We start from the raw sequence: 60948 nt of genomic DNA, 5'->3' as shown, positions 1-60948 counted from the left end.
CGCCTCGTGTGTCACATTATCGAAGGCTCCCTTCAGATCTAGGGCCAGCACTATCTTATCTCCGTTCGGATGTTCGATCGGGTTTAGTACCTCCCTGCTGAGCTGCAGCAGGATGTCCTGAGCCGATTTATTTGGCCTGAAGCCGTACATCGAGTCGGCGAAGACTCGCTTGTTTTCTAGGTACTCAGATAGTCTGTCTCTGACCATAGCTTCCATCAGTTTGCCCACGCACGAGGTGAGAGAAATAGGTCTTAGGTTATCCGTGTCTATGGCCTTGCCCGCCTTGGGGATGAAAGTTATCAGCGCCGTCTTCCACTCCGTGGGAAATGGAGCTTCGCCCACCCAAATCGAATTAAAGTGTTCTAGGAGGGATTCGTATGTGCGGTCCGGCAGATTGGCTAGGAGTTTTACCGAGATCCCGTCCCTTCCTGGCGCGGTCCCGCGTTTCATCCTCGCTAGAGCGGCCTTGAGTTCGTATATTTTGAAAGGTTCGTCCAGCTCAGCATTTTGGGCTCCATTGTATCTGTAAGCGTCTCCCCTTGGATCTTGGGTTGTGGTCAGGTACTGGTCCCGAAGCTTCAGTGCAAGCTGGGCCGTATTTCCTTGAAATGCATGTACCGCTCTCTGCAGGTGCTTGTGCGTCTCGGTGCGCGTCTGGTTGGGATCTATGAGTGCCCGGAAGAGGCGCCATGTGTTCTTGCTAGACATCTGCCCAGCGGCCGCGTTGCACCTATCTACCCAGTTCGCGTCCGCGAGTTGCGCCGCGTACTCCGCCGCTTCTTTAGTGATTGCCGCGATCCGAGCTCTTAGCTTTCGGTTATGCTTCTGTCTACGCCATCTTTTGACCATGCTGCGTCTGGCTGCCCAGAGGTGGAGGAGGTGGGTGTCCACGTCCGTCACCGCCTCTGAGAGCTTTACCTGCGTTTCCGTCGAACGCAGGTTGATCAGCAGCTGTTTTGTCCAGGCTTGATATCCCTGCTCCTGGATGGAGCTTACCTCGTATTCCTTTCTAAATTTCGTCCAGTCCGGCAGCATAGTGTGCCCCGTAGGCCTGGTAAGGGGTTTCGTACGGATCGTTATGGTGATCAGGCAGTGGTCACTACCGAGAGTTTCCTCTGTATTCGTCCACTCCACTCGCCTCGCGTTTTTCGTGAAGGTTAAGTCGGGACACGTGTCCCTCTGCACCGAGTTCCCTATCCGCGTGGGGCACGCCGGGTCAGTGTGTAGGGTTAGACCTAACGCGGACGCCGCCTCCGCTAGCTTCCGTCCTCGTATGTCTTCTCGATGATAGCCCCATGAGGGACTCTGCGCGTTGAAATCTCCCATTACTAGTAACGGGTCTCGTCCTGCTTCCCTGATAGCTCTGCTCAGGAGTGTGGAGAAGGTTACGTTTTTTGCTTTAGGTGGGCAGTACACGTTCAGGATGTGTAGCGGCGAATCCTCCTTTTTCAGTGGCAGAAGAGTCACCATCACGTGCGAAAAGCTGGTTTGTAATTCCAGATCTACCAAATTTGCAGTGTAGTTTTTGTGCACAAAGATGCACGTTAGGGGGTCGAGTTGGAACGTTTTGTAGTTTGTGAGGCTCACGTTCCCGCCAGGTTCCTGTACGGCCACTACTGCCGGAGTATGCTCGTACGTAGACAGGTGCATCCTAAGATCCGCTCTCTTAGTCCTCGATTTCAAGCCCCGACTATTCCACTGCGTTAATGTTATGGGACTCTTTTTAGTTTGTCTCGCCATGTTGTATCTGGAGATTGTTGTTATTCTCGAGGGGAAATTGCTCCTGGTGGTCTTCCTCTTCGTCCTCGCTTATCACCCTACGCATCCTGTAGGCTCGGGGAGTCTGGAGTCTCCTCGTGTTAGCGTATTTGCGAACCGTCATCGCTTTCGCTATCTGTTGTGAGACTATGGTGGGAATGGATTCCTGGACCCTTCTCATCATAGCTTCTAGTTTATTTTCAAGACTAGGTTCTGTGTCGCTTTCCATCGCCTCCTCTTGCTGAGGTGGCTGGGGTTTAGCTAGCGCACTTTCTAGTTTGCTCGTTAGCACCGCGATCTGCGCTTTTAGGGCTGCTATCTGGTTTCGTAACTCGGTTTCTACTGGGTTGGGTGTGGGTGGAGAGGAAGGTTTGGGAGGAGGAGGAGGAGAGGCGGTCCCACTCACCTGCCGCATCCCGTTCTGGACTATGCTGGCCCAGGTCTTCTTTTGCTTGGGTTGATCAGAAGTCGACTCCCTGCTAGGTGGAGGGGGCGGGAGATTCCCGCTTCCTCCCTTCTTCTTCTTCTTGTTTTTTTTCTTCTTTTTCCTCCTCCTTTTCTCCTGATTGCTGGGTTGTTGCTGCGCGTTTGTGCGAAATTTCGCCGTGCAGTCTCTGGAGTTCGTGGCGTGTTCGCCGCCACACACCGCACATTTTGGGTTGCACAGGTGAGGGGACCGCACCCCCTCCACAAACGGGGCTAGCGTTCCGCAGAGTCCGCAGTTTTCTTGTCTCGGTGTCGGGCAGGTATCTGGCCTATGCCCCACCGTGCCGCACAAGTTACACGCTGGTATGGTGCGGCGGTACCTTGCTACCGGTATGACTTGCGCGTTGTACAGTACAGCTCTGGGCTTGTACTTGCCTTCGAAGGTGATTCTGGCTTTGTTAGAAGTTCCGAACTTTCGGATCTCCAGGATGGTGCTTTCTCCGTGAAAGCTTTTCACCTTCCCTCGCAGGGACTCGGTGGTTTCCAGATTGGCCACTGTGATGACTCCGTGAATCACGTTGTCTTCGCTCTGTTTTACGTGCCCGTGCAAATGGAGGTCTGCTCCTTCTTGGATTTTTATCGCAAAGTCCCCGACCAGTTTGTCTGCCGCGTGGATGCTCGACGTGCCCACGATGATCAGGTTTTGGTCCGGGGATATCGTGAAGTAAAAGTTGTCCGCTTCGGCCTCCCCGACTCGCTGTCGTAGGGCTAGGCCTAGCTCACCGTGTTGTAAGTTCTTCAAGCTTGTCGCCGTTAATGGTTTGATGATTAGCACCACATCGTCTGGTCTAAATCTGCAGAGAAACTTGGGTTTCCATGCAGCTTTGACTTGCCTTGGGCCTCCGGCTGCGCGCTCATCGGATGCCTTGTCGGGTTGCGCATGGTGGCCTCCGTGAGCTGACGTGGCCTTCCCTTGTGCGCAGGCTTGGAGTTTCTGGGCTCTTGTTTCAAAGGCCCGGATCACATTAGCGTTGCAGGCTTGGTCCCGACTGGTCTGCGGCACAGTTGTCCATGCCATGCCTTCCGGGTCGTAGCCGCGTTGCTGGTTTGCGCTTGCCATGTTGGCTTGGAGCGGCCTCCCCGCCGCCGAACGCCGGCGTTCAGCCTTGAGGCTGCGTCGCGGCGCTATGGCGGGTGGGAGGAAAAACGCTTGAAAAGGTCAACAAATCGGCCCACCGGATTGGGAGTGGTCTCCCTGCGTGCCGGCTGACTTGCTGGTCCTGTCAAGTCCAAAATTGTCGGGATCAAACGCGTTGGGCCGCCGCCACGGTCGAAAATCGCCGGAGCCGATGTCCCATGCGTCCGCTCGCTACGCGCGCTGGTAGCGTTGCCTGGGCGTGAAGGTGGCGGCGGCACATGGAAGGTGCCAGTGGCCCGGTAGGCTTCAGGAGCCGGAGGAGCGTAAGGCCGGGCGACAACGTCAGCGTACGTTAGCGGCCCAGCTGCAGGCTGCGGAGGAGGGGCAGATGGCAGCGCCGCGGCAACTTGGGTCTGAATGACGTGGCGAAGCGAAGGAGCCAATGTTGTCGACGGCTCGGGTGTGCTGTTCGCCAGAGAGAGTTGGCGTGCAACTTCCTGACGGATGAACTGCTTTATCTCCGGCATTAAAGCAGAGATGTCGGCAGCGTCGCGGCCGAAATCCAACGGAGATAGATCCTTGGTGTCCTGCTGAGCAGCGCGTGTTGATGCACGCTGCTTGCGCAGCTCGTCGTACTGCTGACATAGCTGCATGACTTCGGCAATCGTCCGCGGACTCTTCGCGACGAGCATCTGGAAAGCATGGTCATCGATGCCTTTCATGACGTGCTTGATCTTGTCAGCTTCGTCCATAGATGAGTTCGCGCGCTTGCATAGCGAGAGGACGTCTTCAATATAACTGGTGAAGGTCTCGTCCTGGCGTTGAGCTCGACCACGCAAGCGCTGCTCAGCGCGAAGCCGGCGAACGGCGGGACGGCCGAAGACCTCTGCCAAAGTTGCCGTGAAAGCCGACCAGGTAGTAAAATCGGCTTCATGATTGCGGAACCATAGGTTCGCCACGTCAGTCAAGTAAAAGATGACATTTGTGAGCTTGGCGCGGTCGTCCCACTTATTATAGGCGCTTACACGGTCATATTCGGCGAGCCAGTCTTCCACGTCGTGGTCGTCTGTGCCGCTAAATATAGCCGGATCGCGCTGCCGGATCACGCCAGAACAGACGATGGTGGGGGGCACGGGAGCAGCAGCCTGGGATGGTCCTGGTTCATCCATTGCAACAGCTGGTGGTAGTGTTCGGCTGCGGAGTTCCAGGATGTCGAAGAGGAACCCAGCAGCTCCATCAAATGCAACGGGGGTGTTCGCCTAGCAGAAGAGTCACTAGTTATAGGTTGTAGCGCTAGGCTTAAAACAGGTCGGCGCTATATCGTAACAGGGAAGCAAGCACTCCTAGTCGTCTTCTTCTTTTTCACCAGCACACCAGCACCATGCCCACTGCCCAGTGCCTTCAGTACAATATATATACGTATATATATATATATATATATATATATATATATATATATATATATATATATATATATATATATATATATATATATATATATATATCCTCCTGGCCAAAATTCCTCGATATGGAAAAGGTAGCACCTTTCTGACGCTATAGGCATCGCCTTATACTACTTTAAATCGCCACGCTTTTCTTTTCATAGCTTTTTCTGTAATCGGAGCTTTGGCGCCAGGCTCACCGCCAAGTCTCCGGCGCGTAAACCGGTGCTTTTCTGCTACTTTTTTTTTTACCCGCCCAAGGGGCTGGGACCCTCCGTCCATTTAAAGTCTCACAAGGGGGGCGCCGGCCTGTCTGACGACTGAAGAGATTAAGAAGAACCAGACAAGTGCGGAAACAGCACCCCTGACAGCCGCAACACGCGAAGACCGGAAGTAATGGTCGGTTGTCAGCCGCAGAATGCTATCCCCCCTCCGAGGAACGCCCCTGACGCCTTCGAGCGCGTCGCCGCCTCTCCTTGAGTAATCGTCGTACTGAGACCTCCGGTCAACCCCTCGGGAAACCCGCACACCCTTTCATTTGTTCCGCTCCCGTTACGCGTCCCGCTAGCCCGGAGTAACGGTGAAACACATGTTGTTACCCTGGTCAAAGTATATACATCACTATTCTTAGTCTAGCCGCAGTGTTTTACCGTGCTTCACTATTTCTCCGTGCACGAGTGTCAAAAATCTCGTCTCGCCCACTTTTCTTTTTCGCCAAGGCCTCCTATATTACAGTACAGGGAGGAGCCTTTTCTAGAAGACGATCCGCTTTGATGAACGTGTTCCTTTTGGTCAAAACGCTGTCAAAGTGAAACAGTAGCTGCCCGAGTGACCGCCACAGTGATTTACTCCAGTGGTGCGCATTTGTGTTTGTTGTTGCAACATCGCAGCATTTCTGCTTTGTTGCTGTTATTTTATCTACAGTCACCCAGAGTCAAGTCCCCTTGTCGAGAGGTTCCCTTCAGCGACATATCTCGTTTGAGCACTGTTGACGAGTTCATGCCTCCACTTTTCTACGAAACTCAGCCTTGTTCGGACTCCACACATTTAAATGATTGTGGGACTTTTTATCCCGCATGTCGCGAGTTGCTTCCCCCTTGTAGAGAACTCGCAGTTTAGGTTCCTTGCTTTATGTCTTCAGACTATTGAAATTGCTATAGTTCACTTCAAAAGCTGTTTCAAGAAGGTGTTGCCTAATTAATGGATTTGCGTAAAATTCTTACGCTACAGCGGGAAGTTGAAAGGTGACATTGTATCATTTAAAGATAAGTAAATGAAAGTACGGTAGTGACGCCCGAAGCTGCCCGAAGATCGAAACATTCACACCTATAGCACGCTTACTGTTGCGCTTAAACTTCTCGGACTGTGTTCTGACAGTGCGCGGGTGGGGCATGTTGGCTAGAAGCAGCCGGCGAGTCACCTGCCACTGGGCACAAGAAGCAGCGCTCTTACCTGGCATTTCACAACGCTGTTCCTATGAGGAGCGCTGTCAGTGGCGTTGCAAGCTTTGATGGTGGATGAAATGAGACCGTAGGGAAGTCATCGGTGTTAGTCAGCACCCGGAGAAGCAGTACGTCGGTGTATCTTTAGGCTGTATCAAATTCTCTTAGAGAATTGCCCGTAGCCAATGGCAGAGCTTTAACTTTTCAGCTAAATTACTCGATGAGGCGGCTGTTACATATACTAGAAATCAAAATGCTTAATTGAATAATTAACATCATTACGTAAATTAGCTTTTTATTTATTAGTTGAGGCACATATTTCAATCTACGGATAGAAGCTAGTGAGTTTGCAAGCTATATCAACTCGGGCGGAATTTTGAGGATGGCACGGGATGCGAGATGTGCGCCGTAAAGCCCGGTAAAATGCACTGTTGCTCCACTTACTTTTTTAGGAAAACACTGTTTGATGCATTCAAGCACAGAAGTAACTGCAATGTCAAACAGCGCATTTATTGAGACCTTTGAAAATGATTATTTCCAATATGTTATTTCTTAGAATTAGTTCCAAGTGGATACGCCTTGCGAGCTTAGCGGCAAGAACCTGCAAGTCACATATGTGCTGTAATATATATAACTAAAACGTTTATTGGTGTGATTATGTTGAATATTCACGTAAGCATTTTCATTTGTCGTAGAAGTAATTGTCGCCAAACTGAGTAATTTAGATAAATGGTTAGAATTGTGCCATCCGCCAAAGTAACTTGTACAAATTGGGTGCAGCTAACTTCTAGTATACCGGGTGGCCCAGTTAACTTGGCCCAAGATTTTTAAAGAGACTTAAGAGCTTTAGAGAAACTGAACCGACTGCATAGTAGCAGCAGTCGTGTGTACTTATCTGCAGTATCTTTTTCATCGCGAAATATTAATTCATTGTTTGCTTTTAATTAGTGAACTCTTTATTTATTGCTTGAATTGCAAACATGCCAATTACAAAGTTGTAGGGCACTTCAAGTAAGCTCCTAATCAAGCATTTGCTTCGTACTGTAGTCTGCCTCATTGTTTTTTCCAAGAAAAAAACAAAAGCCCTCGAAATACGCCAAATATGCAATAGATGCGCTCTCGCGCGCCGCTACTCAAGCGCATCCAAGCAACCTTTGAAAGAAATACGACTGCATTCGTTCATCGCCGCATCCAACAAGGCTTCGTCATCTATAGAATGGCTCGAGAGCTTTCACGACCTAACTACTGTGGTGCAATGAGCGTCAGCATCTGCTGACGCCGAACTGTTGTGCTCGATTATGAGCCACTCCGGATAGCTTTAGCATTCGCGTATCATGAAACAAAGCTACAAAAGAAATTCAAGCAATGTTTTAAAAAAAGCACGCACAAGAGCACGAAAAAAAGAAAAAAAAAGGCAGTTCTCGGAAGAACAGAAAAGAGCTACTCGGGAGTTTATTTCAATAAAAAAAAACCAATATCACGTAAGGCATCTTGGCCGCCCAATAAGAAACGTGTTAAGGTACAACTGGTTTAGCCATTTACCCTTTCTGTCTCTTAAACTTCAGAAAAGAGGCAAAACACAGCAGTTCTTTTTTCCTATTTCTATCTTTGTGGCCAGCATTTTTTTATGTAAGGATAGGGTGACATAATGAAGGTGCGTTAAGCAGTCATGTTTTACACCAGTTTTGAGCGGTTATTTTCCACTGATACTTATAGCACGTGCTCAAACAGGTCACCGTCTGGGGTAAAACAGTACTTCCTTCTTTCCGACACTTGTGCTGTTGCAGCTTTGACCAACGACGTTGGGATGTCGCGGCAGGCTCTGCTTATTTCTGCCTTTAGGGCGTCCCGTGCGGTAGCTTCGCTGCTATACCTTGCAGGCCAGGGTACAGGTCCATGCCGGCCAATCCGCTGTGCAAGAAAAAGGCAATAATGGCAAAAATTAGGCAATAATGAGAAAGTTAACCAATTAAAAGCAATTAATTAATGCTTCGTGGTAAAAAAGAAATACTGGCTGTAGGTACACACGACTACGGCTACTGTGCAGTCGGTGCGATTTCTCAAGAGCTTTCGTTCTTTTTTTATAAATCTTGGTCCAAGTTAACTGGAACACCCCGTATAACGTTAGCTAGCCTTTTACTGCTCAGTCCTCATCACACAAACAGCAGCTCAGCACGAACGCTAGTGTTTGGAACGTGAATTCGCACAACTCTCATGCCAGCATCGGTATGCTGCTTGGTTCCGCCTCTGAGCCGATTCACGGCAGCGTTGCTTGTCCTTGCCCACTGCGCCAAATCGTTTTTGAAGCCAAATGCACTCCGCATCTCAGGAGACCGTCTAAGCATCTGCGTGCGAGCAGAGGTGCAGTTTTGTAGAAATGCCTTTTTTATGCCAATGCCTTTTCACGTGACGTCAGCGATATTGGAAGTGGCGGTTGCGTATGCACGATGTTTTTGGGATAGTTACATCAGAAGCTCCTTTCATTGGCGGGATGTTTCTTGCGTGTTCTCTTTTTATACCTGGGCTGTATAGCAAATTTGTTTTGTAAAACGACACTTAATAAAAGCGGACTTCCATGCTGTGTAAAGCAAATTCATTTTATTACCTTACAACGCAAAAGCTGCCGCAGCTTAAATGAATGCAAACGCAAGTACTCTTATTTTGGAAGCCGTATCCAAATATTAGTCGGATGTCCATCCAATCCACGCCGTTGAGCGCACGCAAAATGGCGGCCTCTGTTTACCCGACAGCTGACAGCCCCTAGCGTGTCTGTAACGCAGCGCAACTAGTTGTGGCCCACAGCGGGATACTTGCGTCTGAGAAGAACCCGCGCTGCTTACAGGAGCCGTGAGATACAGGAGTGGGGAGAGTAAATATTGCTCGTGTAGTGCTTGCATTGTCGTGTGGTTTTCGGTGCATGTACTAACGTGCCATAATTTCTCCTTGAGGAAGGGCCAACAATAATTATCCGTAACACCCGAGATGTGCTGATGCGGACCGGCGAGGTCTTTGTTTCTCCCGCCCCCCAACCCCCCGTTCTTCGCCTTTAGCGAGGTGCGTACATTGGATTTAAAAAGTGTTGTTTGTGTGACCTGCTGTGGCCTCGCAAATTTTCAGCGTTACATTGTAACATAATATGCAAAATGTTTTCAACCATTTCTTTTGTGTTTTGTGCAAGCCACAAATAGGTTATGTACTCTGAGCAGCAACTTGTGTAAACGATGCGCATTGCGCACGCTGCTCGCAATCTCTGAACATTGTTCTGACGGCTGGACACGAGTTCGGAGGAAGCGGCAGGGCCCAGCGCTTCCCGCAGAGATGCACCAGCCACAAGTGTGTTCGTGGTGTCGGGCCCTGCAGCTGTAGCTGGGCAGAGTGGCCTTACACGTAAGGCAGTGACCTAGCATTTGCAGTAGCATTGTTTCCAGTTGCTGTATCATCTTGCCATGAAATACTCCACTGTGCTTTTATTAACTTTGAGTTCAGAATGCATTCAGCTCTTATCCATGGAGCAGAAATGCAAGCCTACAAATGACATGATGCTCTAATAGAGATTCCTTGTGCTTCCTATTGCTTACTGTAACCAGCGACTTTCTGTGGCATCTTTTGCTCTAACTATGCGACTGCTTTGTGTATCATTATTGTAGCTATGCAGCTACGATGACATTTCAAAGGGACTGGTTAGGACAATCAATCTGTGTGGGTCTGATAACAGTGAATGAGCAGCGTTTGCTTTTGTCTTGCAAGAAGAGCCACCGCATCCTCTCCAGGAACCGCAGCCGACCCCCTAGGCGCCGCAGCGTACCCCTTGAGAGCCGCGGGCACCCCGGAGATAGCCCAGGCAGCAGGAACTCGAGGGTGCTGTAGTGATGTCTACTGCCGAATACGATCGGCAGGGCCTGTCGGCGGAAGCCAGGGCTCAAGAGGAGGTCACCTTCCGCCAACAAATGCTCGAGCAAAACCGGCAGGTATGTGAAAGGGCACAGACGTATATTTTTTTTCGCGTATGAAATTGATGAGCATATGACCTCTCTGAAATTATATTAATCAGTAAAGAAGCATAACGTATACATGTAGTGCTGTGGTGATCATATGTTGTACAGATTTGCATGATATAATATGTCTCAATACCTTCGCAATTTTGTGGCAAAAGAAGTGGCGTTAAGTTCAAGGAAGCAGGTATAACCATGTAAGACATCTTAATAGAATGGGATGGCACAAGTTTGATGGGCCAGAAAGATAATGTCAGTGTTTGAATATGCAGTGACAATAGCCTGCAAATGCGGATGAACTGAGTTTCTGTAATTAAACTACTTACACATCTTCTTTGCTAACAGCACCACGAGGCTCACATGCAGAGCCTGCGGCAGCTTAAGGCGGAAGATGGTGGGGCAACTTCAGGGTATGCGCAAAGTCCAGCAGCAGCGCCTCGAATTGGAGCGCCAGTCTTAGGAGACCAATCAGCGCCTGATTCAGCTTCTGCTGGCTGCACTGGCGTATGGTGGCTGCGAAGCCCTTCCCCTCTCTCAGGCCACACATAATCAAAGCAAGCAAAGGCAGCATAGGCAAGGAATTTGTCACTATTTCTTTTATTAGCTTAAAAGTTGCTGTCTTAGTACTGATATGAAGGCCGGATATTGCTAGTCTGCAAGAAATAATTGCTGAAGTCACCCTTTCATGCAAGCACAAGTAGCATAGCCGCTGCAGCATGATTTTTTCTGAAATTGTACTTCAGCAATAAGAGCGTCCACACTATCCCGCTCACCTGCCAGCAAGTCTGGTGGTGCGGGCATTCTGACGATGACACTGCAAGTTTAAGGTACCTAGTTGAATTGTCATGTCAGTTTAAGCACGAAGCCGCACTGCAAATGCTGTACAATGTAATCGTGTCTCATCAAATGGGGACAGTTTTGAGTCTTAATATAACGTCGATAGGAAACTGTGAATATACAGAGCAAAAAAGAAAAAGTTATGAAAATTCCTTGCCTATGCTCCTTAATTTCATTTACAATGCGTATTTCTTGTTTGTTGGTTGCACACATATACATATATATATATATATATATATATATATATATATATATATATATGTGTGTCTGTGTGTTTGGTTGTGTCATACAGGGCTGGAATGCCTTCTTTGCTTGTTTTTCATTACCAAATGTATCGTTGTCATTCAGTGCTCTTTCACGCTGTGGTACATTGTATGTTTACCCCTTGTGTGGTACAGTTTGTGTGCAATATTTATGCAGTTTCTCTTACTGAATGTCAAAGTAAGATGTTGGCTCTTCCTTTTCCAGTATCGAACTCCACGACAGCATGTTGCTTTAAGCCGGTTGCTATTTCTTATACTTGTGCAGCGCACAACAGTTTTATTAAACAATGCGCGCTATTCATTACCTGTGATATTCTATAACGCAGTTACCTGTGAATCTTTTAGATGCAAGAACAACGTGATGCAATATTTATTGTAACGTGTCTGTGATATGTGGCACATGTCTCTGCGTCTGCAGTACTGATGATTCTCGCACTTCTTCAATATAGAGACCCTTGCACGTGATGCGTACATAAACACGTGCTACTGTAAAGAAGGTCGTTATGTTGAAGGCGGAAATAATATAGAAAGGCGCAGTTTACCTCTAGTGCTATTATTTACACATCGCTACTATATTTCTAGTGCTAGCTTGCATTGTACAAATATTACTGTATAACATTCCAGTTACTGAGTTCTGCTATTTACAAGTGAGGTCACTTTGTTGAAATCTATCAACTGCTCGTGCGTGCACATACTTCACAGGAGCCGCAGCGTTTGACATGTCGGATTACCAGTTGGACATCATTTTCGTCACTACAAGGGAACTTTGCGGTTGTTGTGAGACAAAATGGTGGAAGACCTAGGAGGTGCGCGTGCAACAACACGTTCAATGGAGCGGAGGGTGTGACGTGCACTGCACATTTTCGCTTTCGCGAGCTTCTCTGCGCGAGTAGAAAGCGAGGAGACAGGCGCTTATGTCTATCAATGCGTAAGGGGACAAGAAAACTCTCAGCGATACTAGTAAGAATAAAAATTACAGAACTGCAGGCTACATGTATCACACGCAGGGAATCTACGTGACGAAAGGAGCAACAAGCAAATCACGGCAGACACTTTGAAAACGCACTTATTTTTAGCTTGCTTTCAATCCTATATGTCACCACTAAAGATACTGTTTCACTTACTATAAATTCAGGCTGTACATAACCCTTCACTACACAACTTTTACATTTCTCAACAAACCATGAATGTTTGCATTACGTAGACATCAACTACTGATGAGGAACGGAAACTGTATCTGAAAATTTCACAACATGAAATGTACAATGCAATTATTTAGCATCTGTGACACAACTGTGTGCGTGCACCGAGCGATGCTGGCGTTGCTGTTGATCTCGTAGCTGCCGCCGCACACTCCTCAGGTAACGCATGTGCTGCGCATGGGTTGTGTCAAACATGTCAATAACAGTGTCTCCAACAGCCCGCTCTCACAAATAATGCATTCTGGACTCCGTGTTTCGGGGCAGACCGTGTGGAATGATGTCGCCGTTACCATCGAGCTCGCTACTACTGCTGCTGCTGCTGTTGTCATCGCTGTCATCGCCCGATTCTATGTCACCCTCAGAGAGACGAAGGTTGTGCAACAAAGCACATTCCGCGAAAATGTTGGCCGCACGTTCCGGCTCGTAGAGGAGGGTGTGATATCATAAGACAGCTGAAGCGGCTCTTTAAGAGCCCAATGCACCTTTCCACTACGGAACGCATGGCAGCATGTGATGTGTTGTACTGCCCCTCGGCTCTCTGCACTGGAGGATGGCCGGGAACTGGGCTTAGGAACCACGGCTCCAATGGGTAGCCACTGTCACCTGCACGAAGATGGAAATAGTACATTGAGTACTCCTCTGACGAGAGGCAAGTTGGCAACTGAGTAAAGCTACAGCATCATTCAACAAATGTCGACTTCAGAGGTTGCGAGTCCCATGTAAAATCATGAGTTGAGCATGTCCGTATTCAACACAACTGTTAACAAATAGTAAAGCGTAAAGTGTTAACAAATTTACAAGTGCACTACTCGGTGCCTGCCAGAAGCAGAAGAAATCAACACTTGTTGGTGCTATCGATGAGCGTCATAGGACTAATGTGTGTTCATTTCTTCTGCTTCTGGCAGGCATTGGGTTCAGTAGCAGCACTATACGTGTCGCTTTCGTCTGCTCCTCGCAGGCACATAATGTGCTTGTAACTTAAAGCTTTGAACATTGCCAATGGTGGCAGTCAGTGTCTTCATTTTTTTACTCCCAACTTACTCATGTGCTTGTAATTTGGTTAAAAGCTTGCATTGGAGCGGACACGGCGTTCTGCGCTGCTGAAGCGTCACTGCGCCAAAAAAAAATGTTTTTTTTTTTTCTCACCGAGGAGGTATTCCCCGGGATTCACAATGCACCCCGCTTGGAACCGCCGGCGCAGCCATGTCGTCACCCAGACGCACACGCCGTGGTACTACCTCGGTAGCAGAAGGTCCACGGCGAGGATCTTCATGTCCGCGTCACAGATCTGAGGTGAAACGTAAACAGAGAAAGTGCTCGTTGAAAAGAGCAACATAACTGTCAAAAAGGATCGGCACCAGAAAACGTGAGGTTTACTTACGAACATGCAGTTGAGGGCGTGTTATCTCTTGCGGCACATGAATGCAGCCTTGCGCTCACCCTTGGGTGCGATAATAGCTATGAGGCTGCCGTCAACGCATCCGATGACGCCGGGAATAGCACCGTGCCGAAGGAAACCCTCCTTCACGGCTGCCTTTTCCCCGGCCGTTTTCAGAAAATGGACCCACTTGTTGCGGCCCCTGCGTTCACGACAGCCTCTGCCACCCATCGCACGCACTCGCTGACCGTCGACTGCGACACACGGATCGTCTCCTCGCTCGCAACGGATGCTTGGAAGCTCCCGGTGGTAAAGAAGCGCAGCGCACACAAGACCTTCCGCTACACCGACAGTCCGGTCACTTGCTCCGCTTCTAGTTCCGCCGCCAGTTCCTCCCACAACCGCACCGTTTCCTTCGAGAGGCGAAAATGCCGTCGAAAATGGTCATCCGGCATGTCAAACGCGGCGTCTGGCTCTCCGTGTTCACGTTGACGACGGCGAAAAGCCACGGCCATAGCGATGAGAGGGGCAGCCATTTTGATGCCTTTGGAAACGACCCTGCCTCTGGCCGTGCCAAAAATTTATGCCTTATGCTTCGCATAATGAGTGCGTCAATGTCACTCATTATGCGGACGTTTATGCGACGTTTATGGTTTTTGCGGGTTCCTGACGTCGCGTGATTGACAGAGAAAATAGGCTCGGCCCGGTCATTTTCGACCAATGGCTGCGCGGTTATGGCGTCAAAAGGCATAAAAAGTAATAGAATTCCTACAAAATTGCACCCCAGTACATGCGCAATCAGTTGTGGGACAAGAAGACGGCTTCGGCGACAGCGGCAACGCCCAACGAGGGTCAGTTTCGCTGATATATATCTTGTCGATAGAGGCGCGCTCCCATACATAGGAATCTTCAATTACAGTACCACACTGGCCTTTTCGGTTGACGTATTCTTGCACTGAGCACTGAACGAGTACTGTGAACAAGTGGAGTAAAAATTACTTGTCGAGACACAAGGGTAAAGAGGATGAAATGTTCGCTAGCGCTTGAACTACAGAGTAATCGATTCAACAAAACCTACTTTGCACGCAAAGTCAGCAGTTAGTAGATAGATAATCTTGGTAGACATTTCTTTCAACTTTTTGCAGACACTGTCGCGTACCAGTATCTACTTGAGCTCAGCTCTTTCTCTAATACATGAGCCTGTTCGCAGTGCGTGCTCACGAGCACAGCGAACACATTCCTCATTATAGACGTCGCATAATGCACGTAGTCACGCAGGCTACAAGCTATCGCTACCTATCGGATACTCTATTCCCTTCCAGCACAGAAAAGAAGGAGCACAAGAATACCGCTTTTCAAGTCGGTAGTCTGACAAAATGTTTTCTGTCCTGGCAGTATTTTTATTATTTTTATTTGTCAATTTGTTTCTGCGTCTGCATTGTTTTCTGGTTGTTTTCTGCATATGTTCACAACGCACCCACTTAGTGTGCTCTTGCAACGGAAATGATTTCTGCACCGCGTGCTACTACATATCTAATTTGGCCAGCATCGAAACTTTTCAACCCTAGATTTAAAAACACGTAAGACAGATTGAAGGCACTGGTGGTAAATCAAGCAATAAGAGTGAAAGCTATCTGCAACTGTGCATCGTCACAAGTTATCAGTGACAATATCATCTTGGAGCCGCACATTTTGATCACTGTATACATGCACATATATATATATATATATATATATAACCCCCCCCCCCCCCCCCATGCCAAATTTACTTCATTAATACAACGACTCGAAACTGACTGATTATCTATTGCTGGAAAAGATATGCGTACGAAACGTGGACACAATACCACGGAAAAGAACAACACAACCACCAATTGAAAGTTCGTGCTCCGACAAATAGTTCCATAGTGTTGCAACTGTCAAATGCTTTTAGCAGCCAAACAATTGGGAAATTGTAGGTTCTCAGGACTTCAATCCCGCTTAAGTTTTGTTTTCGCTGTTTTGTTCATCTCTATGCACAGTGATTCTGCACCTTAGAATCTCTTGGAGGTTGTTTAAAAATGGCAGTGTTGAGTGAGCTAAATGTTAATAATGTAATAACGTGGCGCTCATGCATTGATTTTCACACCGTCCCCTTTTTATTGACAGCAATAATGTGCGGAAATCTTGTATACCCTACGTACGATTGCGAAGTATCCACACCTCGTTTTACGATGCCATTGCGGATATGGATAACAGAGATAACTTATTTGAAAGAAAGCACAGAAGTTGTCCTGCGCCAGCGCGCTCTAGCTTGCTACTCTGCGCATAGAAAGGGGAACCGGGATTTAAAAGTGTGATGAGGGTTGATGATGACATAGGAGAGGTATATGGCACAACGATGAAGAGAAGTTCAACCTTCTGTTGATAGACATTCAGAAATGTCACCCTGGAGGCGCCTACCCGGTTCCAGGTCATGAGTGTGGTTGTTACCTCAAATGAAATTTCAGGAAAGGGCGCATGGAACTTCTCTGCATAAGTTTCTTCTGCGTGAGGGGCACGCGTGCCAGCAGAAGTACTGCAGTATGTAAAGAACCGCGATAAGCAGCCCCAGTACCTCGAGCACATATTTAACAGGGATAGGCGGGCTAGTTGGGGGTCGATATTGGAATGCATCATGTAACCGCGCAAACAACAAGGGACAAAGAAAGACACACGCACGACAGGCGCGCTTGTCTTGTGTGTTTCCTTCTTTGTCCCTTGTTGTTTGCGCGGTTACATGATGCATTCTTCGAGCACATGCAAGGCGCTTTTAGGGGCCGCAGTATGCAGACCACAGAGAAGCACGCGCATTTATTCTAGCGCGTCTTTCAGCATTTTGTAAATAATTTCGTTCTCATTATATGCATCTCTTGACTTGCCTGTTGTGTCACCGGCTTCATCGGCCCTATAATTCATGGCTTCTTCGCGTAAACGACCACTACGGCACGTTGTAATGGCAGTAGATCTAAGGGGCAGCAAAAGCCATTCTGTGGCGCTTTCAGCCATGGGTGGCGAATATTCGCTCTGTGGTCTCAGCGAGCTCGAATTCGCTGTAGGTATGGTTAGTGTCATCGATGCAGACCTGGCAGAGGTATTCGTCGCGTCTGCGCCCGCTATTTAGTTCGGAATTGGCTGGGTGGCGCTTTTTCCGTGAGAGTTGTTTAAGGAGCCCTTACGGATCTCTTAAGGAGCACTACAGGAATATTTGCCTCGCGTCATTCAAAAGAGTACGAGCTTTTTGTCGCATCATCGTGTGATCCCTCGACGCTGTTTTGGGAGAGCCAGTACAGTTCCCTTCTTTAAAAGAAGGTGCATCGCTGTCGGTGGTGTCATGTTTCCGCCATAGCTCTGGCAAGTCATTTCACCTATTTGCTCCCATGGCCTATCTTGAGACACTTTCAGCACTGAATAGGCATCGGAATGAACGATCGGGCATGATGTATCAAGTGCCCCGCTTTGACACGTGGTGGTAATGCCGAATAAGCAAATAAAACTTTATTCATTGGGATTTCCTCAAGCCGCGAATATCAAGAATGCACACATGTAAACTCAAAACACTCCTGAGGTCTGCCTACTTGATTTCAAGTCCACATCGGAAATTACACTGCTCGCTGATTCCTTCCCATAAGTAATTAATGAGTGGACGGGAATAGGGCTCATTCAAGCGAGCGTGCATAGCTTTCCCATTATTGTAGTTTTTTTTTCACCGGAACTGTTAGACCCTAGTTGGTCGCGATGTTATCTGGGGCGGAGGGGGGGGGGGGGGGGTCTTACCCAAATACCAGCACCACCACCTAGCCAACGTGGCCAATCGGGCACACCTGAAACGGCAGCTAGCAAACTCCCTGCGTTTGAGTTTCCACGTAAGAGAATTACATTTTCTGGTATATATGAATTACAATCCGATGCTATGAAGTCTGCAGACTGTGAGTCGTAATTGAGGAATTTCCGAACGCACTAGCGCGAGGAGTAGGGCCTACGACAGTGAGGATGTGAGATGCACTGCCCAATGCGTGCGTGCGCGCATGGCGAACGTGTGCACACAGTGCATCTGTCCTTGATGCGTGGCCGCTTGACTCGTTGCATCTGTCGCACAGCGTGTGCTGCGACCGTAATCGACGTTACGGCCAACTCTGGATACTGTCTGCGTCTTCTTCGAAACGGGGCGGTGGGTGCGCCACAAAGCTGTCGTTATTAAATGCGAAGCATGCTTTGGCCAACATTGGCCACTTTGACAGTATCTATTCAACTGCCAACGTCTTGGTGCTATCATAATCTTTTGGTTAATTTCGTGTGTAACACACTAGAAAACTTCGAATGACATAACTTTCTCCATGTGGAACGCAGAAAATTTTCAAAGCAACCAGCTGAACAACCTAGACTCCTCTCTAGGGATTTGCATTCCAGCTGGACTCTGCCGTCGCGAAACTAACCTGCTTTCTGGAATATGGCTTGGGCTGGCCTTCACTAAGTCTTTTGCATTTCGAATCGGATGGGCCCACCAGGCCTCCTTTGATGACAGTGGAAGCGAGGAGACTCTTCAACGCCTTCTCTGTGACTTTCCTCGCTACAATTTACAGAGACGATCGCTCGCAATCGCGAGAGTGCGCTTTCGCCAGACCTCTCACCCAGCAACTTATTTTAGAATTCCGACATCACAAGCCATCGTAGCAGAGGGCGACGAGGACACTGTTGCAGTTTTTAAGGGCAACATAATTGGACAACCGGCTGTAGCCTGAACAAATGATTCATGACCATCATCATCATCATCAGCTTGGCTACGTCAACTGCAGGGCAAAGGCCTCTTTCCTACTTCTCCAATTTCCCCGGTAATGCGTTAATTGTGGCCAGGTTGTCCCTGCAAACTTCTTAATCTCATCAGTCCACCTAACTTTCTGCCGCCCCCTGCTACGCTTCCCTTCTCTTGGAATGCAGTCCGTAAACCATAACGCCTATCTTTTACCTTTCCTTCTCATTACATGCCCTGCCCATGCCCATTTCTGTTTCTTCATTTCAACTAAGATGTCATTAACTCGCGTTTGTTCCCTCACCCAATCTGCTCTCTTCTTATCCCTTAACGTTACACCCATCATTCTTCTTTCCACAGCTCGTTGCGTCATCCTCAATTTAAGTAGAACCCTTTTCGTAAGCCTCCAGGATTCTGACCCGTAGGTCAGTACTGGTAAGACACAGGTGTTATGCACTTTTCTCTTGAGGGATAATGGCAACCTGCTGTTCATTCTCTGAGAAGGCCTGCCAAACGCACCCCAGCACATTCTTATTCTTCTGATTATTTCAGTCTCATGATCCGAATTGCCGGTCACTACCTGACCTAAAAAAATGTATTCCTTTACGAGTGCCTCGCTACCTATCGTAAACTGCTGTTCTTTTCCCAGATTTTTAAACATTAGTTTTCTGCAGATTAAGCTTTAGATTCACCCTTCTGCTTTGCCTGTCCAGGTCAGTGAGCATGCATTGCAATTGGTCCTCTGAGTTACTAAGCAACACAATATTATAAGCGAATCGCAAGTTACTAAGATATTCTCCATTAATCCTTGCCCCAGTTCTTCCCAATCCAGGTCTCTGAATACCTCCTGTAAACATGCTGTGAATAGCATTGGAGACATCGTATCTCCCCGCCAGACGCATTTCTTTATTGAGATTTTTTTGCTTTCTTTATGGTGGACTATGGTGGCTGTGGAGCCACTATAGATATAGTTCAGTATATTTATGTACGGCTCGTCTACACCCTGATTCCGTAACGCCTGCATGACTGATGAGGTTTTGACTTAATCAAACGCTTCCTCGTAATCAATGAAACCTATATATAGGGGTTGGTTATATTTCTCACATTTCTCTATCGCCTGATTCATAGTGTGAATATGATCTAGTGTTGAGTAGCCTTCACGAAATCCGGCCTGGTCGTTTAGTTTCACAGAAGCCTAAGGTGTTCCTGATTCTATTTGCGATTACCTTACTTGTTTACCTTAGATTAGCTTAGTATTTGCAATTACCTTAGTGCTGCAATTGGAACTGTGCTGTGCGGTGACGCTATGCGGTGGCAGTTTTCAATAGGTGAAGCGCCAATAGTGGCGCCACACAAGAAGAAATACTGCATTGTCTGCATTGTCTTCTTGTGTGCCGTTCCTATTGGCGCTTCACCTATTGAAAGCTGTGCACCAACTAGCCCCGCAACGTGTTTTACTGCGGTGACAGTGACCGACTGTGATTGTATGCCTATGCTCCTTTCTTTCTTTATCTCTACTTTGCTATCAGTTTACCCCCCCTCTCCCCAGCGTAGGGTAGGAAAGTGGATCTTCCCATCTGGTTAACCTCCGTGCCTTTCCGCTTTATTATTTGTCTCTGTGGTATGTACCAAATTGGCATAGTATGACCAGAGTGTGGGAAGAACATAAATGATCGGTCATGGAATGAATGCCGATCCCAGCACAGTGCAGGATATAAAAGTGATAGATACGGTAAAGTTCAGTAATCATAGGTTACTGAGGGCTAGGATTCACCTCAATTTGAACAGAGGAAGAGTAAAATTGGCCAAGAAAAAACGGGTCAACTTTGAGGCAGTAAGGGTAAAAGCAGACAAATTTACGCTGGTACTTGCAAACAAATATGCAGCCTTAGAACATGGAGATGATGGTGATGACATAAAGGTAATGAATGAAACCGTGACGAGGCTGGCTTCAGAGGCAGAAATTGAAGTGGGAGGCAAGGCACCAAGGCGACCAGTAAGGCAAGCTCTTCCAAGTAACGAAGGACCTAATAATCAAACGACAAAGAATAAAGGGATCAGATACAATTCGCGGAACTGTCAAAACTGATCAACAAAACGAAAATAAGTGCCATTCGAAAGTATAACCTGAGAGAGACTGAAAAATCCGTAAAAAAGGGACGCAACCTGAAATCAGTCAGAAGGAAACTTGGCATAGGACAAACCAAGATGTATGGACTGAATGTTAAGCAAGGTAATATCATCAATAATCTCGAAGGTATAATAAAAGTAGCGGAAGAATTCTATACTCACCTGTACAGTACCCAGAAGACTCCTAAGTACTCTATTCGAAACAACAATGAGCAATATAGAGAAACTGCTTTTATAGTCAGAGATGAGGTTAGAAGGGCCTTGCAAGGCATGAAAAGGGGAAAAGCAGCAGGAGAGGATGGAATAACAGTCGATTTAATGAAAGATGGCGGAGACATACCAGTACGAAAACTGGCGGCTCTCTATACGAAGTGTCTATAGACCGAGAGGGTCCCAGAAAAGTTGAAGAATGCAAACATTATACTATTCGACAAAAAGGAGACGTTAAAGAACTGAAAAACTGTAGGCCCATTAGCTTACTCCCAGTACTCTATAAAATATTTACCAAAATCATTTCCAATAGGATAAGGGCAACGCTGGACTTTAGTCAACCAAGGGAACGGCTGGCTTCAGAAAGGGATACTCTACAATGGATCACATCCATCTCATCATTCAGGTTATCGAGGAATGCGCAGAGTACAATAAGCTTTTCTATATGGCTTTCATAGATTACGAAAAATCACTTGATTCAGTAGAGATACCAGCAGTCATACAGGCATTACGTAATGAACGAGTACAGACCGCTTACATACCTTAATTCTACATAAGAATAGTAGATATACACCTATAAAGAAAGGGGTCAGCCAGGGAGGCACAATCTCTCCAGTGCTATTCACTGCGTGCTTGGAAGAAGTATTCAAGCTATTACACTGGGAAAGTTTAGGAGTAAGGATCGACGGCGAATACCTCAGCAACCTTCGGTTTGCCGATGACATTGTTCTATTCAGCAACACTGCGGACGAGTTGCAACAAGTGATTGAGGACCTTAACAGGGAGAGTGTAAGAATAGGGTTGACGATTAATATGAAGAAGCTAAAGATAATGATAAATAAGCGGGCAGGGGGACAAGAGTTCAAGATTGGAGGTCAGCCTCTAGAGTTTGTGAAGGAGTACGTTTACCTATGTCAGGTGATCACAGGGGACCCTGAGCATGAGAAGGAAATTCGCAGAAAAATCAAGATGGGTTGGATCGCATACGGCAGGCATCGTGAGCTCGTGACTGTGAGCTTACCGTTATCATTGAAAAGGAACGTATACAATCAGTGTATTTTACGGTGCTGACATGTGACAGAGACTTGGAGACTGGCAAAGAAGCTTGAGAACAAGTTAAGGACCACGCAAATAGCAATGGAACGAAGAATACTAGGTATAACTTTGAGAGAGAAAGAGGGCCGTTTGGATCAGAGAGCAAAAGGGTATAGACGATAGTCTAATAAGCATTAACAGAAAAAATGGCGCTGGGCAGGTCATGTAATGCACAGATTAGATAACTGTTGGACCATTTGGTTGACAGAATGGGTACCAAGAGAAGGAGAGTGCAGTAGAGGACGGCAGAAGACTCGGTGTTGCGTCGAAATTTGGAAATTTGCGGGTGCTAGTTGGAATTGGTTAGCGCGGGGCAGGGGTAATTGGAGATCGCGGGGAGAGGCCTTCGTCCTGCTGTGGACATAAAATAGGCTGACGATGACGATAATGATGGTGATGATGATGAATATAATAGGTGTGTCATCTAGGTCATGAAACGACCGCCTGCTTCCGGGTGCTGTTGTGGTCGTTTCATTAACTTGGTAGGTACCAGAATTGGCAAAGTATCACAAGAGTGTATGACGAACATAAACGATAGGTCATGACATGTGTGTCATGTAGGTCATGAAACAGCCGCCTACGTCTTGGTATGTACCAGAATTGGCGTAGTATGAGAGAGTATGTCACGAACATAAGTGATGAGTCATGACATGAATAACATTGCATATGTGTCCTGTAGGTCATAAAACAGCCGCCTACATCTTGGTCATGTCGTTGTCGTTAACTTCGCATAACATCGAATCGAACAGGCTGTGGGATCTGCCGGGTTTTTATTTTGCCTAATGTCATTTTGCCTTTCGAGGGCTCTGTCCAAAAAACACTACCTCTACCTGGCGCCCGTGCCTACTCAAGCAGACCTGAAATGGCAGCTGAAAAAGTGCTTTGTCTTTTAGTTTACGCGAAACAGAATTACGGTTTCTTGTATAATTGTATTACAGTGCGAAGCTCTCATATCTGATGCCTGTGTGTAAGCCGTACTTTAAGCATTTTTCTAGGCAATTTACGTACATCTAAACATTCATTCATTTCAATAAGACACTTGTGCATCGCGGGGGGTCTAGAAGAATGAACATGTATGCTGCAATTCCGTACACGTGCGTGCGCGCTTTGTGTTCGTCGCTTGTGGTGGTGGTGCTTGTTTAACGTAGTCTAACGTCAGTTGGGGTGGTGGTACTTGTATGACATTGGCAACCGCTTCGCTGTACGTTCACTTCCACACGGTTGAATGAAAGCTGTATTTTTTTCTGGAGGGAGATGGCGTCAAGATGTTCTTTCGAGCGTTGATGCTGATTTCGTTCATTGGCCCAGGGGCCGCACCTTAGAATTTAAGTCAGGAATTTCCTACTTACAGTGGTCACATTGTGCGCCGGCGGGCGGGGCGCTTAAGAAACCATGAAGTATTGTTGATCGTTTGGGTCAGTGATGTCGGCTCACTCGACGTCCGGCCCATCTGTTTTGTCATGCGGAGACCCATGGCTACGGTGTACTCGCTGTCAGAATCCATGACTTCCGTCGTTGAGCTCTCCCAGAAACCGAGCTGGCCTGAGAATCCAAATACACGTCGTCCCAAAATTAGCACTAGGTACGCCGACTGACCTTGTGCAAGTAGTCGTGGGAACGCCTTTGTTCATCCTTCATTAAATCATTCTCGCGAAAGGGGCAAGACAATAAACAACCAGCAGATGATCAAGAGATATAGAGCACCGGTGAGTCCACAGCACCTCTTTCTCATAAGCTATTTTCTTGGATAGGAAAATTGACATAGGCGAAGAGAATTCGAGTAATTTTTCCAAGTAAAATACCGGCTCGCTCTGTGGTATATGAATGTAATGTATAGCGTAGAATTCTACGAAGAAAAAAATAAGATGTGTCATCCAAACTGGATAAAGCTTAGAAAACTTGTGAGTGATTCTAGAGCGTGGTTTAGACAATGAATAACTACTGAGATCTATTGTCGTTTGAGTTGTAATATAAGATAACATTTGGGTACCGGCTAGCCTGAAACTATCATAATGAGTCAGAAGACGGACCTGTTCGGGGCTGAAAATTTGAACGAACCAATTTCTTTAATGCAATGCACGCCACCTATCTCCCTTGAAATTTAGGGCGGCCACCCTGGCGGCATTCTGACAAACTAACGCGTATCGGCATTTCTGGAGCATCTGACGAGAAACGCATTCAGCGGGACTTACACAACTTGAGCGACGTGATGCACCCACATGTCAAACGAGTTCTATTTGCTCCCTAGGCAGGCCTTTGCAGGAATTTCACTTAGGCGTTTCAATGTCAGTCTAGCCTTTGCTTATGTTGGAAATAAAACTGACATTAACGGAATGCGAGAGATTACGTCATGCCCCCGTCACATAATGCGCACAGCTCTTTAAAGAGGAAGACCTCATAATATGAAAATCGCGGTTCAAGCCAACTTCTGCTCATACAAAAGTGCAACTGTACCCGTGCAATATATGAGCTCAAAATTGTATACTCTTAATTTATATTGATACAGAAGGGTTTCATACGTTTTAGGCAGCGATAGAATCACCGGCAAAACCTTTATTTTGACAACTCCTAATTAGCGACATACTTTGTAATTTACCCCATATCTATTATACGCAGTCCATGCATGTGTGTGGTAAGGTGAATTTTAAACCGATTGTTTGTTTTCATGTAGCTACTCATTCAGTCTGTATGATATGCGCGCTCCTAGCAGTTTGACAAATTTTGGTAATCTTGCAACCGCGAATTTTTACGGATTCGCTAATATATTACTTCAGTGTTTCGATCTCGTGTGAAATTTCTTTTTCTTAAAGCAATTCTTTAAATCATCGCATTAGGTGGCGGCGCAATTACGTGCAATTAGCGAGCTTTCAATAATACATTGTGACAACATTTTTTTTTCAGATTTTTATGACTTTCATTACAAATTAGACTCAAGTTATGTGTTCGTGCAATGTTTCATCAAGCCAGAAGTTATTAACTATTAGAACTTTGCGGTTGCTCTTTTGCGGCCTCCTGGTAGAGCATACTTTCTCCCGTCGTTAAAGGTTATTTATTTGAATGAAAAGCTTCACTGCAAATTCTGGTGCTGTCATTCTCCACACATTCTTTGCATACGTTTGACCATTCAATTATATTCCAGTAGTTGAGCCTACTTCTTGCGACAGTTTAATATTACAGTGCAAGATTCAAACAGTCTTAAGCTTCTATAGGCCAATCGTCAACTTCTTTGAATCGTCATGCACTCAACTGTTATCATTGCAATACATATCGACATATAAACAGTAAATATTAGTAGAAAGAGTTGTAGTGCATAAATAGTCCATACATCGGTGATAACACATACAATATATGCGTGATGTAGGTTTTCGCGGATGGCTTCCATAAGATATTCACAGCTATCCTTAAGTATTCAATCTATAGACAAGCGCCTGTGGACATTCTAAATGGCTCAACAACAAATTTAAAGAATACAGGTTTCAACTCAACGCATAATTTGGAACGGAAGGGCAGTATTCATCCGATGCTAGTCGATCTGCTCGCAATAATTTTACTCGAACTATTGCTTATATTGCCTCCATTAGGGCTGGAAAAACCCCAATGGAGAATCAAGAAATGAGATAGATTTAATACTTTCTGCCGATGCCAGTATAGTGCAGGATGTGCAAGTGCTTTAATGCAGTGATCATAGGTTAATAACGTCTAGGATTTACCTGAATGTGGAGGGAGAAAGAGTAAAATTAGTGAAGAAGAATCGTGCAAACCTACAGGCAGTAAGGGTAAAAGCACACAATTTCAGGCCGGTGCTTGCAAACAAATATTTAGTCTTAGAAACACGGGATGAAGATGACATAAAGGTAATGAACAAAACTTTAACTGGACTGGCTTCGGAAGCAGCAACTGAAGTACGAGGTACGGCACCAAGGCAACCAGTACGTAAGCTCTCCTAAGTAACAGAGGACCTAATAAACAAACGATGAAAAGTGATGGTCCCAACTCAAGAGATCAGATAGAATTCGCGTAACTGTCATAACTGATCAGCAATGAGAAAATAAGGATATTCGCAATTGTAACATGAGAGAGACTGACGAAGCAGTAAAAAATGGACGACCTATCAAAACAATGTGAAGGTTACTTGGCATAGGACAAGCTAAGATGTATGCAGTGAAAAATGAGCAGAGTAATATTACCAACAATTTCGATGATATACTAAAAGCAGCGGAAAATTCTATATTGACCTGCACCGTAACCAGTGAGCCCACGCTACCTGAGTTCCAATAAGTAATGAGTGGGATAAAGAGGCTGCTTTAATAACTAGCGATAAAGTTAGAAGGGCCTTGTTAGGCATGGACTGGGAAAAAGCGGCAGGAGAAGTATAAGTGTAAGTAGTAAAAGCAGAAGTTTATTTTATGTGAAATACAGCACATGAGGAGTGAGAGAAAAAACAGCGTTTAGACAGCATGGAATACTGTTGATTACAGATGGAATAACAGTTGATTTAACAAAAGATGGAGGAGATATCATGCTTGAAAAGCTTGCGGCCCTTTATGTGAAATGTATCACGACTTTAATGGTTGCAGACAACTACAAGAATGCCAAAATTATACTAATCCACAAAAAGGGAGACGTTAAAGAATTGAAAAATTACAGGCCCATAATCTTACTTATTGTAAGCTCAAGTAAAAAATATATTAAAAAATACAGTGTTGTATAAAATATTCACCAAGATATTTGTCAATAGAATAAGGGCAACACTTGACTTTAGTCAACCAAGAGAACAGGCTGGCTTTAGTAAGGGATACTCTACAATCAATCACCTCCACGTCATCAAAGAGGTATTTGGAGAATTCTGCACAGTACAATAAACCTCTCTATTAGGCTTTCATACATTATGAAAAGGCATTTAAGTTAGTGGAAACACCAGTACTCATAGAGGCATTACGTAACCAATGGGTACAGGAGGCATACGTGAATATATTGGAAAATATCTACAAATATTCCATAGCAACCTTGATTCTGCACAAGAAAAGTAGAAAGATGCCTGTAAAGAAAGCGGTCAGGCAAGGAAACAATCTCTCCAACGCTATTCACTGCATGCTTGGAAAAAGTATTCAAGCTATTAAACCGGGAAGGCTCAAGAATGAAGACCAACCGCGAATATCTCAGCAACCTTCGGTTCGCAGATGACCTTGTCCTGTTCAGCAACAGTGGGAAAAATTTGAAACAAATGAATGGAGACTTTAGCAAAGAAAGTGTAAAAGTGAAGTCGAAGGTCAATATGCTGAAGACAAAGCTAATGCTCAATTGCCTGGCAAGGGGACAATTGTTCAGGATCGCCAGTCAGCCTCTAGAGCCTGTGAAGGCGTACGTTTACCTAGGCCAATTGCTCACAGGTGACCCTAAGCATGAGGAGTAAACTTACGGAAGAATGAAAAGGGGTCGGTGTGCATACGGCAGACATCGTCAGATCCTAATTGGAAGCTTTTAGCTATTATTGGAAAGAAAGGTGTAGAATCAATGCATCCTATCCGAGCTACCATATGATGCGGGAATTTGGAGGTTGACAAAGAAGCTGAAGAAGAAGTTAAGGACCACGTAAAGGGCGATGCAACGAAGAATGTGAGGCGTGACGTTAAGCGAAGGGAAGAAAGTGGTGTGCATCAGAGCGCAAACGGGAATAGCTAATGTTCTAATTGACATTAAAGGAAAAAAGGAAGCTGGGCAGGCCATGCAATGCGTAAGTTAGATAACGGGTAGAACATTAGAGTTACAGAACTGGTGCCTAGGGAAGGGAAGCGCCGTTGAAGATGGCAGAAAATTAGGTGGGGTGATGAAATTACGAAATTTGCGTGCCCAAGTTGGAATTGCTTGGCGCAGGACAGGGGTAATTGCAGATCGCCTTCCTCCTGCAGTGGACATAAGATAGGCTGATGATGATGATGATTATTGCCCATATAGTTTGTGTATACGATGGTCTTTTTTACGTCTCCTTTTTTGAAATTGCAGTGGAAGTAAGCTATCGCATTTCGCTGCGCTCTTTCATAAGACTCTGCCGGAGCCTGATGCAGAAATGCCACTGACGCACTGTGGATAAGCTCTGTTGCTGGCATTCCAACACCCTTGTTGGTTCTACATGGCGATGTAATGGTGTGACTATGCACCGACACGTCTACCATTAGTTTCGTGCAGTGCGCGTCGCTAAATGAGCATGTGAATTGTGGCAACATCCTGTTTTGGTTTGTCACTTTGCATATAGCAAATTAGATTTGCCGAAGTAAGATGAATATAACAAATCTGGGATCATCAGCATGTCTGTCACTGCATACAGCAAAGGGTGTCGATTGTGTTAATTCCATGGGACGTACGACCAGTGACACAGGCGCTGGCTTCAAAAGTTCCGTGAGCACTGCACGTAAAGCCCTGGCCGCAGCTTCGGCTCCCCTACTTGACCGCATAATCCTCCAGCCCCACAAATGTGCAGGACCCCCCCCCCCATCAGGCCGGACTGCAAGCCCCTACTTTCGCGGCCGTAGCCGCCAGACAGACTCCGTGACTTCCAGAAAGTGCGTTCTCCGCTGTTGCTTTTGTGAACGCGTGTTCGAACTGGGGGCCGAATCAACGCTTTCACGGCGCCGCCGCCGTTCGCGTAATGCGTGCGCATCGGAGTCGTGATATGGCGGGTCGCGCCGATTGGTAGGGCAGAGGGGCCTCGTTCATGGAGCGGGCCTTTTGTTTTAGCGTGAGACAGGAAAGGAACCGCCGTTCGCATAGCGCTAGCGCACGCACCGAACACGATGCGGCGCCCCCTCCCTGCTCTTCCACTTACTGCGTATCGTGCTACTTTCATCTCTTTTACTGTTTTCTTTTGTACTTTTACACCAGGCGCGGAAGTTCATCCTCTGATAGATATAGATATGGTGGGTGTAGCGTGTTTTATTCCACGTTCACAGGGTACGTTGAAGATGCCTACGCTGTGAGAAATGTCCTGGTGTAAATGAGAGTAAATGGAACTTAGACCTAAAAAGAGCGCTTTCGCTCCTCATTCAAATAACCGCAGAAGTGTGTGTACCGTGTGAAAATTTTAGGTGAAGTGGTTGGAGAAAGAGCAACTAGAAGACGAATTGGAACTGCTACTACTCATGCGAGCGCTGCTTTTGGCCCCTTGTCATCCAATGAAGCGGGGGAAACTGTATTGTCTGTATAAACCAAGGAAATGCAAATAATGAGCAGTTACCTACATGCAAGGCAGCAGTTTGCCACGTCGTGAGAAACCTGCGTGACATCTAAATGGTGCAATGTGATTAGCCATGGACTTCATGTTCGCATTACAAGCGAACAATACACACGAAATGCGCTAGGCACTGATAGACTGGCATGTTTTACGTCAGTGGTACCAAACTTGCTTACGTTACCGGGGAGATTATAAACCTATGTGAAATGATGTGTAGCTGAAATGGCGCACGCTCACTGACAGAGAAGTTCGTCTTGCTCGTCTCACGTACCATGTTTGCGCTACATCTACACCCGGCGACATAATTTTGCAGACCATGGTATCTACGAAGACGTTCGGTTCCAGAGCAGCCTGTAACAATAGCCTGTAAAACAGTATACGACAATGTTGTTAGCAAATTCTAGTCGAGCCGCGAAATGCAAATTCGAGACTGCGTTTTGACGTTGCTATTTCTCAGATTTCGTGCACCGCAATACTTTGTCACGTAATCTGTCTCAGGTGGAGTATTAGAATCTGGCAGCTCTTTTTGCAGTCGCATATGGTTGCAAGTACACTCAACGCATAAATAGAATGTCCACTCTCTTTGTATTGCCGCACCTTCTTGGAGCTGCTTAACATCCTCCCACTATTCTGTCACATCAGTAGAGCTGTTGATGTGCAGGGGCCGGTGTGCCTCACATGTGAAGACGTTAGTCCGTATCCTGCTCTAAGTGAGGGCTTTTCTTGCAGCTTAGTAATTTCTTATTATCGTATAAATGACATGTTTGCTTAATTGCTTCTTTGAGGAGCAACGGCAAGAATGACCGTTGCTCCCTTAAGGAGCACCGGAAAAGAGCAACTGTTCGTGCCCTTCACGTAGTTGCCGCATAAATTCATGTGGACACACTGCACTTGTGATACATGTCGGCACATTTATGCAGCAGTGTAGGAGTTGAGGAGGACTTTGGGATGAAAACTTGGAGGTTTATTTACATTATTCACAGTGAGACGACCAAGAAATTAACAGTCATAGAAGTCATTACGGGCCGGCATAAACACGGACGCTGCGGCCCGTGGCAAGAAGCTCGAAAGAAATGAATCAAGGGAATGCTCTCGGTCTGTGTCTTTTGCGCCCTTCGGTGTCTCGAAGACACATCACGTTCGGCCAATGGGAGAGCCCGCTCAGGTGTCGTCATTTTCGGCCAATGGTAGGCGCCCGTGCGATGGTGTCACACCCGGCGGAGAGGGTCGCTGCTTGGTCCCCAATTGTCCGAGGGCTTACTTCTCCCTGCTGTCTTGCCTTGATGACTTGCAATGCGCCGTCACAATAGGCGAATGGGGGCGACGCTGCCAGGCTTTCACGGTGCATTACAGCCGTCTTGCTTCGGGACCCACTTTACCTGCAACAGTGCCAGGCTCTCGCTTCACTTTCGGGAAGAGTCAAGCAGTGAATAGCTCCACCTGCGGCATATGAGGTGGGGGACACCAACTTGTTTGCACGTGCCGCGCCTCAGGAATGTGGCATCCGTGCTTCTGCGCTCCCTAATTAGCTGTGGTGCGATTCGATGGGGTCAGCTGAACTCGAAGGAGGCTCAGGAAAAGGTCCCGTATCTAACAGCAGACGCAAATTGCTTATAAGCGCATACCCAAGAAAGCACAGGGTCTTTTGCGTGTGTGTTTGCGTGTGTGTGTATGTGTGTCAAGATTGTTGATGACGCCCGTATAACATCGAAGTCACTACGCTTAATTTTGGTTCCCTGTTCCACTATCACGCGAGAACACTAGCTGCGGTGGAATATAACACAGTTGTGGCCACCTAGCCTGATTGGGCTAGTTGATTATTTGATTTGGGCGGCTTTTTTCGTGCTATCTTCGGCTTCGGCAGCACTCTGGCGCACTTCGACACGGGTACACGAGTGTGATCCTTTATACAACACCCTGTGATAAGTGAACGACATCTGCGGTAGTTAGTAAATAAACTATCGAAACTATCGTCTGCTCTGTGTCGTGCAGACTTAGAGTGGAGGTTCCAGAGAATAGTTGCCACGAAGCTTGACAGAAGCTTGTATGAAAAAAACAGGATGTCTTCTGTCGCTCCTGACCAGTACAATCAAGACGATATCACTATCGAGAGTAAGTCGCAGTACATAATGTTTTTTTTTTTCAACCACAAACTTACGCAGAGCGCTGATCGCCACTGTACGAGTAATGATACCATGAGAACTTTATGTAGCGTTCCTAAGTAGAACGGTAGCAGAAATGACATAATCTCAGTGAGACGGATGTCGTCCGCCATTTTATTCCGACTTCTTCGTCTTCACTTCTTTCATAGACCACTTCTTCGTCTGCTTTCATGCATCCAGTGCAGACCGCTTCACTCTTCCGGACTTCTTTTATTTACACCTCCTGGGGTAATACCTGAATATGTTTCCAATAGAGGCGGACTCCGTTTGACCCGAGGCTCCAGTGTACCAGTCGTTCTTCAATATTCTATGCTCGGATGCAGTCTTAATCACTTGAAATGGTCCGCAAAATGTAAAATATAAAGGTACAGCTCCTTTCCTTACAAGGATATAGTCTTCAGGTTGTATGTCCGGTATGTCGCTACTGTGGCTTAAAGTTTCTCTTCATGCAGCGCTTGTAGACCTCCTGTTATTTGATAGTTTTACTTACTTCATCGAGTTCGATGTTCTCTAGGAGGCCTAGCTCACAATCTGCAGGAAGTATGGGCGCTGTACCCGAAGTCACAAAATGAGGGCTGCAGCCTAAACCAGTGTTGTACGATCTGTTGTAATGTGTCACAGTGGCCTTGAGGCAGCACTTCCAGCCACCGGCAAAGTCTTGATACATTTTCAGATACTGTTTGACGTCTCGTATTGCAGGTTCCTCTAGGCCATTTAGTGCCGGATGGTATGGAGAGGAATACTTGATCATTAAGCCGTGCTCTTGTGCCCACTTTGATAATTTGGCACTCCGGAAAGCCAGCCCGTTGTCGCAGACGAGCGTCTTTGTGTTTTTAATGCATTCTGCCTTGAGGAGATCTATTACGCTGTTGCGTCTTCTTTGCCAGCTTTAGCGGCAATTGTCCTTGTGCACTCATCTATGGAGAGCAAGAAAGCTTGCGTTCGCTTGACCCCTTCCCCTTCTTTTTCAGCTCCGCGAAGTTCAAATGAATTACTTTGAATATTCAGGGTTTGTCATAGCGTCCGTCGATTGCTTGAATTTAACTTTGTTCACCTGGCAGAGGTCGCATGTGCGGATGTAATGGCTGATGTCGTTTTTCATGCCCGCTCATGTGAATCTCATGCGCAATTTCTTATAAGTACGCCAGAAGCCATCATGTCCCAATCCAGCAGTGTCGTGGTATATATGAAAAATCCTTGGAATCATAGTTGGTGGCACGTGATAATTTCCATTGATAAACTGGAGCTCTTCTGTATTTCCCACATCTTAATATAATTGATTGCCTCTGGATTCTTGCTTGATCCGTGTACAAGTAATCTTGATAATGCGTCAGCGTCAGTGAGGAGTGGGCCAGGATGGTGCGAAATTACGAAATGAAATTGTTGCAGATAGTTCACCCATCTAGCAAAGCGGCCTATTGGCTGGGCCATGCTCAGAAGCTGAGTCAATGCTTAATTTGGCACCTTCCAGGTAAATACAAAAGTATTGCACAGCTTTTAAGACGGCCAGAGCTTCCTTTTCGGTGGTAGAGTAATTCATTTCGGCGGGTTTCAGGTTATAGCTGTAGTACCCCCCAACGTAGTGTTTGGTTTGATCAGCTTGTTTGAAGGGTTTCTGGTATAGAACTGCACCGGTAGCGCAATGGGATGCGTCCGTGTTTACCACGAAAGGCAGAGAAAAATCCAATATTCGCAAGATGGGGTCCAACGATATTAGTTTTACAAGCTCACAATAGACAGCTTTGCACTTCTTGTCCCATCGCAAAGGCACCTCTTTCTGAGTTAAACGTGTGAGGCACCTTGTTTTCAGTGCAGTCTTTGATAAACGCCCAGGAGTGTCCTGCTAGGCCAAGAAAAACGCGCAGGGAGTACACGTCATAAGTCTTTACCAGCTTGCAGATTCTTTCTACCAATTCTTGCTTCGTGCTTTTAGTGTGCCCATCAAACACCCTGCCAAGAAATACTACGGTATATTGAAAGAACGCACTTTTCTTGAAGTTGACTTTGAGTTGGGCAAGACTGAGAGCATGAAGAACTTTTGAACTATGAGTACGGTGTTCTTCCTTTGTCTTTGAGTAGATGATGATGTCGTCGATGTACACATTGCAAAATGTACCCAGGTAAGGTTTCAGAATGTCGGCCATAATCTACTGAAACCACGCAGAGGAGTTTTTCTAACCAGATGGTAGGCGGTTATACTCAAACAAGTCAAATGGGATTATGAACGGGGTGTACTTTTTGGTTTCTTCACTTAGTGGAATCGGTCAAAAGCCCTTGCAGAGATTTATTCGTGAACAACAATGGCAACCACCAGTTTCGTCAATGATGTCGTCGATTCTCGGCATTGGGTGAGGTATCAATTCAGTTTGACGATTGCGAGCCCCGCAATCTGTGCAGAGGCGGAATGTCCCGCCTTCTTTTGGTGCAATAGTTGTAGGAGAAGCAAATGGGGATACAGAAGGTCGGATGATACCTGCGTCCAACATTTCTTGCAACTCCTTTTTCAGCCACACCTTTTTATCTCTGGACATATTATAGGGGGTTCTACGAATCACTGTTTTATCTGCGAGCTCGAAAGGAGCGACATGTGATTTCATTGCTGGAGGGTAGCTCCCCATGCATGTAAGCTCTGCGTGCTTTGTCTTGATGTCTTCCTGGTGAGAAATTAGCCTTGATGCACTAGGTTCTTCACCGGGATCTACTGTTCTTATCATGTCTTCGGCCATTACTTTGTCGCCCCACTAGAGGTTTAAGTTATTTCATGTCTTGGAGGGACAAAAGAAAATCACAGGTGATATTGCGAATTGCCAATACGTCACTCGTAACAGCATGTCTTTGAAATTCAATAGCCAGGCTTACCCATTCACTATGCATGGTCACTGACCCATCATAGGCTTGGACACGCAATGTTCTACCAGCGTGCAGACGACTGGCATCCACTCGAGTCTTGTTGATAATTGATACCGAAGCACCACTGTCAACGAGAGCTTTGACTTCAATGCCATCTACCTTAATGGGGGCATAAAATAAGCTTGACGACACCAAATGCACTGTCTCACTGAAGCTATTTTTCTGGGGCTTGTGATCCACGGTAGTCAGATTATCTGGAATTAGGTTGCCGTGAACTGCGCGAATTGCTTCTTCACGATCCTCACAGTCATGATTGACGCTTCCCCGGGATTTGTTTAAAAAGCTATCTTCACATTCAGATGAAGGCAACTACTCTAGATGCTCACTCAGCTTACGAGAATCAAGTTACTCTGTTCTACCACCTGGCTGTCTTCTCAATGTAATTCTTGGCAAAGAGGTCTGTAGAAAGTTCTGAAGATCATCAAATGTTCTTGGACCTTTCAGCTGGACATGACTACCAATTTCGATACACAACCCTTGCGTTATCAAAGCCACAACAGCAGGAAACGACAGCTTCAGTTCTGCAGAATACAATAGGCAACGCTTCTCAAGACAGTACTCAAGCAGAGAGCCACCTGTATACCTGAACCGTAGTGCAGCATCCCATCTTGCTACTGCGTTGCCTAGGAAAGCCGCTAAAGGTTCCTTTTCCACAATTCCCAACATGATGGTCCATGATCCATGAGTTGCACATGATACCATTTTCTGGATACACCGCCTAAATAGCGGCGTATATTCAAAATCTTTGTGTCGTCGGAGTGCCACATATTCTTGTCACAGGCATACTCGTAATTCCACAGCCACTAGTGCGCACTTTGCGAGTTTCCTTCAAAAACATCCGGTTCAACAATGCTTCGTGCTGATTACTCTCGATTAAGCGCTTCGACAAAAGTTCTCATTGTTTCATTCTGTCGCATAATGTGCATTTGCAGTTCCATAGCAGTCAAGTCTAGGCTTACCTTCCCGGCGGGCGTTTCCTCTTTGAGGGTGCCACGTCGTATGGGTTCCAGAACGAATTAGCTCAGTGTCTGCAATTGTAGATTCACTGTCACCGATCCTGTTTGCACGAGGGCTTGGCGGCTGATTGCAGCTTATTCAAGCACCACGTTCAGTGGCGTAGCCAGAAATTTCGTTCGGGGGGGGGCTAACGTTGCAGCTCGGCCTCCTCCTAAGAGGAAACATTAGGTCGGATGCTCTTATCTAAATATATCTAAATACATGTAGAAGGAGAACTGGTTTTTCTCGGCAACCACTGCACCAAATTTGATGAGGTTTGTTGCATTTAAAAGAAGCACTTAAATTCTAGTGACTGCTTGTTTCGAGTTTTCGATTTAGGCAGTCAATATTTTATTGAAAAGTGGCAAAATCGAAAATTTTCAGGAAACGAAACAATGCAGTTTACAACTCTGTATATCAGCAATGAAAATTGATATCACAATTCTGTGATTTGCGCCTAACAGGACATCTACAGCGGACAAAGTTGATATGTTACACATGAGTCTAAAAAAATGAAGTCTTATGGAAATACGGCTTTTGCAGAACCCTTGTACATACCATAACCAATTCACGTAAGATACAAATAGATATATCGAATTTGTTCGCTTTGAATGGTGCAAGGGATGCTGTTTACAGAAGCGGGATATCTGTTCTTGATGCAGAGCTATTAATTTGTAAACTTCGTGTTTCTATTTTCTTCGAAGTTTCGAATTTTTCAAAATATTTTAAACAAAGTTCAGGCCCTAAATCGAAATTCCGCTTCCAGCAGACACTAGAATTTAACTTACTCTCTGAAATGCGACAAATTTCATTAAAAGCGATTCAGGAGTTATCTCAGAAAAGCGTTTCTACGTTTTACATGTATCTGAATAGGCCACGTCGGAGTTCGGCCCGAGCTAAAGCTTCCTCTCAAACAATTTGCCTATGGATCAAATACATGAATAATAACTGCATTATCATTGCCAAAGATGCTGCAAACGAATTCTTGAACGCTACGCACTGTCAATACAAGTAAAATATGTATTCTTTTCATAAAATATTATACTCGTATGTGCCAAACGTTGTGCCCAACATAACTGGTATCAATGCTTCCATGTTTTTTGTCTATTTAATAAGTAAAGAAAATATCACACGAACTTTAGAACTACATCAGTTCGAAACCACCAAAGCATTTCATGCCGCTGATATGAAAATTGTAAAGGCCATGAAATGAACAAGTTGAGGACAAATATGTTAATGAAACTTTGTCATTCAAGATCCTTGTTTACATTCTTGTACATATGCAACGGCCAGTGAAAGATCTCAATGACGCTGCCATTTGTTCCAATGTATTACACAGGAACAGCTGTCACCGGTCGTGTATCGTGAGTAATTGCACCGAAATTATAGTCGCAACAGAAAGCACGTATAAAAAGCAGGAGTTTTGCAGAATATACGAGGGTGAGTCAAATGAAAGTGAGCCAGTGCGAATATATGAAAAATGGGGTACTTTGTTTAAAAGTAGCCTGCATTTGCATTCAGACATTTGTCCCATTGACAAACGAGTCGCGTAATTCCCGTCTCCTAGAGTTGCTTGGGTTGCTGCTTCAAAACGTCTGCAACTGATATTCACGTCATCGTCCGAGACGAATCTGGTTCCCTTGAGCTGTTTTTTCGGTTGCCCAAAAATGGGAAAGTCGCAAGGCGACAGCTCTGAGCTGTCTGGCGGATGTTGCAGCGTTGCCCGATTGAACTTTGCCAGTTTTGTATTAACCACATCAGCGACGTAGGGACGGGCATTGTCGTGGAACAAGATGACCCCATTCGTCAATTTGTCACGTAGTTTGTTCTTGATTGCGACACGCAGCCGATCCGGCGTTTAGCAATATCGGAAACAATTGATAGTCTCTCAAGATTTAGCAAATTCTATCAGTAATGGCCCCTGACAATCGCAAAATAAAAGTCAACAATACCTGTCCGGCGGAAATGACGGCCTTTGCTATTTTCGGAGGTGGTGAATTCAAATGTTTCCATTATAATATTTGCTGTCGTGATTCAGGCTCGTAGTAGTGGCATGATGGCTCATCTCCAAACACAATTGCAGACAAGAAATCGTCACCCTCATTGTCATACCGGATCAGATGAGTGAAGGCAGCGCCGAACATCTCCGTATTCTGGCGGTGGTACAAAATCTTGGGCATGCATTGCGCATACAAGAGCCGATAGCCGAGATGTTCATGAATTACGGCGTGAACGGTGACGGTGAACCGAACCGTGAGCGATGTTCATACGGTCTGGCAGTTCATCGATGCTTATCCTCCGTTCTTGGGTCATCAGCTCATCAGCCTTTGCAATTTTGTTAGGTGTGATTGCACGATGGCTTTGGCCCGGTCTGGGATCGTCATTGCAACTTTCACGTCCTTCTTTGAACCGTTTGTTCTAACGCTTCACAGTGGCCAATGAAATGCAATGTTCGACGTACACGGCAGCCATACGGTGACTTAATTTCTTTTTGGGAAACACCTTCAGCTGTCAAAAACCTCACGGCACTACGCTGCTCCACTTCTGGAGCGTCCATTACGTCACGCAACCATGTTCATCCCAGTGTATGAGAGCGTTAAATAACATTTATCCTCAAACCTGCGTGTCACTTTTGTAAATCACAGCTGCCTGTGTGCTACGCGCAAGCCTTGCAGATAATGAACAGAACCATAATTGCGCGGGGTGGGTAGGCTCACTTTCATTTGATTGCCCTCGTACATTAGAAATGCGAAGATACAATGGAATATACAAATGCGAAGACACATCTTGATAACGGGCAAAAAAGTGCCACTGGAAACATAGTTCAGTGCACGTATACACAAAACATACGTATAAGTCTCCAATAAATGTACGTATCTAAGAAAGAGTCACGCTATATAATGGGTCAAACAAGGCAAATAAACATGTTACGCAATCACAGATTCACAGAATCCTAGATCCCGCCCCCATTCCATCCACTGCCCCCGATGTATTGTGCGCGACCGAAGGCGGCGTGCTTGCTCCTCACTTTTCTCCCTTGCGCACGCAAGACTGAGCCACCATCGTCGGCTCACCCATTCCCCCTCACCCCCCACATGCTTTCACTCGCACATACAGCATGCGGTGCACGGTCACGATGTTATCGCCGTTAGAATTTATGCAGAACATGAGGGCGACGGCGGCGGCAGGAATGCGCCTAGAGTCTCCATATAATTGCTATTGCAATAATATAATAAGAGTATCCGCAGCTGAAGCGTCCCATGGCCCATTACTTTCCGCAAAATAAGTAACAAAACAGAACGTTCACCACGCGACAATTCGCTGCGCCTCAACGTTTCTTTTTTTTTTCCTTTTGTGGGGCGGGGGCACCACAAGGAAAAAAAACGCAAAGGAAAGTATGTTGGTCACAATCGAATGCCTACTTTGGGCAACTAATGTGGCTATTAAAGGAATATCGAAGAAAACACGAGACGCTTGGTCCACCAAGAACCATGCGCATACTGCTCGGTATTCTACACCGGCGAGGCAAGACATTCTGGAGAGGTTGCGCTCAAGCGAACGCGGTGCAATCCGTCGTCCCCACAGTGATGGCGGCGAGCGACCATTGTTTCTTTTTCTCGTCTGCTAGCCAGAAAGCGTCTAAATCTGCCAGACGAAAATGCACTCGGCCAGAGAAAACCGAACGTGCACCGAAGTGCGCCGCGCGGTGGTCGGGGCAACACGAGAAAAACGCATGCGCTCTGGCTGGCTCTCGCAGCCCGCGGGCAGGGGAGCGAGAACAAAAAAATTGAAGGGGATCAATGTGTCCTCGCGATTAAAAGTCAAAGTAGAAAAAATAAATAAGAACGTAGTTACCTTGGCTGGCTTTAGTGTCTTCACTGGATGCTTTGGCGCAGGTGAAAAATATGTTTATATTTTTTTATGTGACATGACTGCAGGAATGAACCACCACAACGCTTTGTCCCATCGGGCCTCACTGCGGGCTTTGTACAACTTGTCGGATAGTGTGTTGATTTGGCTTGTCTCGTTGTATGGCCCGATGCGTTACTTTGGAAAAGTTAATGCACCTTTGGCGTCAAATATTTATGGGAACATTAAACTTACAAAGTTCCGCAATTGAAAATCTAAAGCACATGTTTTGAAATATCAATGCACCTTTCACATCAAAAGTTTATGAGAACTTTATACCCATAAAGTTTCGGAATTAACATCCACGCGCTCCGTAGATTCCATGATAGAGTGTAGATTTCGCGGCCTCCGCGAGATGCCGCGCCAGCCCGTTCGCCATCAAAAGGTCCTTGAAATTTTGTGCTCGGATGGGGCTGCTAGCGTTATGCGACTCCCGGTGCATGGGCGTTGCTGCGAAATCCAGCCCGAGTTGGCAATTTTCGCCGTGAAATGGCTTTTTGAGCGTGAAAAAGACGTTGTAGACAAACTCCAGAATGATTTCCGGCGCCGGGGCTTGCTTTGGTCGGCGGTGAATGGACAGCACGAAAAAATTTCGGGGGGGGGGGGGGGGCTGAAGCCCCATAAGCCCCCCCCCCCCCCCCTGGCTACGCCCCTGACCACGTTGATAAGCACGGTAGAGCTAACTTCGATAGCAAGGTCCGCCACTCACTCACCGTGCATTTGGTATCGGGTGAACACAACAAACTCCGATGACGCCTGGTCGACGGAAAACGTGACCCGCGTGGCTGGTCTTCGGAAACTGTCGGCTGCGCCAAAATGTAGCGTTCCTAACTAGAACGGCAGCAGAAATGCCGTAATCTCAGTGAGACGGGTGTCATCCGCCATTTTATTCCAACTTCTTCGTCTTCACTTCTCCCCTAGCCCATTTCTTCGTCTTCTTTCATGCATCCAGTACAGACCGCTTTTATTTATTTTAAAGGCCATGATGGCTTAATAACCTTCTTTGATTTGACGTTGTTTGTGGCATGTCACATTTTCTTTTCCTTGACGTTGGCCGTACCGTTTTCTGTGGTGCTTGCAGGGAATTGGCGCTGATGAAGACGGGTGGCGTCTTACACAGTGGAGCATACGCCACTTCCGCCATCACGATGTCCCCACCGCTACCCTTTTCCCTAATTACATTAACCACGCCGACTGGAGCAACGTATATTAGCTCGAACAAAAAAGTGCCGCCCTGTGGCTCGGCAACCATATCCACCTACCAAGGAAACAAAGGTCGTGACGCAGGATCTCGTATAGTTTTTTCTCTTTGCCCTCCGTACGGCCATCCATATGTTGCTCCGTGCTGTTGCACTTTTCTGTTTGTTTAACTCATACCAATGCGTAGGGTGATTTGTCGACCACGGCGTGTGCTCGACCGTGGCCGGTAGATTTGGTATCTGTTTCCGCGGCGAATTCCGGGCCTAGCGAATTCTCATGGCAGGATTGCTCATTGTTCCGCGTCAGGCGGCGAAGCGACTTGATGGCTGATAATTCTTAGCCTCTTTAAGTATCCCACTTTAGTATTTTGTAGCAAGCATGCTGAAAACATTCTGTGTGTGACTATGGCCTGGCGCATATATGAGTGGACGAACAAAATGTATGGCCGAACTGAGCACCAGGTGACTGTCGATGGTAATGCGAAAAGGAATCAAGCAAGTAGCGACAGCCTATGCTCTGAAGGCACGTTTGGTTTACACGTGTAATAGTAATTATGATACTTTCGTTGCTTGGGCTATAAGCCACACACTCTGATATCGTCCCACCGTGTTATGGCACTTGCTTTCCAAGGTCTCCAATGAGCATTCAGCCGTGACAACGACTGTATGAAGCTGATGCAATGACGTTGGAATGGTCAAGAAGAAATTATATCGATGGAACGACAAGGAAGTAGAACGACGATGGTATGACGACAATGAGCTGTCGTTACTTAAATTATGACGACGGTACAACGAAGATGGCATGATGACAATGAGATGACGACGACAGTGTGAAGACAACCGTATGAAGAAGCGGGAATGAGGTCGATGGCCCGACATAGACGGTGTGACAACCAATGCATAGCTTGTATGTGACAACAATGCAGTGACGACAATGGCCTGACAACGGCGGCATAATCATGACTGAATGATGACAGCATGATTACGATCTAAGGAAAAACCATGAGTCACGTCAATGTATCGAAGAAGCTGTTATGACGACGGCGCCATGACGTTAACGGGATGGCGATATTGAAGTGACGACAATGGTCCACGATAACGATGGCGTGAGGATAATGGTTTGACGAAGGTCTGAGCTCGAAGTTACAATCATGAAGATGAAACGACCACGACGGCATCCCGATGACGCTGTGACAAAGAACATATGACGGTGTTGCAGTGACGACGATGGCATGACAGAGGCATGATGACATTGGAATGACGGCGATTGCTTGATGACAATGGCGTGAAGATAATTGTGTCATGGAACCTGTATGGAGATGATGGTGTGATGACGATGGCATGAGTCAGATGACGAAGCTGGAGTGGCGATGACTGCACGACCACGACGGCATTCCCGCGATGGTCTGACAATGAAGGCATGATGGGGGCACGCCACTCATGAGCATGCTCGGTGGGGGCACGCCACCGCACCGAGCATGGTCATGACGCCAACTTTGTATGCGCAGGCGCTCCTGCTATCGTCAATCACCTCGGCTGCCTTTCTTGGTGGAACCTGCCCTTCCTCTTTTACTCGCTACTGGAATGACATCGCCTGCCAACTTCCCCTGCCTTCGGACCAAGAAACCATTTCAGCCTCAAGCCCGCCACTTCTAACCCAAACCGTGCTTTCCGCCTGCCCACAGCGAGCAACTTCCGGCGTGGGAGACTCGCTACTTCTACCTAAGCAACCTCCTTCTTGGGACCACTTGGGGCACGCCACCGCACCGAGCACGGTCATGACGCCAACTTTGTATGCGCAGGTTAGTTACCTACCTTGTGCAAGATGTGTACGTTCTAGTGACCGAATGTTTATTGCGGTGTCGTGCCCCTCTGACATATTTGATGCCAATCGGAAAGTTTTGTGCCACTTGCTATGTTGATTATGTGTGAATGCTCACCTCACTTTCCTTTTACTAGCCCTTTCTGGGGACATTGAGCTTAACGCCGGTCCTGTTAATGACATTCCCACTCCGGTATCCCTTGAATCCATTGCTTGCGCCCTATCCCGTTTAGAAACCTTTCAGAACACCGTTCTGTCTGAGCTCGCTCTAATTCGTGCTACACAGGCCACCATTGAAAACCAGGTCGGCCGTCTATCCACCCGTGTCGACGCCCTTGAGAAAATTGTAGACGCTCATAAATCAAATCACTCGATACCTGCATCTCGTGACAATCCTGAAATAATTAAACTCACTTCCTAAATAAACGACCCCGTACAGAAATGCGATGACTCTGAAAACCGCCTTCGTCGGGACAACTTACTTTTTTTTCGGCATTGAGGATGCGCATGATGAAATTTGGGAGCAATCAGAGTCTCGCGTTATTTCACTGTGTGCAGATAAACTTCTAATTTCCATAACCAAAAATGACATAGAACGCGCACACAGGGTTGGCCGTTTCCAGGCCGGTAAACACCGACCAAATATAGTAAAACTTGCGCGGTACAAAGATAAGTGTAGCATTCTGTCTGCCGGGCCAAAGCTTAAGGGTACGGCAGTTTCTATCCGGGAAGATTTTTCATCGCGCGTCCGGCTTGCAAGGAAAAAGTTGTACGCCTATGCGAAACAAAACAACGCCTCCACTCTCAAGATACGCTTCGATAAACTTCAGATGAATGATAGGCAGTTTTTATATGATGTGCAATCAGACTCAGTTGTACAAGTTAAATCCTAGCCATCACTTCAGGCTTGCCCAGCACTCTCCTTTCCCTCCCAGCCACTACTAAACCCTGTTGAAACATCACGCAATCACATACTCTGTTATACTGGCTAATGTTCGCAGTTACATGTCAAAAAAAGATACCATTGAAGCCCTGACGACAATAACACAGGCATGGCCATTTTCACTGAGTCTTGGTTAACCCCTGACGTAGATAGCACTGAGCTACTGCATGCAGATTCCCCCTACACTGTTTACAGACGCGATAGGAGGGAACGAAGGGGTGGCGGCGTTCTTGTCTTCACGAAAAACAGCATTCCTTGTTACCAGCTCCCTAACAGTGGTACTCACGAAATTCTTTGTGTGCACATATCCATGCCTACATGCACGTGAATTCTCATATCATGTTATCGCCCACCCGATTGTGACCCTTCCTTTATCGACGAACTTAACACTGTCATTTTAGATGCATCCTCTCAATTCCCCCGTGCTAACCATATTATTTGTGGTGATTTTAACTTTCCGGATATAAACCGGGACAATCTAACAGCATCATCCCGCCAGTCAAAAGATTTCCTTGATTTAGCCTTAAAGTTCAACCTTACACAAACAGTAAATTTACTTACACGTGGTTCAAACACCCTTGACCTGGTCCTCACTTCACAACCACCCACCGTGGTTGCTCAGTGGCTATGGTGTTAGGCTGCTCACCACGAGGTTGCGGGATCGAAACCCGGCCACAGCGGCCGCATGTCGATGGGGGCGAAATGCGAAAACACCCGTGTACTTAGATTTAGGTGCACGTTAAACCCCAGGTGGTCGAAATTTCCGGAGTCCCCCACTACGGCGTGCCTCATAATCAGAAAGTGGTTTTGGCACGTAAAACCCCATTATTAAATTAATTAATTAATCACTTCACAACCCGAATACATTCAGTCTATAGCATGTGTCAATGGGCTGAGCGATCACAGTATTGTCCTTTTCAATTTGGAAATCCCAGTTCCAGTCAAACAGCGTTCAATAAAACTAATTCGGGACTACAAAAAAAGCTGACTTTTCCATAATTAACTGTGAACTGAATATTTTTTTGAATACCTCAAGGAAACTGCCTTCAGAATGTCTGTTGATGCAAACTGGCTGTTGTACAAGCATAAGCTACTCAGCTTAATCAATAATCACGTACCCCTTGTGTGTATTCGTGGTGTCATGGGAAAGCCTTGGTACACAAACCAACTAAAAAAACTAGAAGAGAAGAAAAAGCGCCTTTTCAGAGTGGCAAAAAATGTGGTACTGCCCCTAAATGGAAGAAGTATTTCACCTGCCTGCGCGAGTACAACAGCCTTCTAAAGCTTTCTAAGAAAAAATTTTATCACCAGGATCTTCTCAATATAATCCGTGTAAACCTGAAAAAATTTTGGAAAATACTGGCACCAAGTAGAAATCAGTCGCATAACATTACCATAACTAATCCTAATGGGTCTCATGTTCCAGTTGAACAGCGTTCTGACGTCTTCAATTCATACTTCTCTTCTGTCTTCACTTGTGAATCTTCCACCAACATTCCTGTTTTACCAAGATTTTGCGGCACTGAAATGCCTCCCATTGATGTAACTGCTGAAGGTATCGCAGGCCTAATCAACAAACTTAACATATCTAGCTGCCCCGGACCTGACAACATACCGGTGAAGATACTAAAAGGCACTGACGTCATTTCTAGCCAGATATTACAAATCATTTTTACCCAGTCTATAAGCGAGGGTACTATTCCCAAAGACTGGAAACTAAGCAAAGTAACTCCCATTTTTAAATCTGGTAAGCGCTCCGACCCATCCAACTATCGCCCGATCTCACTTACATGTATTTCCTGTAAACTTTTAGAACACGTCATTTATTCCCGAATAGCGTCCCACCTCGACAGAAATTCTTTTTTCTTTAGCAAACAACATGGCCTTAGTCAAGGCTTATCATGCGACACACAACTTTTTGAATTCACCACAGATCTCCACCTAAACTTAGATTCTTCATTTCAGACTGACGTAATTTACTTAGAGTTTTCAAAGGCTTTCGATCGCGTCCCTCATCACCGACTAGTGTCCAAACTTTCATGCCTTCACCTTGACCCACTAATCCTATCATGGATCATTTGCTTCCTGACAGATCGCCTCCAGTTCACCTGTGTTGGCGGTCGCTGTTCAGATAATACCAAAGTAACATCCGGTGTACCACAGGGATCCGTCCTCGGCCCACTCCTTTTTCTAATATACATTAACGACCTCCCAACAGACATATCATCCACAATACGTCTATTCGCCGATGACTGTGTTATTTACCGTCGTGTCACTACTAACACTGACCAATCCATCCTGCAAAATGACCTAAATTCTATTGGTAAGTGGTGCTCACGCTGGATGATGGAACTAAATGTCTCCAAATGCAAGTTAATGCATGTATCACGTAAACGCTCTACAACCAAATTTCTATGCTCTTTGGGCTCTGTGAATTTATCTGAGGTCGACAGTTACCGCTACCTTGGGATTATCATCACTAACAAACTAAATTGGTCGAACCACATCCAACAAATAACAGCCGATGCTTCAAGATCCCTTAACTATATTAAAAGATCCCTATCCTTGTCTCCTCCGTCGATTCGTAAACTAGCATATGAAATTTTCATCCGTACCAAATTAGAATACGCGTCTACAATTTGGAATCCACATCAAATGTACTTGATTGACACTATAGAAGCTACTCAAAATCGTGCCTCCCGCTTTATCGTGTCGAATTATGACAACACTATCAGCGTTACTAACTTAAAGTTATCTATTGGTCTACCCCTTTAAGCATCAAGACGCATAATTTCGCAACTCTGCCTATTCCATAAATTGTACTATAACTTTCCTGACCTTCGTTCCTCACTTTTATTCCCACCCATTCGTTCATCACATCGTCTATTCAATTATTTATGTATCCAACGGATTCATGGTTCTACAAACGCTTTTAACAAATCCTTCCTTCCCTCTGCAATAGAACAATGGAATTCGCTCCCGGAATCCATTGTTGTAGAGCAAAACCCTTCGAAATTTCGTGAGTTACTAACCACCCATATTTGCAACTAATTATGCAAAAACCTGTCCTTTTTAGTGTCTTTTCAGTTGTTGCTTGTTTTTTGCTTTGTACATGACTATTCATTCGATGTTTGTATTATTGTTTTGCCTCCCCCTTATGTAATACCCCACATGGGGCCCTTAAGGGAATAATAAATTATGATGATGATGATGATGATGATGATGATAGCGACTATTTGACTATGGCGGCATCACAAGGACGGTATAATCGCTCTTGAATGACGACAGTATGATTACAATACAATGACGAAGAATGATTGACGTCGCTGGAACGAGCAAGGCAGTATCACGACGACTGCAAGATGACGATTGACTGAAAGACGACTGTAAGGCGACACTATCACAAAGCTGGAATGATGACAATGAAAAGACCACGGCGCATCACGATCAGGAGCCCCGCAGACAGACAGACAGACAGACAGACAGACAGACAGACAGACAGACAGACAGACAGACAGACAGACAGACAGACAGACAGACAGACAGACAGACAGACAGACAGACAGACAGACAGACAGACAGACAGACAGACAGACAGACAGACAGACAGACAGACAGACAGACAGACAGACAGACAGACAGACAGACAGACAGACAGACAGACAGACAGACAGACAGACAGACAGACAGACAGACAGACAGACAGACAGACAGACAGACAGACAGACAGACAGACAGACAGACAGACAGACAGACAGACAGACAGACAGACAGACAGACAGACAGACAGACAGACAGACAGACAGACAGACAGACAGACAGACAGACAGACAGACAGACAGACAGACAGACAGACAGACAGACAGACAGACAGACAGACAGACAGACAGACAGACAGACAGACAGACAGACAGACAGACAGACAGACAGACAGACAGACAGACAGACAGACAGACAGACAGACAGACAGACAGACAGACAGACAGACAGACAGACAGACAGACAGACAGACAGACAGACAGACAGACAGACAGACAGACAGACAGACAGACAGACACTCTCAAAACGTCTGAAGTAGGCAAAGAATGCTATTCGCATTAAAACTCATTGCAGGGCATGTTACATTGTAGAGTCAGAACTACAGTTCGAAACACGATTTCGATTCGACCATGCTGAACAATTAACTGGAGAAGCGTATGCCTTTGGGCTGGCTGGTTAATGACTATAGCAGAGACAGCGCCAACGAACAAGATTTAAGAAAGGGACAGAACGTGGCGCCGAGTGAAAGCAAACGTTGATCGTTAAAGCAGCATATGTAGGCTACTACTATTCAGGAAAAGCAGAGACTAGGGAAAACGAACATACGTAGAAGTAGCACGAACGAAAACTCTTGCGTCATTTGCAGCTTTAATACTGCATCATGATAAAGTACCATTTAGTGAAACATTTGCAAAGTTCTAACAAAGCCGAGGCTCATGCAGAAATGGAGACTTTATGTGATCAACAGTGGACAAACAGGAGATGTCTCTGGAGTCGACATTTTGGCAAGTGCACTTATCTTCATGAAGGTGGCAACCACTTTTCTTGGCAACCTTTTTATAACTCCCGTCTCCACCGACAATGAACAGAAGGAACAGGTGCATGGAATATTGCAAGGTAGGCAGAGATGTTAAAGATTAGATGTGTTAAGTGTTTGGGAAAGAACAAGCGTTGCACTGCCAGGTCTTCAATGTACAGGCAACAAAAACAGCAAAGTACCTTACCCTGTAAGCCAGCAATGTCACATTCCTGCTTGAAGAAGATAAGTCCCTAATCTTTTAAGATTTCTTGAAAACGTTGGCAGCACTACCACATTACATTTCTAGCTACCTCTAACATCCACTTTTCTTAGCATTTCTAATTCCTTCACTATTCTCTTAAACCCGTGTGCTCTCCATGTGCATGAGTCCCAGTGAGCGATAAAATTTTGCCAAGAGAAGCAGTTGCCACCTTCACAAAGACAAGCCCACTTAACAAAACGCAGGCACCTGACACATTTCTTGTTCTAGGATTGTTAATTATTGAAAAGTCCCTATGGTTGAACACTCGTTTAGGGATTCGTCAATCCTGCAATGTAAGCTTAGCTGCTGTTGAGGTTCCGTCAGGTACATTGTAAAGCCTTTCATTTACGTAGACATGGCCGATTCTGGTGGACTGACGGCTACCAGGCTTTGGACCGTTCCACAGAAGTAACGGATATTTTGCCGCAAGCCCATCTCCTAGCGTCTCGCATTGCCAGTGGCGCTGCGCTTTGTTCCAACTCTTGAGTAGATCATATTCACTAGAAGAGCACAGGCATGCTTATGCAGATACTCCGCCAACAGTGTTGTAAAAGTATCAATGCACCTGTTATGATGCATATTAAAATTAAATTATGGGGTTTTACGTGCAAAACCACTTTCTGATTATGAGGCACGCCGTAGTGGAGGACTCCGGAAATTTAGACCACCTGGGGTTCTTTAACGTGCACCTAAGTCTAAGCACACAGGTGTTTTCGCATTTCGCCCCCATCGAAATGCGGCCGCCGTGGCCGGGATTCGATCCCGCGACCTCGTGCTCAGCAGCCCAACACTATAATGCATATTGACAGGTGTACTTGTTTGTCTTTATCTGGCGACACGTTTCACCGCCTAACAAATGCTATCGCACAGCGCAGGACGCGCCTGCATGTATCGGTAGTTTCTGGAATGTTATCGATAATCCCATCCGCTGTCTGTGACCCAACCTTGTCTAATCTGACTACATGTGTGCTTAACGCGAATAATGTAAAAAAATTATGGCGTTACAAGTGCCAGAACCACTTTCTGATTATGAGGCATGCCGTAGTGGAGGACTCTGGAAATTTCGACCCCCTGGGGTTCTTTAACGTGCACCTAAATCTAAGCACCAAGGGTGTTTTTGCATTTCGCCCCCATCGAACGGGAATAATGTAGAACATTGTGGAAGACACGCTGGTCCCAGCGATTACTCTGGAACATTCGACGACTGATGTATAAAATCCGACGCGCTTGACCCGCTGATCAGATTTTCGACGATCGCGAGACTGTGTTCGCTGCTGTCGCCGTTCTTTGAGTGTAGCCTGTTTTTAAGGGCACAAGTTTGCCCAATAAAACGCTAGTTTCGTCTTTCCCAGTTTGGCGGCTTTCTTCACCGTCACTACCACATGACAATATATCACAAGATCTACTTATTTTACATTTAAATGACCCGGAAATGTGATGTTATACTGTTTTATCCCACTTTGGAGTACGTCATCAGGTGCCATTACATCAAGTGTGTGAGAAATATGTGAACGTTCGCAGTTCATTTACAATTGCGTTTGCTTTTTCTTATACAGCAGAATATCGTTCATATGTTTTGAGGAAAAAACGCGAGAAAAACATGCTAACCGGGCAAATGTTCGATTCGAAGTAACTAAACAAAAGTCGCAGTCTCGCAAGAAAGGCGAAGCATTGACTGCAATATCAAGCTACTATACACGGCTTTACGACGTAAGGATAGTAGATATATCGGCCGTATAAACGTGCAAACATTCGATTACTAATTTAACAAGCATCGTGTTGTCATTAGGTTCGCTGCGGTACGACGCGCGTGACGCCGAGGCCTCGAGATGGCGGGGCGCCGGCACCCCAAGACGCGTTTTGTTGTTTTCTTATTGCGAAGCGTTTTAACACCGCGACAGGAAACTGAAATGAAATCGAGCTGGTGGGCGACGCCGGATGCTGCTGGAACGAAACGGGATGCTCACATCGCACCGCCTCCAGCAGGAAGCGCCGGCTCATTTGGGTTAATATCGCCTACCACAACCGTGCAGTGCGCTTCCAACGTGACTACGCCCCACGCCCTGTAAACCGGATAGGCAAAGATGCTTATCGTGATAGGGTTGGCGGCGATAGCTGTGAATGCGGCGTTCGACGAGTCGAGAGATTCGCTGATCCCGGAATAAGAAATTGAGTGCGCGCAGGGGTTTCACATGAGACAGGGCGGATGGGTGTTGCGGGGAAGCTCATGCCGTGGGCAGCTGCTACCATAGAGTAACACTGTAAACGACAAAAGTGGACACTCGAGCCGTTTCGCGGCCGAGCTATGCAGCTTCGCCGATACCGCTAGGTAGCAGAGCACATCAAGAAAATGCGGCTGTGGCTGCGGCTTCAGCTGCGGCTAGCAGCTTGGCAGGTGGCACGACCACTGGGCAGGACGCAACACGTGCGAAGCCTAGTCAGGCTGCGCCGCCGGGATCTTTCTGTAAAATGTACCTGAGCATCGTTGTTGGGTTCCGCCAGCGTCTGCTTCGTCGCCGTTTCATGGTAAGGCCACAGCAAGTTCTTTTGCGCGTTGTTAACGACCTTTTTTTTCCCATTTCGTTATGGCACTGTTAGCAGCATGAACGAGTGACGGCGGCCTTGCAGCCACGAAAGGTTGCTTCCCATTTCCTACGCTGAATTTCATTTCACATTTTCTTGCCATATGCAGCGCTGAGTGGTGATGCTAGCGATAACAGCAACGCGGCAACGTCCGAGCTGCGAGGCCCATTTGATACGATGATGACGTTAGAAAATAAAGTGATTTGTTGCGAACTGCGACCTATGAACACATGCCGTTCGGGGCACAGAGCTTTATGTTACGTGCAGCGATTGCTGAAAAAGTATGGTGCTCTAGTTTTGCAAAAGAAATGTAGCTATTTCTAAAGCGGTACACGTGCATTATTTGCAGTATGGCAGTAACGCGCCATAACTCAACGTCTGCAGCAGGCTATGTGCGCACGAGGGTTCTTAACTGTTTTGCATTGGGCTGAAGTTACGTGTTTTCGTGTTTTGATTGTGTATGGCGTCGTTACCGTAGAAAGGTCCTCGTTTCTTAGCATTTATAGCAGTTCTTCCTTGATCTTAGGTCTAAAAAATAAACATGACATGAAGGAAAGCAGCATCTTCATTCTAAAGCTCTTAAGCCTCCAGTATTGCTTACCTCCTGTCTGTCATTCTACGTATTGCAGGAATCTTCATCGTTTCCTCAAGATACACTGTGCAGCCAAACGACATCATGCATAGTCAAGGGCAGAAGTCCAGGTATCAGAAGTGATTGCAAGGCTTCGAAGGCAGCAGGTGAAGACCCACAACAGAAAGTGCTTAATTGCAGCTGTTTAATGACGGACGCACTGGCTTACACATTCGAGATGAGGATGTTGGTGCGTGCTCAATTATTTTGCAGCCATTTTATTTTGGCACGCAACCATTCACATAATTTTGTTGCCCTAGTCCACCCTCCTTCGCAGAAGTACGAGAAAAAGAGTCACAATTTTTTCCTTCTAAAACAATCCTATATTGAGCAAGAGAGAGAGGGAGAGAGAGAAGGGAAGACAGAAAGGCAGGGAGGTTAACTAGACTGAGTCCAGTTTGGTACCCTACACGGGGGGGGGGGGAATGGGGAGTGAAAGAGGGAGAGAGAGAACTTAGGTGTAGGATGTCTACAGTCTGGCACTCAAGTCTGTTGCCCTCAGGTAGCGAAAAAGCGCTCGAACTGCTTTCTGGGCCAATGAACTATGAGGCCAGGCCCCCAAGATCTTCGCTTCCGTAAATGGCCTGTCATCTAGTCTATTTAAGGCACACTGGAGAGTCTCGCGTTGATTATCGAAGCGAGAACAGTGGCACAGAAGGTGACTGATGGTCTCTTCACACTTGCACTTTGCGCACATTGGTGAATCCGCCATTCCAATACGATAGCTGTAGGAGTTGGTGAATGCTACTCCTACCCACAGCCGACACAGCAGTGTTGCGTCACGTCGTGGAAGGTTCGCTGGTAATGTAAGTTTCAGTGATGGGTCGAGGCTGTGTAAACGACACTTAGAGTTCTGAGGTGTATGCCAGCAACCTAACGTGATTGTACGAGCGAGACTGCGAAGCTCTCTTGCAGCGTCGACTCTGGATAAAGGTATAAGGAGTGTCGGTGAGCCAGCCTGGGCACGTCGGGCAGCGTCATCGGCGAGGTGATTACCAACGATGCCACAATGTCCCGGCAGCCACTGAAATATGATATTATGTCCTCTTTCAGAAGCGCAATGGCAGGTTTCGTGGATTTGTGACACCAGCTGTTCATAATTGCCACGTCGTAAACTTCTCAAGCTCTGGAGGGCTGCTTTCGAATCACAAAATATTGCCCATTTGTTGGGCGGTTCTTTTTCAATGTATTCGACAGCAGCGCGAAGAGCGGCCAGTTCAGAGCCTGTAGATGTCGTTACGTGTGATGTCTTAAACTTGATGACGACCGATTGAAATGGTAGAACAACGGCGCCCGTAGAATTTTCCGAGACGGAACCATCCGTGTAAACATGAATTCGGTTAGAGTATGAACAATGCAGAAGTTCCAATGTGATCTGCTTGAGAGCCGCGGTGGTCAGGCTAGCTTTCTTCACTATTCCTGGAACAGCAAGGTACACAGGAGGCTTTTTCAAACACCACATAGGGGATGGCGTTCTTGTTGCGGGTGAGTGCCTCAAAGACAAAGAGTGCCGGTTAGCCGCAATTGATCTGGAGAACGCTGCCCTGGGTCTTTTCTCAGGCAATCGAGCGAGATGGTGGTCAGGGACTCTGGATATATGGCGAACATGCACCCGGAGCGCGTCGATATCTATATAGGTCCTTATTGGGTGGTCTCTCGCGGTGGCAATTGTTGCCACGGTTGAAGCATTTCGAGGTAGCCCCAGACATGTTCGAAGGGCTTGGCCTTGAATGCTCTGTAGGACATGGATGTTAGTTTTGTTAGCATTGGACAGCACTGGTGTGCTGTATCGCAAGTATCCTAGGAAGAGCGTCCTGTATAGTTGAAGCATAGATGCCACGGATGTGCCCCACGTTTTACCGGCGAGAAACCATAGTATATGGGAGATAGAAGTAAGCCTCTTCTTCAAATATGTGATGTGGGGGCTCCATGAAAGGTCTCTGTCTATAATAACGCCTACGAATCGGTGAGTTTTTGCGTAGGAAATTGGTTGGTGGTCAATAGAAATGGGGTACCAGGTCATGGGCTTGTGGGTAAAGGCGACTAAGGCGCACTTCTCGGTCGATATGCTGAGGCCTTGCGCACGCAGGTACGATGATGTTAGGGTCACTGCTTTTTGGAGCCGTGCACGCACCTGGAGACGTGTAACTGCCGAGGCCCATATGCATATGTCGTCAGCATATATGGAAAGGTTTACTGTATGTGGTAGAACGTCGGCAAGGCCAAGGATTGCAAGGTTGAACAAAGTGGGGCTAAGAACCCCACCCTGAGGGACGCCACGGTAAGTGTAATGGTCAGCAGTTCGGCCATCTGCACTGTGCACAAAGAAGGATCTTTTGAATAGATAGCTCCGAATCCACCAAAACATGCGTCCACATATTCCATTATTTTCCAGGGCATCAAGGATGGCTTCATGCGTTACATTATCATAGGCGCTTTTCACGTCGAGGAATAGTGCAACCGATATACGCTTCTGGTGTTTTTCCTGTTGTACAGACGAGACTAGGTCGATGACGTTGTCAATAGAGGAACGGCCCCTTCTAAAACCAGCCATGGCATCGGGGTATACGTTGTGGCGCTCAAGATACCATTCTAGGCGGGTGAGAATCATTCTTTCCATGACCTTCCCAACACAGCTGGACAGCGCAATGGGTCGGTAGGACGCTAGGTCAAGTGGCGACTTTCCAGGCTTCAGGAGTGGTATCAAGCGGCTGGACTTCCACCGCTCAGGAACGACGCCATCATTCCATGACTGGTTATAACATTCCAGCAGTCTGCTTCGGCCATCTTCACCTAGGTGGCATAAAGCAGCGTAGGTGATGCGATCTGGTCCTGGCGACGATGAGCGCCTGCATGAGGCCAGAGCAGCGTCCAATTCCTCAAGTGAGAAGGACACATTCAATTCTGGGAAGCGTGTCGCAGGAACCTCACCCAGAATTTCACTATTGATGGTGACCACACTGCCCGCAATCTTCACACAGAAATCTTCGGCTATATCGACCTGTGAGCGGCCTTGATGGAGGGCTAGGGCTGAGAATGGGTGTCGTTGCTGCGGAGACGAGCCAAGGCCGCGCACCGTCCTCCATATGATAGACAGAGGCTTGCGGGGGTCAAGTGATTCGCAGAACGTCTTCCACCGTTGTTCCTCCAACTTGTCCATACGACGTTGGATTTTCTTCTGTATACGTCGAGCGACTCTAAGCTCATGAATTGACTTCGTGCGCCTGTATCGCCTCTCGGCTCTTCTGCGAATCGTTCGAAGTCGCTCAAGTTCCATGTCGAAATCCGTACGTTTTTTAGCAGATGTAAATGTGTACTTAGACGATTCCAGTACACTTGTAATAAGGTTTTCAATGGTGGCGGTAAATCCTTCTTTGCACGCCTCTTCCACCTTTGTCTTATACGTTGACCACCTTATATATGCTTGTCGGGAAGTACAAGAGGAGGAGCTTCCAAATCCAGTGATACTTAAGTAGGTGGGGATATGGTCACTACCATGAGTCTCGATGTCAGAGAACCATCGAACATTTTGACCAAGTTGCCGTGACACCAAGGTCAAGTCTAAGCAACTGCTATAGTTCGCACCACGCAAGTACGTCGGACTGCCATCGTTCATAATGCTAAGTTCATGGTCGGAAGCAAATTCCACAAGTTTCCGGCCCCTGGAATCTATTCTGGAGCTTCCCCAAGCCAAGTGATGAGCATTAAAATCTCCTGTGATAATCCAGGGTCCAGTAGTCGCCGTCAGGATGTCTCGCAATCGGTCGCCGTCGAACCGACTATATGGGGATATGTAGGCGCCGATAAGGGTGGAGGCCACTTTATTCTTTGTAATGCGGAGACACACGTATTGGTTTCCATCATGAGGCTGCACTGAATGGGGGATGTAAGTCAGTTCTGTACGGATGTAAACAATTACTTTGCTGGATTGCCCGCACGTTGACGCCATAAAGGCTTCGTATCCAGAGAGTCTTAGCGCTTTCGACACGTTCGGTTCACATATTACCACTACAGGAAATCGGTTCGTGAAAACGTATTGGCGGAAACATGAAATCCGTGATTTAAGTCCTCTGGCATTCCACTGGAAAATTGTCGCGCTACGCACTTCATCACGGAGTGAAGGCAGTGGAAGAGCCATTGTGCTTATGCAAGATTTGCAAGCACTGGGCTCAGGGCATCCAACACTTGAACTGCGCTTCGAGCTGTTGGCGTATTCGAGTTGCCCACAAGCGTGCGAATCGCATTTATCAAAGACTTGAGCATTGTTACAATTCGGCGGTCATGCTCTGTCAGCTCATCTGGGTGAGGGGTGGAGCATTGTTGTGCCTTTCCTTGTTGGGGTCTTTCCACGGGGCTTATCCTTGGCAGTGGTGGCCATTCCTCATTCACGGCAGTCTTTTCAGATGTTCCGTTATCTATACACGGTTTGGAAACATTCTGCACTGAGGTTGGAGCAGATTCAACAGCAAGAGGCTGTGCGGCACGCGTATTCTTTGTGCGGAGAGCAGAATTCCTTGATGAGCGTCTGCGACGAGAACGACGTCGCCTGAGGTCAGCAGCTGCTTCACCATGGGTCGACCGGTCCCTCACCATTTTCTTCAAGATGGAGAGTTCTCGCCGAACTCTAGGACAATCCTTTGATGAGGCATCGTGGGGCCCTTGACAGTTCGGACACTTATAAGTTTTTGCCTGGCAGTTGCCTGCAGAGTGTTGTGCTGCACAGCGGGAACATATAGCAGACTTTCCACAGACGGCGCTCACGTGGCCGAATTTCTGACAGTTTCTACACTGAAGCGGCTTGGGAACAAAGGGCCGGACAGCATGTCGAAAATGACCTACCTTCACATGCGATGGAAAGCAGTCACCTTTAAAGACAATCTTCACGCATCTGGAAGTTCCGAAACGGGCCACCTGTAGTATGTGGGTCCCATGATTGGCAGGCTTTATCAAAAGTGGTAAATCCTCGCCTGAAATGGCCGCATCAATGTCATATATGACGCCTGTAGTAGTCTCTTTTCCCATCGGGATGATGGTACGAACGTTCATGCCACCGAGAACAGTGACAGCTCGCAGAGAATCTAACGCCGACGCTTGGGCGACGTCTACCGCGACAATATTCTTCCGAGGCTTGACTCGTACGTCCTCAATGCCATTTGGCAACAGTCTCTCGAGTTCAACCGATGCAACATGCCTGTTGAGGAACCTCATGTCGGAGGGCAGCACAGGTAAGAAAAGGATGGTGTACTTTGGCGAACTCTGCGGAGTCCTCATAGTAGATGTGTCCACAGAGGCCCCAAGCATCCGCCGCTTTGCTTTCTTACTCAGGACAGTCACGTAGTCGTCGTCGGAGCTGTCGTCGCTCTCGGTCGAGTCTATCAGGGTAGCCTCGCTGTCGCTCGAGAGGCTGTTCCGCTTCCTTGAGGCTGCCGACGCGGGCGCCGCTACATCAGGTCGGAGTGCGGGTGGCTCCACTTCCATTCCCGTCGGGCAGGGAACAGTGTTCCCCGGAAGAAAGCGAGAATTACCACAAAATACTGGTGACGGAGAACAAACACTCAGCAATAGGATCACTTCGTCGTCGTCCCTATTTTGAGCAAATCAATTGCTGGCGTGTATGTGCTGTTTTTTTTTTTCATTAGCTGGATCGTTGCAACACGTCTTCTATGTGTTTTGCTTGCGCATTGTTATTGCAAACACGCCAATAATTTCCTACTATTCTCCATTATACCGGTGTCACACGACCACTTTCGATCGCGATCAAGTCCGATCCGGATCTTTCGATCCGGATCTTTCGATCCGGATCGAAATTCTCGAGTGCTATCGGCTCCATCGCGCAGCTTGCGCAAAAGAACCAATCGCGACCGACAAATTGAAATCGGATTGAGCTTCATCGCCTTTAAGAGTGCGCCGTGTGACACCGGTACCACTTGCATATCGCAGTTTCTTTCCGTTTTGATGTATCTGCCTCTTACAATCTCGCTGCAATAAATTGTCTGCTATTTTCGTGTTGTCGACTGTGCAGAAAATTTACTTATATTTAAGGGACATGACACATTTATTTACGATACACCTTTTCGCTTGAGTTACTAGACGTAGAATATTGACACTTGTACTTGTTGGTCTTTATCGGGCGACACGTTTCACCGCCTAACAAATGTTATCGCACAGCGCAGGACGCACCTGCATGTATCGGAAGTTTCTGGAATGTTATCGATGCTTCCATCCGCTGTCTCTGATCGAACCTTGTGTAATCTGATTGCATGTCTGCGCAACGCGAATAATGTAGAACTTTGTGGAAGGCACGCGGGTCCTAGCGATTACTCTGGAACATTCGACGAATGATGTATAAAAGCTGACGTGCTTGACCCGCTCATGAGATTTTCGACGATCGCCGACCGTGTTCGCCGCTATCGTTGTGCTATAAGTGTAGCCTGCTCTTTTGGGCACAGGTTCGCCCAATAAAAGTTAGTTTTGTCTTTCACAGTATTGCTACTGTGTTCTTCAACGTCACCACCACGTGACAATCTTATGGGCATCATTAAGGAGTGTGCAATAGAAGGCGGTGGTAACACCGTTAGACAGGATTCCAGTAACCTATCGCAGGAGACGAAAGATCTGATCAAGAACCGCCAATGTATGAAAGCGTCTAACCCTACAGCTAGAATAGAACTGGCAGAACTTTCCAAGTTATTCAACAAGCGTAAGACGGCTGACATAAGGAAGTATATTATGGATAGAATTGAACATGCTCTCAGGAACGGAGGAAGCCTAAAAGCAGTGAAGAAGAGACTAGGAATTGGCAAGAATCAGATGTACGCGTTAAGAGACAAAGCCGGCAATATCATTACTAATATGGATGAGATAGTTCAAGTGGCTGAGGAGTTCTATAGAGATTTATACAGTACCAGTGGCACCCACGACGATAATGGAAGAGAAAATAGTCTAGAGGAATTCGAAATCCCACACGTAACGCCGGAATTAGTAAAGAAAGCCTTGGGAGAAATGCAAAGGGGGAAGGCAGCTGGGGAGGATCAGGTAACATCAGATTTGTTGAAGGATGGTGGACAGATTGTTCTAGAGAAACTGGCCCCCCTGTATACGCAATGCCTCATGACCTCGAGCGTACCGGAATCTTGGAAGAATGCTAACATAATCCTAATCCATAAGAAAGGGGACGCCAAAGACTTGAAAAATTATAGACCGATCAGCTTACTGTCCGTTCCCTAGAAAGTATTTACTAAGGTAATTGCAAATAGAATCACGAACACCGTAGACGTCTGTCAAGCAAAGGACCAGGCAGGATTCCGTAAAAGCTATTCAACAATACACCGTATTCACACTATCAATCAGGTAATAGAGAAATGTGCGGAATATAACCAACCCTTATATATAGATTTCATTGATTACGAGAAAGCGTTTGATTCAGTTGAAACCTCAGCAGTCTGAAGGCATTACGGAATCAGGGTGTAGACGAGTCGTATGTAAAAATACTGGAAGATATCTATAGCGGCTCCACAGCCACCGTAGTCCTCCAGACAGAAACCAACAAAATCCCAATAAAGAAAGGTGTCAGGCAGGGAGATACGATCTCTCCAATGCTATTCACAGCCTGTTTACAGGAGGTATTCAGAGACCTGTATTGGGAAGAATTGGGGATAAGAGTTAATGGAGAATACCATAGTAACGTACGATTTGCTGATGTTATTGCCTTGCAATGTATCATTTGCATGCATGCTAGTGTGAAACCATCACACTAGCACTAGAATATGACGCAGTAAAATCGCTGTGGCACTATCTTCTTCCAGTACACACGGCCCATTGTGTATAGATGAATTCAGGAGTGTGTGAGTAAACCGTCAAAGGTGTGGGAATTATGAAAGGTTTGATTACAATGAAGGATGCGCCTTCTAAATACAGCGTGTACAAGTTCACCTGCCCATTGATAAGCTACAAAAGCATACTGAGGCACGTATTTGATTAACTCGTGCTTCCTGGAATGATTGATAAACATGTAACCATCATTGCACGATGCTTGAAAAATATACATAATCAAATATTATGTGAAATGATGCTCAGTGGTTATTTTTTCTACTTACTTCTTTGACATGAATTTGCTCAGTGTGTATTACCTTTCCCGTGCCAGGACACAAGAACGAGTATGTCAAGAACTTAGCACGGTGGCCTGGTGAGTCACAGCGCCTGTCCCCGCAGAGCTCCAAGCTGTTGTCACCAGCTGCTGACAGAAGTCCTTTCTGGTGCTCATCCCAGACGTACGAGAAATATGGACTCCGTCCTGTGTTTTGATCCACTCCAAGTGCTACGTGTACAGTTTTGTGCACACGATTTATGTCTGATACCAATGAGCATGAAAAAAATAGTTGCAATTACAAACTATTGTGCACTCATTTAATGGACATGAAGAAAAAACGCCACCCGCGTGTAAGCTCTGCCTGGACAGACAGAGCAACATGAGCACTAAGGTACAGAACATGCTAACACAAGACCCTGGCTAAAGACTCTTGAGAATTGTATTCGTGTTTTGTATTTTATTCAGGATGATATGCAAGAATGAGGCACAGGTTCCAACATCATTCCGATCCCCACGTTACGTGACGTATTTTGAAGACATTCAAACCTTAATACCTTGTCGGTGGACGCAAAAAACAGATTATGTTAAAAAGCGTTGAGTTGTTGTAGCAAAGCTTTGCAGACATTAACAGCATAAAAGGAAGGCAAGTAAATGAAACTACATTGAAATTCTCGTAATCGCGATGGAATCTGCATATCAGGCACGTACCCAAGGGGGGGCCCGGGGGGGCCCGGGCCCCCCCCCGAAATCAAGTGGCATAACCCCCCCCCCCCTCCCCACCCACGCCACCACTCCTTACACATTCCTAAAGCGCCGCCAGATCAATGTTGAGACTTGGCAGCTTTTCATCGGTCAGCATTATGCTGCCTTTTTCACTCCTTTTAGATGGCGGTAGTTATCGGCATCTCTTGCAATGTGAAGGACAGTTTTCTCATAGATTCCGCACCCGCGCGATTAACTCGAGATGCGTTCAGTTGTCACCATCTATTCAACCGTCACGCGCATAGCTGTTGCTTTTGTTAGTTCAACCTTCTTTGTTTAGGCTGATCCTCGGACCAGGAGAGGGATGCGGCTGTTACTCAGCTGGTCTGTACTCTCATGGAACGAGTTGCGGCGGGAGAAAACGCCAATTGCGCTTAACTTATCCCTTTGCTTCATTATTTCCTTGAGTTACGACTCGCCGCGACGCTGGCAGATGCCCGGAACCATATACACGTGATATGGGTTAGATAAGGTGGCAAACAAAATAATGTGAAAGAGCGTCCATCATGAAACCCTGCAATAACCCTTAAGCCCATAAGCAAGATCAATGTCGCCCGTTACCTCGTCTGTTTTTCCCTAACTGTATAGCACTTTTCGTGCAAAATTGGCAACTGGAAACAAAAATCGCAAGGAGTTGAGAAATTAAGCGATCTACTAAGGGAGAGAGCCAAGGCAACAACCGAACTGCAAGCAAAAGCGAATAATAAAAATGTTAACCGTTGTTTATGAGAATATTTATGGAGCAACATCTTTTTATTTAAAAAGGAAGTAGAGAAAACGCCGCCGGAAGTGGAGAACAATTACTTGTTTTGA

At 46.5% G+C, this 60948-nt stretch overlaps 1 long non-coding RNA gene across 1 annotated transcript; it reads right to left on the bottom strand.

Annotated features, from left to right (window-relative positions):
* Window positions 1-7164: 7164 nt before the first annotated feature.
* LOC129381937 (uncharacterized) lies at window positions 7165-29661 on the bottom strand. Its single transcript, XR_008610010.2, has 3 exons — window positions 29581-29661; window positions 23431-23623; window positions 7165-8117 (listed from the first exon to the last, which is right to left on the bottom strand). It is a non-coding gene; the product is annotated as an uncharacterized lncRNA (long non-coding RNA).
* Between the last annotated feature and the right edge of the window lie 31287 nt (window positions 29662-60948).

This window comes from Dermacentor andersoni, chromosome 10 (assembly GCF_023375885.2).
Source record: "Dermacentor andersoni chromosome 10, qqDerAnde1_hic_scaffold, whole genome shotgun sequence".
In the NCBI taxonomy this organism is placed as follows: domain Eukaryota; kingdom Metazoa; phylum Arthropoda; class Arachnida; order Ixodida; family Ixodidae; genus Dermacentor; species Dermacentor andersoni.
The sequence above is the reverse complement of the archived record's forward strand: the minus strand, read 5'-3'. Positions and strand labels throughout refer to the sequence as shown.